We start from the raw sequence: 72,089 nt of genomic DNA, 5'->3' as shown, positions 1-72,089 counted from the left end.
TAATGTACCAAGTATGTAAGGCAACTAAATAACTGAAACTGAACTAATATACATAATATACTGAATGAATCTAAAGGGTCAATGATAATATGGAATATACTCACCTACTTCTGACTCATATCGTATAAGCAATAGTGAAATAATTTGTCCGGCCTTATATAGGGCACAGTGCGTATCTGCCCTGCCTTATAGGCTCGGTGTATATCTGCCCGACCATATAAGTAGGCTTGGTGTGTATCTGTCTGGCCACATAAATAGGGCTTGTTCTATGACTGCCCGGCCACATAAATAGGGCTTGTTCTATGACTGCCCGGCCACATAAATAGGGCTCGTTGTATGACTGTCGGCCTCACAAGGGTCGGTGTATATCTCTGTGCGTAATAGCAATGTGTAACTGTATATATGAATTCCCTATTCTATCTACTAACATAGCAAAAACTATGAGTCCCCAACAAGGACATACTATAACATAAGTATGGTAAGAAAATATGAACATAAGAACTCTATGATATACTCTTCTCTTATACGGTTATTCGACTCTTTCTTATTATGGATTCATGCCAATGAAAAAAGTGGGTATAACCTTTACATGCCATTCATCAATCGATCACCAAAAATGACGTACTCAACTTGTTAGTACCTAAATCTACAATGAACAAAATACTACTAGCGTCAAGCTACAAACGATGTAATACTCGTATATCGAATAACAAGTTTGATTTGCAAATAATCGGACAGCATCTCCCCTGCTTCCTTTATATATCCCCAAGCTCATAAACTCACCACAACACATAAAACATCAACAATAACCAAAAACCATACGTTCAGCCTTTAAACAATACAAGAACAACCCCAACAATCTTCTATGATAACGTTCCACACTAGTTTGTAACTTCTAGTTGCTATCTCCACATGGTTTCTATAGAAAAACACATCTAATACTTGCATCAACTCATACACATCAAGAAGGAAGGATTTATTACTTAGATATGAGCTTTGTACTCTTCTATAACTTGCAAGGAGCTGCGACAACTCTACACATGACAAAGAGGAATCTAACGAACACCACGACCTTTTTTAGGGTAGATTCGTATCAAAATCTTGTTAAACTCTACTGGAATGATGGTGAAACCCTTAGGGAGATTTAAGGCAAATAAGGGATCTATATAGGAATGAAAATGATGAAAAATGAGGCTCCCATGACCTTTAAAGCTTTTAAAACCACCTCACTGCTTCAACCTGCGATGGAGAATGCAACATAGCATTCTCCAAATGCCACCGCAAGCTGGCAGCATTTGTAGACCAAACAATTCAACAAAAGTCACCCAAATGCAGCCTAAATGCGGTCCAGCATACTCAGCATGCAGCCGCATTCCACTCGACATTTGCCGAAATGCTTTTTTCTAAAAATTGTAACGACTAGTTTGGTCATTTTGGGCATTTTGTTTTTTCACCAAAATACCCTTCCCATAGTTTCTTTTTTGTATTTATAACTTGTAGGGATGACTGGTGCGGTTGACGAGGCTATCAGGCGAGTCTTGGTTGGTTTTGAGGATTCTAGAGACTTCTAAGTTGAATAAGTGAAAAGGAGTTGATCAATAGTTGACTTTTGGTAATTGCGTCCAGAATCGAATTCTGATAGTTCCATTAGGTTCGAAAGGTGATTTTTACTTAGTTGGGCCCTTGGTTTGGGTCCCGAGGCGTCCGGTTGTGTTTTAGGTCATTGGTTGGAAAGGTTGGTTTTGGTTAGGTTAGAGTTGACTTGGGTCAACACCTGGTCAAGGTGACTTTTTTTTTTGGAAAATATAAGCGCGTGAGCGAGTTCGTAGCGTGATTTTTGATGAGCTAGCATGTTTGGTTTATGTTCTTGGGGTTCCGAATGAGTTCCGGGTGTTGGACTGAACTTAGTGAAAAAATAGATTTTTCTTGTGCTGGTGTATTCGCACCTGTGGGCCCGACTCTTCGGGGTTTGGTCCGCAGGTGCGAGAAATCATGGGCTTGGGGGGCCGCATCTACAGACTCTTCTGTTACCTTTGCGTGTAGGTTTTTAATTGGAGACGGCTCCTGCAGCCTTTCTCCGTAGGTGCAAGCCCGCACCTGCGAGGAAAGGTCTGCAGAAGGGGAAATAGCTAAGATCAGAAACCCTTTTATTTCCTAAAAAGGAACCTAGATTCCACGAGTTCACATTTTGAGTGTTGAGGTCTTTTAGAGGCGAAGGTGTTTAAGCTTCAATTCTTCTTCGGGGAAACATTCTAAGCTCTAAATTTGTTATTTCCATTAGTCTATCCCTTATTTAACCTTGTAATTATATTGGGTTTCTGAAATTAAGGGTTTTAGCCCTAAATCTTGAGAGAGGGTTTTTCTTAAAATTGAAGATCAATTGGATGTCTTTTTAAATGGGTCTTTTGGATTTATTTTAATAAGGCTTTGGGTAAACTACTTTTCAAATAAAATTCCAGTTTTACCCTTGTGGGCCCGGGGTCACTTTTTAAGGCTGTTTTTAGTTCAAATTGAAAGTATATTAATATGGGTATCCTTGGATTTGTATACTAACGTAGCGTACTTATTTGATAGACTTCGATGGTTCAGAGGCTCTCCTCAAAGGGAAGGTGTTGGCTTGATTGTTCGTGACTTTCGCTCGGCCTTCGAGTTAGGTTATGGCTTACCTTTGTTAGACTCCGATTAGAGAATCGTATGTAGATGATAGATATTTACAGGGAAAGCATGATAGGCCTTCGGGCAAGGTTGTGGTGATAAATTCACTGCCTTGGTATGGATGTTGTTATGTAGGCTTGTCTCCATGTTTGCTAATATGTTGTGATTATTTATTGTTTACCTTGTCACCTGATATCTCACTTATGAAAAGGGAAGGATAATATTAACCACTAGAGTTGTGTTCTGCATTCATGGCATGCATCTTTTGTTTATATGATTTGCGATGTTGTTGAATTCGATTCCATGCATTGACATGTCTTCCATTTACATACATGATTGGTCACGATGGTGAGAAAGTGAATGATAGCATGTGTGACAACTGGTAAGAATGATAGCCTGTGTGTCAATTGGTTAGAAGGATAGCCTGTGTGGCAATTGATAAGAAAGATAGTCTGCGTGGCAACTGGTAAGAATGATACCCTGTGTGGTAACTGGTAAGAATGATGGCCTGTATGGTAATTGGTACATGGACTTCGCAGATTCCCCATGGGTCATGACTTTGAGGCTTAGCCCTTATCATGTGTGTACGAGAGTGGAGAGTTGGCCTGCGTGGCACTGCATTGCATTGCATTACATTCATTCATTTACTCATGACTGCTTACTTGACATTTTATATACTAATTCTGAATTTATACTTGAAATATGCTTTCCTGACTGTATTTGATTGCCTTATCTGCTTACTTGTTTATTTCTTCATCTTATATGCGTTATCTAATCGTTGTCGGCCTATAATGCCTACGAGTACTAGTTTTGTACTCATGCTACTCTTGCTGGTCTTTTTGTTGAGTGCAGAGTTTGATCCAGGATCCAGTTCGCGAGCTCGAGAGTGATTTCGAGGCTTTCCATCAGGAGATCTTAGGGTGAGCCACTTGGCAGATCTGCAGCCCTAAATCCCTTCTTGTGATTATCTATCTATTTCTGATTCCACAGACAGTTTCTATTTTCGTATGTTGAGACTTGTATCCCAATATTTAGATGTTGTATTAGTATTAGAAGCTCTTGTACGAGTTCAGACCTAGTTTTGGGGTTGTAACTGTTTTGGGACTTCCGCACTTATTTCGTAATATATATATATTATGACTTTAGTATAATTTCTGCCTTTACTTCCGCATCCTTCCTTTTAAGTGAATGTGATTAAGCGGATGGTCCGCCCACCAGGGGGCATAGTGTGGGTGCCATCATGACTCTCGAAATGGGTCGTGACAAGTTGGTATCAGAGCCCTAGGCTTGCAGATCGGTACGATGAGCTCTGTACTTTTCTTCGAGAAGTTATAGGACATTTAGGAAACTTTCATTCTTTCACTCATATTGTGCTACTTTATTCTAATTGGTATCTAATTGGTTCAAATTGTTATCTGACATTACTTTCTATTCTCTCACAGATAGTGAGGACACATGCGAGAGTCGTTAGGGCTGAGGTGACAGTACAGCTGCCAGGGCCGTGGAACGTGGTCGAGGCTGAGGTAGAGGCCATGGTAGAGGTAGGGCTCATGGGGCAGCACCGGCCAGGGGTAGAGCAGCCGTGGCTTGCTAGGTCCTAGCCAGATCATTATAACCTGAGCCAGAGATAGAGCAAGAGGACGAGCCTAAGAAATAGGAGGAGTTGGGACTAGCCCAGGCTCAGCTAGCTGTTATTGCTACTCCAATACTTCAGGATGCTATCGTATGCATCTTGAGTCTTCTCTAGGGACTGACCAAGGCGGGCGTCTTTCCAGCTACACCGGGCTTCAAAGATCTTTACATGGTGATCTCAAGAAAACAGTATTCAAGGAACAACCACCGGGCTTCAAAGATCCTATCTTCCCAAAACATGTATGCTTGCTTAAGAAAGCTCTTTACGGGCTTAAACAAGCTTCTAAGGCATGGTTTCACAAGTTTAGCTCTTACCTTCTACACCTTGGTTTCTTGTGAAGCAAAGATGACCCTTCCCTCTTTGTGTTATACTCCTCCAAAGGCAATGTCTTGCTACTCTTGTATGTCGATGACATAATTTTAACTGGTTTTAGTTCATCTCTTCTACATGAGCTCATTAACACACTAAAATCAAGGTTTGCAATGACGGACATGGGAGACCTCTATTACTTCCTTTGCATTAAAGTCATCCATTCTGATAAGTTAGTATTTTACCAACTTATCTCTTTTTTAATCTTAGATTTTTGCTATGTTTGATTGAGAAAATAGTGCATCAAATGTTGTTTAATTCCATTTTAAGATTTTATATGATTGAGAAGTGATCGGGAAGAAATCAAGTGAAAAATAAGTCAAAATAGGCCAAATTGAAGAAAATGAAAAGAGTGGCTAAAAATGCAAAAAGGGACCAGATCTGTAATTTCGAAATTTAGTGGTTGTTTTCATCATATTTTGAGTTGGGAAATTTGGGAATTATCAAAGTGAAGCTTAGGGCAAAATATCTTTCATCTTTGGCCATTCATACAAGTCTTGGAGAGCTAGGGTTCTTACATGGACTTGGCATTGAAGATTTGACGACTTTGATGAGAAATTTCTTAATCCTTTAATCATTTCTTCAATTCCTTGCTATGTATTGACTATTTAAGTGTGTAATATTTCATTCCAATGGTTGAAACTTGTTTATGGAAATATATGTTGTTAAAGTTTTGGATTGGAATCCTTGTTGTTAAAGTTTTGGATTGAAACTTGCTATGTATTGACTATTTAATGTTTCTTAAGGAATTAGCTAATCCTAGGACTCGCCCATTTGCTTCTTTTCTTCTTTTCTTTAAATTGTTTTAATTACATGGGGTGGGAAGGGGAAATGGGTACTTCGATTTGAGCTCGGAAGAGGAAAATTGAAGTTGGGAAAGATTAATTAAAAAGGATTTTGGGCTTTAAACCCATCTAATAACTTGAGTTAGGAATAGAAAAGTTAACTTGAGATTCAATTGGTAGTGCTTAATATCACACTCTAGAGCTTGGAAAAGTTTAATTCACTGATTTGGTTGGAAGACTTTCAATGAGATTTTAGAAACCATTATCTATTAACATAAACTCGCTCGTAGTTGTAAAATCGTAAATATATTGGATCGTTACTTGAGAGTTCCTTATATCCATGCTTGTGGCCATTAATCATTTTACTTGCTTTCTAGTTAGTTTTATCTTTGTGAGTCTTTAAATCAAAAATCAAATATTAAAAAAGTGTTTGGCTTAGCGTAGTTGGTGATAAATCCTTCACTTTCTTAATCGCCTTTATATTGTTCTGTGGAATTCGACTCCGATTCATAGTTTGGGAAATTATATTGCATATGACTATGTACATTTTTCTTTGAGGAATGGATTTGGATGTTATCAATTTTGGCACCGTTTCCGGGGAACAATTTGGCATATTTGGGTTAGTTTGGGATTTAAGCTTACTTACTTTGGTCCAAATTTGTGAATATTATCTAGTTATTTTCTTTGTCTTTATTTATTTTCGCAGTTTTTTTAAATGACATCATATAATGAAAATTGGTCGGATGGTAGTTCTTCATATTTTGATGACCCATGTCCTTATTGTGGAGTACCACACTCATGGAAAAATTGTTTGAATTCTCCCGGGAGAGGATTGTGCGCACAATCTCAAACCTATGAGTGGAATATTTGTGATAGGTGTGGTGGTCAAAATGGTCATTGGGATAATTGTGCTTATTTGTCCTTCCCTTCCTCGAACCCTCACTGTGACAATTCTACTTTTGATTTTGATGATGCTAGGGATATGGAAGTGGAAGAAGTTTCAAATGCTTAAACTGAGAAGATAATGCTCATGTTGGAGACTATTCTTGGAAATGTGGAAAACCAGAGCTTAGCACTCAAATACTTGAGGCAAGTACTTAATGACTTGAGTCAAGAAATTAATTGCAATGCCAAAGCTATTCACACCTTGGAGGATCAAATGAAATCGTTGGTTGAGGCTCATAAAGCTCACCAACTTGAGGGTATTGAAAGTAGTATTGGTGGATTTTTACAAGCTTTGAATGACTCTCAACATGGAGAAAAACTTGGCGAAGTGGAAATTGTGAGCCAAGATTGGTTAATGAATCAAGCTCAACAACTTGGAGTCTACGGGGATCACCGTGAAGGTATTTCACGGATGATGGAAGTATTTCTAAAAATGCATGTTGAGCAAAGTCAAGAAGTGGAGCTATTTGAAATTACTACGGGGGAATTGGAGGCCGAATTGAATGCAAAGGTTTAGGCATATGACACTCAACATCAAAGGGCAATGGAGAGTAATTTTGAGTTGGCTACAATTGAAGATGAGGTCGAGATTGACTTTCAAGAGCTAATGGTGAATCGCCAATCCAAAAATAATAAAAGATGCCGAGATTGAAGAAATGATACTAGTGTTGCATAAAAAGTTCATGAAATGGTATTTGAAGACTCTAGTTCATTTTTGGGTAAGGATGTCAGAGATGAGGCAAATTTGGAATTTGGGCGCATTGGACCACATTCCAACCATTTTTCAACATTGTGCTTGGCAGGTAATATGGAAATTGAACCACCCGAGCCTATGGAAGAATTTGGTGATGAAGAACAATGTGTTTTTATTTTGAAGTTTGCCATGCCAATAAGACAAAATGTCATTCCTCACTTAAAGGCCAAAAAGTGCAAAATGCGACACCCGAGAGTTGGTCTATCTGCTTATCTACTACCGCCTCACGAGCATCACCGGAACCTTGATTTAAAATTAGGCCGACAATTCATATCCTCCAAGTGGAGAGAAAAATGGTAAAGTTAACACACGTCGTGCCTCGACATTAAATGTGGCGCTTTGTGGGAGGCAACCCATTTTTAAAAAAAAAAACAATTTTACAGATTTTTTTACAATTTTAATATTTTAGATAATCTTATTTAATATTTTTAATCAATCTGTCAATTTTCACTTTTTTTGGATTTAGTTGGACTGAACAGTGCACAAAACAGGCAAGCTGGTGATTTTATTTGTCACAAAGGATAACTAAGGCCAAAGGAATAACTGGGTATGTGTATTGATTAAAATGATAAAACAGCCCCTGCCACTTTTTTTTTTTTTTTAGTTATTTCTCCATTCATAAAGCATAAACACAGAAAACAACACACGCAACACAAATCAGCGCACACGCAGATCAGGGGCACAAAAACTGCAGAAAAAAATCTTCTTTCTTCTCCAACTATCATTCCATAGAAATCAGGTATGTTTTATCTAGTTTTCTCTTATCCTCTTCTCTCTCTCTCCCCCCTCAATTTCTCTATGCTATAGGTACCTTTTTTCGTTTCTTTTGATATGGGCTAGAGCATAATTGTGAAATTTTGGTGTTGTTAGCTGATTGAGATGTAGTTGTGCTACTTTGAACTATAATTCCCATTAAATTGGGAGGGTAATTCAATTATTACATTGTCACAAAGAACTTGTTTAATGATGTTTGAATTAGCTGTCACAATGATGTTTTAAATGCCAAATTTTCAGATTGCTTTCACAATGAATTAGACAAGAATATCCGTATGAGTGGTTTGTTATTTACTATGATGTTTGGATATCATGTTTGATTGACTACTGTGATTCCATTGCTTTATTTGAAATAAGATTATGGGGGATAAATGTCTTGAGTATGGGAGGTGTAAAGTGATACCTAATGTTGTACACATTCATACCATTTACACACCAATGCATTAGACTTTGCCTCGTGATTGTTGTGGCTATTTCTTGTAAGTAACAATGTAAGATGGGTCACGCTTCAGTTGTCAATGCTTCTTTAACATCACTTGCAGCTTAAGTAGGCACGAAACAACTTCCTTACCCTTGCATTCCTGCTCCATGACGCCATCTTTTCAGGGAGACCTTCTACTATGCTTTAATTATATAGTTACATTGAGGGAAATGAAACATTTTAAGTTGGGGGAAGCTTTATTTTGATAGATATTTTTGTGACGGTGTGTGATATTGATATAAGTTGTGCGTCCAGCAAACAATATATAAGGGACCTGCTTGTTTACCAGTTCCCTGATGTAGTGCAGTAAGTAATTAACGTAGGATATTACCGTGGAAAACTTCTTGCTCAAGGAATAAAAAAATCACGACACTGTTTGACTACCTCCAGCCAAACACACTAATACACCTTGACTAACTCTAGCCAATGGTACCACTCAATAAAATAAAGGTAACTACTTATGCATGACTACTGAAATTCAGAGTACCCATAACAGCTTCCTTTTAGAAGAGTACGTTTACAGATTTAAGAACAAAAGAACAGAAACTTAACACTCCTAGGACTTAGCACAACTTCAGTTGGATTTGTTGAAGCTTTGTTCTTGAACACACCTTGATGGGTGGAGACTTGCACTTTTAGATCTAAACAATTTCTAGATTTTGCAAGAATCAAGTCTTCACTTTAGCATGATGTTTGAATAAATAGAGGAAGAAAGAAGGTGACATCCCATAAAGCAAATCTGCTGCTGTATGCTGCTCTGTTGTACTGCTACAGTGACAACAAAATTACAGATGTAGAGTTAACTATACGACACTTCAGGAGACCTAGTCTTTCTATCATCATAACTGGTTCCTTGAGTAGGTTTGTCAAATCATCAAAACACCAAAACACAAGGTAGCATGGTTTATCAATTTCCCCCTTTTTGATGATGACAAACACATAAGTTGTATTCCCCCTGAGGACCAGATTCCCACTTGTTCCCCTGAGAACTAGGCCATAAGCAACCAAAGAAACAACAACTAATGATTAAACTATCAATCCCATCAATTATACACATATCACAGAGCAATGACTGATGATCAGTCCTATTATTTACCTTTTTGGCATCATCAAAAAGTAAGTAACACTAAGTTCAGCATCGCAAACTCAGAGCCACAAGGTCAACACAACGTGATAGAAGTTAGACAAGCAATTTACAAAAAAACTGAATGAATGCCCAAATCAGTCAATGCATTATCAAAACATAGTATTCAGATCAAAAAGTGCATAACAAAAAAAGTCATAGGTGCCAAATATCAATCAAACATGTGAGATCAGAATAGGAGAGGATAGAATAGGGATTTTAATTATAGGAAGAGTAAGGATTTTGGGAGGTTAAAGCATTCAGAAGTTTGTCTATGTGTTCACTGTTGACACGTTGGTCCTAAAGCATCTGATCCTTGAGCTCATCCACTTTCAGAGTTAATTTCTCATTTTTTGTTTTGAGCCTCTCGATCTCAGTTCTTGCAGCCTTCAAGACATCTTGGGATCCAACTTCTTTCTCTCTTTAGGTTAGTCAAGCCTGAAGAAGCACATTCTCAGCCTTGACCCTTTACAGTTCAGCAGTCATCCTTTCCTGTGCCTCAAGCAGAGTCGAGATTGTGGAGGTGCTTCCAACGCCGCCCTTCCTGGGTATACAGTCACACTCTTCTAGAGTTGTCATGGAGAACATGTGTTTCGTGGATCCCTTGGTATCTTTTTCAGTTCTAACCTTGAAATGCTCAAATACTTTGGTTAGAAAGAAACCGCAGGGAAGTCCATATTTTCCTTCTGGTGCATTCACCACCTTGAGTATGTAATCAATCATGATCGTAGTAAGGTTGATGGGTTGAAAGTTGTCTAATGCTTCTATAAGCACCAGGTCTGCGCTGGAGGCAATGATGCGACCCTCGGCCCTAGGAAGCAGCGTTTTGTTAACCAACTCGAACATGACTTGATACTCTACTTTCATTTCCTTCTTCAGAAGTCTTTCCCTCGTACCTGCATTATCAACCATGTTTTGGGCAATCATGACCTTGAAGTTTCTTGAAGTTGTCCCAATGATGGTCCTTATTCCTTTAGTGGGGACCTTCAGAATTTTTCCTAGTACCTCTTCGGTTAACTCAAATTTTGTTCCACTAACCGATGCAATAAAGGTTCCATGTTGTCAGAGTAGTAAAGATTTGCAAAGAACTTAACTACCTGTGCCTTGTAAGTATTTGGAATTAGTGGAGCAAACAGATGACTCCATTTCTGAAAATCAATTATTTCAAGCAATTCCCTCATTCCAAATTTGTCAGTGATTTCTAGGTCGACCACCCTACCAAGCAATACCTTTTGCTTCTTTAGATTTTCCCTTCTTTCATTTTCGCTCTGAGCAACAGATTTGCTCACTTTCGGTTTCTTTGAGGAACCAGATTCCTCATTGCTTAAACTTTTCCTTTTCTTTGAGGATTTTGATTTGTCACCCCCAACTGGTGTGACTCTTTGTTTTCTGCTCCTTTTATTTTCTTTCTGTGTTTTCTCAGAATTTTCCTCCTTAAATGAAACAACCTTCCCTTCTTCCACTATTTCTTTATCATCATCATTTGCGGTTGCAGTTTCCACATCCACCACTTCAATTTCATCAGTCAATCGACTCTTCACCGGAGTGTTTCTGGTCTTCTTAGTACCTTTTGCTTTGTTTATCTTAGGAGTTGAGTGTGCTATTCGAGCAAAAGTAGTTCTTACTCTGGATGCAGTTTTACTCCCGGATCCTTTTCTTAACTTGAAGACAAGTGGTATGTTCTCTTCATCAGATTCATTTGCATGATAATTTTGACCATGATCTTTCTCAGGTGCAATCTCAGCCAAGGGTACAACATTGTGGGATATGGGTTCAGGATTTAACATCAAGTCTCGGTTCATGCTGAGAGAACCTAGTGTCTCATCCCGCACAGGAATTGTCATGTGTTCAGATTCAGACATTTCTTGTATTGAAGGAACGGGTCTCTCCTTTTCTTCTTCTGAAAGTCCAACATTCCCCATTTCACTTAAGGTTTTTGCAAAACCTGCCATAAGAATAAAATCACTATCCATCTTACTGGATCGATTTCGACCAATCCCAGAGATGGTCCCGTCTACCTTTATAGACGATTCCTCTACTGACTCTTCTACTAAATCAACTCCCTCTCAATGACACCCAGAATTAAGATAGTTACCCTTTGTCACATTACTATCTTCCTCAATTCCCTTGTTGATTTCTCCTGTTTGCTCCTCCTTATTGCACACAATTATTTCCTTATTCATGTCTTGAGAGACTGGTCTTTCGTTCTCTTGACTAGATTTCTCTATTCTCTCAATAGATTGACTAGTAACTTCTACTTCATTTTCTTGTCCCTCCATCTCATCAGTATCTCAAAAATATTTTGAGACAGACGCGGTGTGTTTGCTACTGACGGAGTCAGGTTTCTTAACTTGGTTTATCAGTTTTGGAGGAAGTGCTGACTCTTTAGAGGAGTGACTATTAACAGGATATTGTGGTGAAGAGACACAAGGGTTCTGATCTGAGCAAGTTTGTGGTTTTGGGGAAGACAAAGGCTGATTTAATTTGGGTGAATTTTTGGATTTGGGTGGAGAAGAGGTGAGGTTTGTCTCAGAAGTGGCTTGAGAGGAGAATTCTTTGTTAGACATTATGAGATTTTAACTTAGAGAAGGATGAAGAAGGTTCTGATAGAGAGAGAGAAAGAGAGAACAGGTTTGTGTGACGTCGAGGGGAAATGAGAGAGTGATTTGAATTTCTAATTTCAAGTGAAGGAATAGGGAAGCTATTATGGGTACTTGAAGAGGGTAAAGTGATGATTGGGTTGGGTTAGAAAAGGTGTAACATTCGGAGAAGTTTTAAGCATTTCACCGAAGCAGTTTTGATGACATGGCACTTAAATGACAGCTTCAATTTTATGCAGGTGCTAAAGAGACTACTAACCTGAGTTGCAGAGACCAGGTTTCTTGACTCCTTTTGTTGATGTCATCCTCCCTTTTAAAAAAAAATATGAGCAATCATTCCGGCTTATGACATATCTCTTTAAGCTTGTGTTGTTTTGAGACATCTATGCGTGTAGACTTTGAGAAATAGGAGGGATCAGGTCTCTTCATGTTTGCTTTGACATGATATCTTTGATTCCATATCTTTACTCTGAGCCTTCTGTACCTTTGCTACATCTCCATCAGAGGTAGCCATTTACAAAGTCGTGGTAAGGTGTCTTTCCATAAACACATGCTTTCCTTTTCTCCATTTAGAAAGATCTTCTCTTTTCTGGTGTTGATCGGGTTCCTCCCTTTTTGTCTTCTATTTAGCAGTGTCTTCATTTCTCCTTGGTGCATTTGTGTTGATAGGATGATTCTCTTCCAGAGAACTGCTTGTTCGCAATGAGAGCACTTTGATCCTTCTGCTTTAAGACTGCTCTTGCTAAGGGAATGATAGGAGCCAGTGTTCTTTTGAGATCCACATTCTTGTTTGTCCTTTATATAAGTCATATCTATGGAAGGGGTTGCGGACCAAGTCTTCTGCAGAGATTTTTCCAGCTTGATGTTCACTTCACACAGTTTCTCCTGAGGCTCCTTATGCTTACGCTTCTCAGCTTCAGGGCTTCTTTTGATTTGCTCAAGTTTGCTCCCGTGCTCACCTTGAGCTTTGTCTGATATCTCAGATGGCGTATTCATCAGTTCTTTGATGTTGTTGCTAGAAGAAGGTTTTCTCTACTAACTTCCTCAACTTGTTCCTGTAGATCTACGATGCATACGACCATGTCATCCCTCTCTTGTTCTATACTATCAAGTTTCTCAGCTATCTCCTTCTTTTCTTTATTAAGTCCATGAAGCTCATTTATCAATTTTTTTACCAGGGAGATTATCTTTTGCGAGAGTGACCTTCGAGTCTTGCTTGATCGTCAAGGGGATCTACCTCCATTTCTTTGGTTTCATCATTAGCGCCAGAGGTTTTTGAAACGCTGAGATCTAAGACACTCGTTGAGGAGTCATTGTTAACTCCAAACTTTGATGTATCATGTGAGTCGGTTTCCTCTTCAAATTCCCTCATAGAGTCCTTCCATGCATTCAAGGCCTGCCTCATTAAGTCTTCAGCTGTCTCCTTTCTTTTGAGCCTTTTGTCGAGCTCCATATTTCTTGTAGCTGTTCTGTTGGGGTTGTCCTTGAGGTATTCACTGTGACTTCTTTTCTTTAGGGATTCAGCACCTTTCTGAACGATTTTCTGAAATCTGTGAGTGAGATATGCGATTTCTAATTCGTCATCGTCACTTGACTCACTTCTTCCATTAGCATTCAGATTCTTTCTCTTCTCTTCTTTATTTGGTAGAGCAGCCATATGAACGATCCTTTCTAGGTGTTAACCTTTTAGAAAAAACCTGCTCTGATACCAATTGATATAAGTTGTGCGTCCACCAAACAATATATGAGGGACCTAGTTGTTTACCAGTTCCATGATACAGTGCAGTAAGTAATAAACACAGGATATTACCGTGAAAAAATCCTTGCTCAAGGGATAAAAAAACCACAACCTACCACGAAGGATTTCGACTCCACTACATCGAGCAACTTCAGATTACAACTCTTGCAATCTAGGAATTAACTCACATAATCCCTCCACCCTTACAGTACCCCTACTGCAAGGAACTCTTGACTACCTCTAGCAAAGCCACTAATACACCTAGACTAACTCTAGCCTAGTGTACCACTCAAAGGCTTGTAAATATTCACTTCCTACAAGCAGCCTTTGAGAGTTCAACACTGTTTGACTACCTCCAGCCAAACACACTAATACACCTTGACTAACTCTAGCCAAGGGTACCACTCAATAGAATGAAGGTAAACTACCTATGCATAACTATTGAATTTCAAAGTACCTACAATAGCTTCCTTTTAGAAGAATAGGTTTACAGGTTTAAGAACAAAAGAACAGAAACTTAAAACTCCTAGGACTAAGCACAACTTCAATTGTAAAAGAACATGTCCTTTGATTTGTTGAAGCTTTGTTCTTGGACACATCTTGATGGGTGGAGACTTGCACTTTTAGATCTGAACAATTTCTGGATTTTGCAAGAATCAAGTCTTCACTTTAGCATGATGTTTGAATATGTAGAGGAAGAGTGAAAGTGACAAGCCATAAAGCAACTCTGCTGCTGTATGCTGCTCTGTTGTACTGCTACAATGACAGCAGCTTTACAGTTGTAGAATTGACTGTACGACATGTCAGGAGACCTGGTCTTTCTATCATCGTAACTGGTTCCTTGAGTAGGTTTGTCAAATCATCAAAACACCAAAATACAAGGTAACATGGTTTATCAGATATGTCATAGCTGACAATTTGGTAGATTGACTTTATTTTGGTTTTTTTTTTAGTAAAATCTTTATATTAGTATGATTTTTTTGTTTAGTTTTTGTTTGTTTTTGTATGCCCATGTTTTGTCATGTATTAGCAATATCCTTGGCTTTTATTTGTGGTGGTTCTTTTCCCGAGGATGCTAATGTCTTTTGAACCCGGTGTTTTTAGATAGTTTTGACTCGGCTTGTCCCTATGATAGATAGTTGGCACTTGCTTAAGGGAAATAAGCCTTGTAGGTTAGGTGTAGAAGTGAGTTTTAGGTAGTTTAGGCGTAAAAATGGTGTTGGGATGTGATTTTTTGTCCCTTGGCTAACTTTTGGCTTGCTTGGTACCAACTTATTTAAACTTTGACATATGAATTCTTGATCTTTTAAAAAGAAAAATGATTGAAGTAACGATTCTTGTTTTGGCCTTTAGACTCAATTTTTGGCTCTTTCTTTCACTAATTAGTCTATTTAGCTTAAAAGTGACTTTTTGAGTTCACTTGTTTCAATTGGATTATGGAGACATTTTCTACTTAAGTTCCATGTGCCAAGTGTGGTGAGATCTTTGTGAGTTATTTTGCACTATATGTAATTTATAACTTGCCCAGAATGTGCTTCAAGGCGAAATCCTAGACTAACATGCTATGAAAAATGATGTTAGGCCTTCCGTGGACCGTTTTTGTGCCTTAAATTTCCTACCCTTGCATATTCTCCCTAGTCAACCCCTTTTGAGCCTTTAACCTTTTCTTTGGCAACAATGTTACAAGCTTTACCTTTTTGTTCTTTATTGATCTATCTTTTGGCATCCTACCTCCCTAAGTGCTTTGAAAGTTTAAACATAGGCTAAAAGCCTAAGTTTGGGGGTGATGGGTGGAAAAGTTGTGAAGTTTAGGGGTGATGGTTGGAAAAGTTGTGATGTGAAATTCGCTTAAAATGTGAAAGGGTTAAAAAAATAGATAAAGGGAGGGCAAAAAAATAGGGGAACCCTCCTTGGTATTTTGTTTTTTTAAAAAAAAAAAAAAGCAACAACAAAAAAGAATGAAGAAAAGGGAAGGAAGAATAAAGAATTGTCAATAAAGGGAAGATTAGGTGGTGAAATGAAAAGATGAAGAGAAGGTTGGAAAAGTTTTAAAGGAAGTATGCTTTCATTGTTGAAAATTGTAGTGCTTAGGGAGGTTTTGAGTTACTATTTCCAAATGTTGCCCCTACCTTAACCAAAAGCCTACACTACAACCCTTTAAGTCCTAATTGATTTCAAACCATGTGTGTCTACATTAGTGGAGAAATACATTAAGGGCAAGCCTATGGTTCTACGTATATGCATTTGAACATCTTTGTGAGAGAGAGAGTTAATTCTTTCCATTAGATATCCCATTTGTGTTTTAAATTATATTTTATGAGTTGGGATTCTCTCTTGGTTGTGAGGGCACATGAGAATTGAGTTGTGAATTTGTTCCATATTTCAATTGAGAGGAATGAACAAAAGAAAGTTGTTTTGTGATAATGAGGCAAATTTTTGAAGCTTTAGTGTCATGACTTGATTGCTACTTTGATTAACTTGGTGTTTAAGCACTTGAAATGAAATGAAATTTTTGAGAAGTTTTTGATGATTCATATGTCTAGGATTAATTGTTGTTACCAATCAAAGTCATGTTTTTGTGCTTAAAGTGGACCTTTTTGACTTGGTATAATATTGGTGTACTATTGAGTTTAGTCCTTTGAAGGGAATTGTAAGTTTTGATTTGCTTGAGGACAAGCAAAGGTTTAAGTTTGGGGGGTTTGACAAATTGGTATTTTACCAACTTATCTCTTTTTTAATTTTAGATTTTTGTTATGTTTGATTGAGAAAATAGTGCATCTAATGTTGTTTAATTCCATTTTACAGGTTTTATAGGAAGAAATCAAGTGAAAAATAAGTCAAAAGAAGCCAAATTGAAGAAAATGAAAAAAGTAGTTAAAAAAGCAAAAACGGGCCAGATCTGCAATTTTGAAATTTAGTGGTTGTTTTCATCATGTTTTGAGTTGGGAAATTTGGGAATTATAAAAATGAATCTTAGGGAAAAATATCTTTCATCTTTGGCAATTCATACAAGTCTTGGAGAGCTAGAGTTCTTACATGGACTTAGGGATTAAAGATTTGAAGACTTTGATGAGAAATTTCTTAATCCTTTACTCATTTCTTCAAGTCCTTGCTATGTATTGACTATTTAAGTGTGTAGTATTTCATTCCAATGCTTGAAACTTGATAGATGAAATCCAGGAATCACAAATGAATTCGCGAATTTCTTAGACTGGGCAGGAAAGGTTGATACTTTCGAGTGAAACAGTCAGATGAAATTATAGAAGAGATGAAAATTGTTGAAGAAGAAGTAAGTTGTATATTCAGTAATCAATCAACCAATGAATCCAATCAATACAAGTACATGGTTATATGTAATGAGAAAAGTAACTACTTAGCCTAATCAACTGTAGTATCCTAACAGAATTCTTGACAGCTAAATGTAACTAACTTGGTAACTAACTCTTTAACTAACTAGCCAACTCATCAGCTGATGTGGATATTACAATTAATCTCGATATTCCACTAATCTAATTATCATGTATCAGTACTCCCCTACTGAAAAGATCATTGACCTCAAGGATCAAAAGTTGGAAACCTGAACTTCAAAGTATTTGCAAACTCCCAACTGTCACAATCAGCAGAAAGACCTTCCCATTTAATCAAGTGTTGGGCTACAACTTTATTTCCTTTCTTTACCATCATCCTTTGCAACACAAATTCAGGATTAGAGTAGTAAGGACTAGCAATATCAGTCACATGAGGGTAGGAAATCTGATCAGGAATCTGATAAGACCTTTTGAGTAAGGAAACATGGACTGTAGGATGTATCTTCACAGCAGCAGGAAACAGTAGAGTATAAGCAACTGATCCTACCTTTTTTTCAATTTAGAAAGGACCATAATACTTAGCAGCTAGCTTGTGAAATGGTTGATTGGCAACTGTGACTTGTCTATAAGGTTGAGTCTTGAAGGAAACCTAATCTCCAACTTCAAAACTCCTCTCAAACCTATGAGAATCAGCCTGTTGCTTCATTCTAAGTTGAGCTCTTGCTAGGTGGTGTTTGAGTAGTTGTAGCTTCAATTCTCTACTCACCAAAGTACTGTCCACTTCAACTGAAGCATATTCACGAGAAAGATATGGGAGATGCAATGGAGAAGCAATACAATGGCATCAGTCATTTATGAGGTACAGGCATTATACTTTTCCTCCTACTTGGACTGAATATGTAATGGCATTAGTAGAGAGATTTGGGGTTGATTATGATGATCCAATGAAGGAAATCAAAAAATTAGGAAAACTAGTTTTGTCAAAGAATATCAGGCTATCTTTGAAAGCAATTGACTAGAGTGAACCTATATCAAGAAAATGCAATCAGCTGTTTTCTTAGTGGACTTAAGGATGAATTGAACCTTGCTGTGAAATTAACCCACCCTACCACATTGTCTCAATTATATAAAACCACTAGAATGTATGAAGCTTGTTTGAATGCCCAAGCTAAAGCTTACAAACACACTTTTATGGTGTCTCATAACATGAGTCCTGCATACAAGAAACCAAATGATCCCAGATTTCAAAACAAACCTATTTTGCCAACTCCTAATCCTGGTGGTTCAACAAATTATAGGGGAGTAAATAGGAAGACTTTAAGTTTAGAGGAGATGAATGAGAAGATATCTCAAGGATTGTGTTACTTCTCTACTGAGAAGTATACATCAGGACACAAATGCAAGAATTTAAAGCAGTTATATATGTTGGAGTATGAAGATTCAAATGAGGTTCCAATTCAAGAAATGGAAGAATGTGAGGATCCTGAAATGGATCTACCTAAAGTATTAGAACAAATGGAAATTTCTATACATGCATTGAATGGTTCTTTGGGTTACAGAACTCTTAGAGTCTCTGGTTACCATTCAAGGAAACCTTTGAGCATTTTGATTGATACTGGTAGTTCACACAATTTCATAGATCCTGAATTGGTAAGGAATTTAGGGTGTCCTACCCGGGCTACTATACCTCAAATGGTGGATGCATCTAATGGGAATATGATGAAGATGGATAGATTTTGCCAAATTACTTGGCTACTACAAGGAGCAGAATTCTGTACTGAGTTCCTTCTGTTATCATTGGGGTCATGTGGAGTAGTCTTAGGAGTACAATGGTTGCTGACTTTGGGGGACATAAAAATGAACTTCAACAACCTTACTGTGGAATTTTGGCATAAAGGAAGGAAGCATTTACTCAGAGGAGCAGAGAAACAAATATCATCTCCTGGTGCTGGCAAATTGGAGAAAATATCAAGTGATCATTCTCAGTTGTGTATGATTCAAGTAGTTCCTTCTATGAATGCTAAATTACTTGCATTAGAAACTAAAGACAAGATTGAGAAAGACCCCAGAATAGTAGGATTATTGAAAGAATTTGGGAGTTTGTTTGCTGAACCTACTATATTGCCACCATCTAGGGGAGTGTTTGATCATAAGATTGTTTTACAGTCTGGTACGGAGACTATTAACAAGAGACCTTATAGATATCCTTATGTTAAAAAGGATATCATTGAAGATCTTGTACAACAGATATTGGATCAAGGCATTGTCCAGCCTCGTAGCAGTCTATTTGCTTCACTTCTTGTACTGGTGGGGAAAAAAGATGGCACATGGAGGCTTTATGTGGACTATAAAGATCTTAATAAATATACTGTTAAGAACAAATTTCCTATACCAGTAGTGGAGGATCTTTTGGATGAACTTGGAGGTTCAAAAAATTTCTCAAAGATTGATTTAAGGGCAGGATATCACCAGTTGAGAATGGCTAAGGAATATATACCTAAGACAGCATTTAGAACACATTCTGGACATTTTGAATATCTAGTAATGCCTTTTGGATTATCTAATTCTCCTGCTACTTTTCAAGGCCTTATGAATTCTATTTTTCAGAAGTTCTTAAGGAAGTATGTGTTGGTTTTCTTTGATGATATACTCTTCTACAGTCAAACAGTTGAAGAGCACTTGTTACACCTCAAGGATATGTTTTTTGAGATGTAATAACATCAGTTATTGGCCAAGGAAAGCAAATTCTTGTTTGGAGTTGACAGTATTGAATATCTAGGCCATTTCATCACCAAAGATGGAGTCTCTACATGTCACGACCCAACCCGTCATGACTGGCACCTAACTAAATCCTAGTGGGCGAACCAACACACAAGTCACCTATTCATTCAAGTCCGACTTTATATTGACTAAGTCGGTCAGTTATTACTCGTTCAAGCATCAAATAAACAAAATAAGTCATGCCATAAAATACTGAAATAAGTGCGGAAGTTCTAACTATTACAAAATCCCCAAAATTCGAAAGTCATCGTACCAGGACTCTAATCTAAAACATGTCTAAGGAATGAAATTTGACTAATAAATATCCATAATGTCCAGAACGGGAAAAGACATCATAAGAGGAAGATCTTCGGGCGGCCTGGCATGGATAGAAGGTCACCCTAAATCTGTCAGCAACGTCCTCAACGCTAGATGTGAGGGCGGGTAGCAGTTTCTGTATCACAATCTGCACTCAAAAGAATGCAGCAAGGTAGTATCGGTACAAACACTATGTACCAGTAGATATCATAGGCCGACTAAGATTAGTATCATGCATATCTCATAAAATCAATAGAATAAACAAGCCAGCCAACAGACATGAATATCAATAAACCACAACAAGTCAACCCAGGACAATCACAATCAAATCACCAAGATATCAGGAATCACAATCAACGGAAGCCACAATGAAAATAAGTTTGCCACAATAACCACGCTCATTGTACACACATGCTAACTAATGTCATTGCTCAGTAGTCATGACCTGCAGGGGACCCATGGTGTCTATGTACCACTCGTTCCGGATTCACTCCTCGGACCCGAGCATAAACCTCCGCTCCAGAACGAACCTCGAAAGCGGGACATATCAACGTACCTCTAGTTTTTTTAAATAACCTCGGACTACGAGTCGATAATCTAGGTCACGTGTGTGCCTTTCCATACCTCTTTACAGGACAGTGTTTCATATTAGCTTCTCATCACAACACATCCACTGCAGATTTAACACACAGGAACAGTGGCACGAAGCCTACACAATCACTCAATCACATTCACATAGGAGCTTAGCACACAATATCATGCATGAACACTAGACATTCTTTCTCCTAAATAATTCACAAAATATACAATCAACTAACCAAAATCTAACTCAAGTAGACCGTAACCTACCTCAAACGTAGAGATGGAACAATGCAAGTCACTCCGCTATAGCTTTTCCCTTCCTCAAAGCCTCGGAACGCTCAAAGTCTAGAAATAGAAGGCTCAATGAGTCACGATTACTTTAGTCACAATTACCAATTTAAGATTACCCTTCCCTTTACCCCCATTCCAATGGGTGAATGATTTTCTAGGTGTAAAGCAACCTAACAAGGGCCTTAGTAATCATTAATCATCAAATTGTAACAATAGTATATCAACATTCCCACTACAAGCAGATTTCATGGTCAAGTTATCATTTTTATAGAACTCTAGGTCTCAATTCACTTAGTATATGGTTCTAAGGACTCAATTCATGATTAAGAGGAGTTAACCCAAGCCATTAGATGATAAATAAGTGATAACTACCATAATCCATCAAGTATAAAAGGTTTTTTAATTCTAGGGTTATTACTACCAATTCCACCATGGAAGACCCATAAAAAGGATGATAATTATGAAGATGATACGGAATGATAGAAAGGGATAGATGAGACTTACCTCTCAAGAGTTTTCTTGCCCTAGCTTGGAATTTCACCCAAGATGCTTGTGGGGAACTGTGTTGGTGTTTTATGAATAAAGAATGTGAGACTAAGTGTTTAAAATCGGGCTACTATTTTTCATCGACCGTTACAGCGGTCGTTTCATCGCTGCAGCGGTCCCGCTATAGCGGCCAAGTGACCGCTATAGCGGACCCAAGGGAATCCGCTCACCGCTATGGCGGTATCGCCGTAGCGGGAAATCTCCCGCCACAGCAGCCACCGAGAAAATGGCTGGCCGCTGGCAACGGTCTACCCACCGCTACAACGGTACCGCAGTAGCGGTACTCGCACCGCCACAGCGGTGCCATTTGGGCAGTGAGCTCGACTTTTTGTCCAGTTTTCCCCCTTTCACTCAACAGTTCATCCGAGGCCTCACAAACACAATCAAAACATGCACATTGAAATAAAAACATCATACGAATCCACCCATGGCCTCGGAACTCCCAACAGAGTTCTTATTTCCTACGTCACCCCCCGATGGACTCAATCAAAATTAAACATCAATCACAAGCACGTCAAGTTTCAGCTCTTAAGCTTACAAAATTGAGTTTCTACTGACTCGTTCTACCCTTGAAAAGGTTCTATTTGGTGGGGTGATCCTACATTTCCTATAACGACCTGAAAGGTCGTTACACTACAGATCCTCATAAAATTTTTGTTGTTCAAAATTGGCCATTGCCAAACACTATCAAGCAGTTGAGGGGGTTCATTGGTTTAGCTGGATACTACAGGAGATTTATACAAGGGTTTGGCATTATCAGTAAGCCCTTAACTGATCTTCTAAAGAAGGACAGTTTCAAATGGTCATCAGCTACTACTGATGGGACAGTTTCGAATGGTCATCAGCTGCTACTGATGCTTTTGAAGCACTGAAGATAGCCTTAACTAAGGCTCCTATTTTAGCCTTACTTGATGCTAGCAAAACTTTTGTAGTGGAGACTGATGCTGGTGGTTTTGGCATAGGAGCTGTCTTGATGCAACAAGGACACCCTATTGCATTTATAAGCAAAGCATTGTCACCCAGACATGCTTCCATGTCTATTTATGATAAAGAGTTGCTTGTTATGGTTCATGCAGTTTCTAAATGGTCTCAGTACTTACTAGGCCAAAGATTCATTGTCAGGACTGATATTAATGGAGCAAAAATTACACACCAATTCCCAGTTGATGTGGTTAACCAAGATTATGCCTTTTGATTATACAATTGAGTATAAGAAAGGATCTAAAAATATTGCAGTTGATGCACTTTCCAGGGTATCTGGTGCTGAACTGTTAACCTTGGTTATTACTGGTACTAGCTCTAAATTGCTTCAGGCTATAGAAGATAGCTGGACAACTGATCTAGATTTGAAGAGGTTGATTGAACACTTACAATCTGATCTAACTACTAGCTCTTAGTTCACTTGGCATCAACATAAACTTAGGAGGAAAGGCAGATTAGTTGTAGGCAATGTTGCACAACTAAGATATCATTTCATTATGGCATGCTACTCCACAAGGGGATCACTCTAGGGTTGATGCAACCTTGAAGAGGTTATTATCACTATTCTACTGGAAGGGATTGAGAGCTCATGTCAACACTTTTGTGCAGAAATGTGATGTGTGTCAGAAAAACAAGTCTGATCTAGCAGCCTATCCAGGTCTGTTACAACCCCTACCCATTCCTGAAGTTGTTTGGTCTCTAATCAGCATGGATTTTATTGATGGTTTACCCAAGTCACATGGATATGAGGTCATTTTAGTTGTTGTTGACAGACTGAGTAAATATGGCCATTTTATTCATCTTAAGCACCTTTATACAGCTCAGTAAGTAGCCAAAGCTTTTATGGATGTAATAGTCAGATTGCATAGGTTACCAGACAATATTACAAGTGATAGAGATGTTGTTTTTCTCAGCATATTTTGGCAAGAGTTTTTTTCTTTACAAGGTGTTCAGTTGAATATGTCTTCAGCTTATCATCCTCAAAGTGATGGTCAAACTAAAGTCCTTAATAGATGCTTAGAAACTTATCTCAGATGTTTTTGTGCTGAAGATGCTAAAGGATGGTATGATTGTCTCCCTATGGCTGAATACTAGTACAACACTTGCCACCACTCAGCCATTGATACTACACCTTATAAGGCCATATATGGTAGAGCCCCTCCTCTACATTTGCCTTATCTTCCTGGGGAGTTTGTTTCTTTAGAAGTGGATAACACTCTCATCAATAGAGAGATAAAGTTGCAATTGATGAGGCATCATTTGATGAGAGCACAATTAAGGATGAAACAGCAGGCTGATCATCACAAAAGCGACAAAAAATTTTCTGTTGGTGATTGGGTCTATTTTAAGGTTCAACCTTACAAGCAAGTTAGAATTTCAGATCAACCTCATCACAAACTTGCTTCTAAATTTTATAGCCCTTTTCAAATTGTTAAGAAGGTTGGCCCTGTGGTATACACATTACTTTTTCCTGAGTCTGTGAAAACCCATCCTACTGTCCATGTGTCACTTTTGAAAAAATGTTATGAGGTTCCTTCTCAGATTGCCTATCCTCCCACTACTGATGTTGCTAGTCCACATTGCCCAAAATCCTGAATCTATCTTGTAGAGAAGGATGGTGAAAAGAGGAAATAAAGCAGTTGCTCAAGCCTTGGTGAAATGAAAAGGATTATCAGCAGATGCTGCTACTTGGGAATATTTCAAAGTGCTTCAGACAAGCTTTCCTAATTTTGATCCTTGAGGTCAAGGATCTCTTTGAGGAGGGAGTACTGATAGCAGATTAATGGAAACACATTGAAAATGCCACATCAGCTGAAACAATTAGTTGATAGAGTCAATTAGTTAGTTACAGTTCAAATAGTTAGTTACACCTTTTGGCGAGAAAGTTTGTTAGAAGTTAGTTAGTAATAGAAGTGACTCCATTCACTTCCATTCTTTGTATTCAATATAAGATCTTATATTGCTTTCATTTACAGATATGAATATACACATTTAATCTTGAGTTCTTTCACAGATTCTCTATTCAATTCATTTCTCTTCTTCCATCAAATTAGGTTATCTCTTCGAACTTCTCTGTAAAGTTCCTAGAATAGCTAACGGAATCCTCGAACTTACATATAGTTCCTGCAATTCAGTATCAAAACGTGTTTATGGAAATATATGTTGTTAAAGTTTTGGATTGAAACTCTTGTTATGCTTATGTATTGAATGATTTTTATCTCTAATGAAGTGGGTTTTTGTTTCTTTAATTGATCTTGTTCTTTAATGTTTCTTAAGGGATTAGCTAACCCAAGGACTCACCCATTTACTTCGATTTGAGCTCGGAAGAGGAAATTGAAGTTGGGAAAGATTAATTAACAAGGATTTGGGGCTTTAACCCCATCTAATAATTTGAGTCAGGAATAGAAAAGTTAACTTGAGATTCAATTGGTAGTGCTTAATATCACACTCTAGAGCTTGGAAAAGTTTAGAGTGAAATTCATTGATTTGGTTGGAAGACTTTCAGTGAGATCTTAAAAACCATTATCTATTAACATAAACTCGCTCGTAGTTGTAAAATCGTAAAATATATTGGATCGTTACTTGAGAGTTCCTTGTATCCATCCTTGTGGCCATTGATCATTTTACTTGCTTTCTAGTTAGTTTTATCTTTGTTAGTCTTTAAATCAAAAATCAAATATTAAAAAAGTGTTTGGCTTAGCATAGTTAGTGGTAAATCCTTAACTTTCATAATCGCCTTTATATTGTTCTCTGTGGGATTCGACCCTGACTCATAGTTGGGTAAATTATATTGCATACGACCGTGTACATTTCTCTTTGAGGAGTGGATTTGGACGTTATCACATTCCAAGGATGGTTTATTCCTATGATGTTCTTCATCGCACAAAGATGTTGTGTGCAAGAGCTCTTCAAACCCCAATCTCCCAGAAGCATGACCTCCACACATCTACTGATTCCAATGTTGATGCAACTGAATTCCGAAGTGTTCTTGGCGCCTTACAGCACTTAACTTTAAACTGACCCGAAATTTTCCATATCATACATCTTCTATGTCAATTCATGAAGAATCCAGCTGAATCATTGGTCGGGTGCCAAGCGCATCCTGCGCTATATATCAGGGACTTCTCAGCTTGGGTTATGCATCATGGCCAAGTCGTCTCTTCATCTTGTGGGATTTCCCGATTCGGATTGGGCTGGGTGTCCCCTTACAAGGCGTTCTGCAACTGGTTTATGTGTCTTCCTAGGAGCTACCTGTGTCTCTTGGGCATCAAAGAAGCAACATACAGTAGCCAAGTCGAGTGCGGAGGCAGAATACCTATAATTGGCGTCATTCGCTGCAGAACTCAGATGGATTACATATATTTTGAAGGATATTGGTGTGTCCTTACCTCGCCCACCAGTGTTCTTCACGGATAACTTGACTGCATTACATCTCACGGTGAATCATGTGCTTCATGCTTGCATGGAATATGTTCAACATGATTCTCATTTTGTGCGAGAGAAGGTTGTTCAAGGAGCTATGATCACCAAGTTCATTCCCTCGTTGCACCAGCTTGCAGATATATTTACCAAGCCTTTGTCTAAGACAGTTTCGTACTTTACGAGCCAAGCTAGGAGTTTTGCCGCTGCCACACTCTAGCTTGAAGGGGATGTTAGACAACCACTTCACATGGACTTAGGTGTAACCTAGGACTCCTCTAAGCTATGTAAATATAATGTGTATATGTATCAGCCGCCTGTGACAGCCTTAGTATGTGATAAGCTTCTAAGAGATATGTGACAAGATATAGGTATGTTTGTGATATATACAATCACTAGGAGATAGAGATAAGATAGCTAAATATTAGCTAGAATGACTCTATTGGCAGTGTATATAAATACACTATTGCAGAACATATGGTCCATTGAATAAGAATTTAAGAGTTCAAACATCTCTGTTAATCTAGAATTTCTTCAGGGGAGCCTTCATTTTAGCTTGTGAGGCCCAGTGATAAAGGAGGATGGATTATTTGGCTTGAGCGCCCCCTGAGAAAAGAGACGTATATTTGGGGGAAGAGTCAATTTTGTTTTCTTAATATTTTATTTTTTGCAGATGATTTTGGATTGGGTTAGGTCGGGTCGGTTCTTTTTAAATGAATTTGTATTTATTAGATTAAAAATAATTAAAAAAAAGTAAAAAAAGTATTACCCATCGAAAGTTAAATTTTTCGGCATATGTGATTTTTGTGTTAGTGAGGATAAAATTTTGCGATTTTTGTATTAGAAAACATAATTACGTCACATTGATGGAAAATCTTATACGATATAATTAAATGTTAAGTTATAATGTAGTAGATTATATCGTATATGAAATTTATTCTCCGCTTGCTAATAAAAATAACAACACAACGTTAGAAATATCTTATACGATATAATCTACCACATTATAACTTAACATTAATTCCTTGGAATTTTTATGGTCATCACTAACAAAAAAGAAAAAGACATCGTTCTTGCCGTTTTTGGTACTTTCGGTAAATAAGAAAAAATTATTATGCAATACTATACACTACTCTCTTTCTGGTTAAATTTTGTGAAATACATTCCCTTAGATTTAATAGAGAATTCAATAGAGACTTATTTCAGTTTATTAACTTAACATATAATTAACTATTAATTATTTGTCACATAAATCCAACAATGAACTATAATGAAGAAAATTGTAGTATTATATTGTACCCAATATCTCAATCATGTAAAATAAGATTAAGAAAGTGCTAAGAGCATTTGCTTATCAGATTTTATTTTTAGGTCATAATTTGATAAATTTCTAGAGCAAACGAAAAATTGATTTACTTTTAAATTATTTACAAATTTCAATTTAAAAATAAAATAACATACAAACTTAACACTTTAGAAACAATGCAACATATTTATTTGAAAGTTAGAACTTTTGTAACTTAATGATTTGTATTATAAAAAAAAATGAGTATGCGCACAATAGTAAATATTGAAATGACATAAATATTGAAATGACAAGTAGATAGTTTAATATTTCAAGATCAAGTATACCAAGCTATGTGATTACTTGCCCTAATCACAACCAAATTTGTGATTACAATGACAGATTATTATATCAGTTGCATTAGGATAAACTTTTAATTTGTGGTCGATTCTAAGAATATAAAATATAAGAGACAATGACAAATAGTTAATGACATTAAATTATGATAATAAGTTCGTAAAATGGTAAAGCTAAACTTAGAGAAAATGAAAGAGTTAGATTGAATCTACAAAACACTAAGATATGTATGCAGATATTTCTTTAAAAAAAATTATTACATTCTTAATTAGTTTTTACTTTTTTGAAGAATTTTTTTTTTATTACATCCGGAGAGGGAGGGAATAAGGGAAAGAAATGCTACAACACTAATATAACGTGACTAATGGTATTTGAACTCTTGATTTCAATAGAGCGTGGAGCTCACCAATTAAGCTGGCATTCAACCCATTAGTACAACTCAGGTTACATCCCCTTTTTGTTCTTTTGGAGGATAAAGCTTCATTCTTTACTATGGGTGAGCTAAAAATTGCAATGTCTACTTTCCTATATTTACTACTGTTTGTTTGCAAAACACAGTAAAAGCTAGTGTAGACATAACAGAGATAAAAGGGATGTGGACAGGCAGAGGGAAAAGAAGGCCATTGTCCACTTGTAAACCCACTTCTACGGTGTGGACGTAATTGTTCAAAACGAGGGGTTGGATTTTTACAATTTTATATTCTTTGTACAAGTGGTTTGGGTGATTATTCAGTTCAATCCTCGCCACTACCTTGTTGGGATGACTAATGATACTTACAACAATACATGTTGATGTACTCAAAGTACACTAGCGACATTTTTCGTGCAGATTTTGATCCCTGCACTAGTGGAGTTCGAGAGGGGATTAGGAGTTGGTCGGAGATTCAGTGATGAGTTGCTTGGTCTAGTTCATAGCACTGTTAACTCCCTTCCCTATCTTATAATGTAAAGGCAAAAGTGTAAAGTCATAATAATGCGTAAAGACTAAAATATCCCCGAGAACTAGTGATACTAGTGATACAGCCTTCTAGCGCCCAAAAAAAAAAATATCCTTAGTGATACAGGTCATGAGCGACTAATATTGAATAGATATCACTATCTTAGAAAATAAGTACTCTGAACGGAGAGAACAATAATATTTGTTTCGAATTTATTCATGTCTTTTTATAATTAAATTAGAATCTTCTGCTATCGGATTCGCTTAGCAGGCTGAAACTTAAAGGGGGCTTGTGTATTAAAAAAAAAAAAAGGGTTTGACAGGCACACAGTAAGAGAAATGGAATTGTCATAAAAAATTTAGAAGGTAGGGTCCACAGGTGTTAAAGAAAATCCAAGGAACCAAAAGGGCACGACAATAGGAACAGAAGATAGCCCTACATGCATAGGAATTAGGAAAGCTGAAGTACTCCCTAGGACCCCATTTATATGAGTTATTTGATTTGGCACGTAATTTTAAAAAAAAAAAAAAAAAAATTATATTTTAAAATGAGCAATAAATATTTATGTAGTTATAAGTAAAATAGGTATTTTTAAATTTAAATTATTACAAAATATAAAAATGTGTCATTCTTTTTTAGATTAACTAAAAATAAAAGAGTGTCATATAAATTGGACGGAAGGAGTATAACTTGTCGGTGGACACATAGGTCAAAAACAAGATATAGAGCCTGTTTGGATGGGCTTATGCCTATAAGCTGAAGCTAAAAAAAAATAAGTTGGGTAGTCTAACTTTTTTTTTGGCTTATAAGTTATTTTCAGCTTATAAGTTGCTTTAGATAAGCTAAGTCAAATGGGCTCAATTATTTTTTTGAGGTTATTTTAAGCACAAAATGACTTTAAGTTGGTCAGTCAAACACTCAAAAAAATTGAAAACAACTTATAAGCAACTTATAAGTCAATCCAAACAGGCTCATAGGCTGTTTTTTTTGTCCAGTAATAACAAAGTACACGTACAAAGCAGTTAAATACAATACCCTTAGGCACGAAAATCAGACAATATCGGAAGGTACCCTTGAGAGCTAGAAACAGACATATTGACGAACGGCAGTCCGCTTCTAGCCTCTTATTATTTATTAATTAATAGTAGGAAAAAATAGAAAATATTAATTATTAATTGGCTGGAAACCTTTCTAGAATTGTGTAACTATATGTATTTATTTTTCTGGCGGAGCCAAGATTTTCACTGCACATGAAGAAGCCAAAGGAGGTTAACATCTACTATATATACACATAAAACATAATTCAGATCATGTATAAATAGTGTGATTTTCTTTGCGGAAGGGGGCTCGGATCAACCCTCAGCTCATTAAAAAAAAAAAAAAAAAAAAAACGTACTTGGCTCCGCCCCTAGACTTTCTCACACTATATAAGGAGTAGCAGCAGAAACAGTTGGGCATTTGCGAAAGAAGTTGAGTAAAAATATTTTAGCTTCGATCATAAAAATAGAGGATGGGATTAAGTGGTCAGCTAGAATTTGAGGTGGAAATTAAGACTCCAGGAAGCGTTTTCCTCGAAATATATGGCAGTAACAAAGAACATCTCCCTAAAATATGCTCACATATTGTCCCAAGAATTGACTTGCTTGAAGGAGAGTGGGGACAAGCTGGATGCGTTATCATGGTATATTACTCCATTGGTAAAGTAACTAATCTTTGGTCAACTACCCTTCAATATGCTTAGAGGAAATAAATGTTTTTGATGCATTAATTCTGAGCACTGATTTGTTTTTATTAAGATTAATATGTTCGAATATTATATACATCTAATATTACGATGTATATTAAGATTTAGATATCTGAATCTGAATACAAATCTGATGTTAAATTGTTGTACTCACTTTGTACCAATTTATGTGATATAGTTCAAATTCGAGAGTCGAACTTGTTTATTTTGATCGTAAATTCAGACATACAATCTTTAAGTTTTTTCAAAATAATTTACATATTTAGAAACTATATAAAAAATACTATAAGTCACTATAATTAACAATTTAAAATATTTAAAGGGCTTACGAATTGAATAAGTTGCAGTCAAAGATTTTTTCGTTTGACTCTCAAAGTTCGAACTGTATCACATAAATTGGGACAACAGCAGTTGATAGTTGTGGTGGATGATAGTGAAAGCTAATGGTGGTGATGAATGACGATAGTGATTGGTGATATATAATAGTGATTGTTGTTATTGATTGGTAGTTGATATGGTAATGGTAGTTGGTGGTGATGATGGTGGTGGTTGTAGACGTACTATAGGTGGTGGTACGTAGTTGATAATAATGTGCGGTAACGGATGATATATAGTTGATAATGGTGGTCAGTAAAATTGGTGAACTGCCATCTTTGTAGAGTTCTTTAAATAAACATCTTAATAATATTAAGACTTTGTTACAAATCTATTCAAGTCTGTTAAGTGATTAGAATATAAAAAACATTTAATAGTTAAGATCTGAATAATTAAGATTCAGACAAAAAAAAAACAAACGAACTTAATGATTAGTATGTGAATGATTAAGATAAATAACTTTGCAAGCAAATGAGGCTCGAGTATATTTTGTTTTTATGTTTGATGTAGAGGGAAAGGAGATGACTTCAAAGGAGTTGGTGGAAGAAGTAGATGAGAAAAACAAGTCAATTACATACAATCTACTTGAAGGAGATCTAATGAAGTTGTACAAGACTCTTAGATTTACCTTCCAAATTATAACAACGAATGACGCTGAATTTGTCAAGACAAAGATCGAGTATGAGAAGGTGAGTGAGGATGCTCCATATCCAGATATGTTGAAGGACTTTGTTACTGCAGTCACCCAAACCATTGACGCATATTATAGCCAAGTTTCAAACCACTGAAGGCTCGGCTACTTTCGTGGAAAAACAAAATGCACTATGTATTTTTTCTTCTTCTTACCAACTTTTTATCGGTTTAATTTGCTTGTTTGTTGAGGAAATGTGCATGCTTGGATGTGCTTTTCTTTTAGTATTTCAAAGTAAATTATCTTTTTATAGTTAAAGTTAGTCCTGTGTCATGCGTGTACTCTATTTTTTTTTTTAATCCAAAGAGAATGTGTGCTTGCCACCTGATAACTCTCTGAATCCAACATTTTACCTGTCATGTTTAAGATCATAAGGTTCAAAATGTATTTTGAGCCTCTGGCTCCTCTCTATTTCCCCAAGTTTTTATTTGAACGGGAAACAAAAAGTTTTTGCACGGATTGCCTTTCAAACGCTTAGACCTTTAATTGTCCCCCGTATGTATATGTGGTGTTTAATTTTTTCCCCTGCTGCTCATTTAATGAAAATATCCTGACCTGCTACGCGTGACATAAGTTCTGTAGGAGTTAAGTTATGCGGTATAAGTTGTGTAGTTTTTTCTAACTTTGTTGTAGTGTTCAAAAATTAGAGTCATGCTTTCTGGAGCATATGTTTTTTATCCTTTCTGAATTGAATAACGTGTCTTTTTTTGGAGTTTGAAGTGTTTTGGCCATATTTATGTTGAATTTTGAAAGTTTATCCGTGTCCGACATAACTTGTAAAATATTAATACGAAAATATAAACTTATGGGGCGCAAAAAATGTTGAAGGGTAAAAATTAAAGAATGGCCAAGTTTGTGGGACAAAAATTAAAGACCACCCCATAATAAGAGCATTTGTGTGAATGTCATAGTTAAGAATTAAAGGTTAAGATTTAATTACCCAAAGTAAGATCCTAATCGTGGTGAATAATGTATTTCATATATTTGCTCCCAAAAATTTTGCCAATCCCACAATTATAGCCCACATTATCTCATACATCAACATATCAATATATATATCATATTTTCCTACTTTCTTACGAGCTTTTCTTTACATAATTTTTTTTTTTTTTTTCACATTCTCATTCAAGCATGAGAAATAGGAGTATTAGAAGTAAACTCTATGAACCAATTAAATCAACGTATGTGTCCAAAAAAAAAAATTATCAATCTATGATCATTAAAAAATTAAGAAGAAGACAATCGACGAGCTCTTCTCTATATTTCCATGAAAGATGAGATATATGATAATTAAATTTAGTGGGCCAATTATATAAATGAATGCACCTTAAGAAACAAAATTAGCGTATGATGATATAAAAATTAAGATGAATAAAATATAATAGTTATAAACGAATATTCTTATTAAATAACCTACAATGAACGTACACTAAATTAAGATTAACTCAAATATAGAAGCTATGTATTTTAACAAATAAAACAGATGATCGATGTTCTTAAGCAGGAAAGAGTGAGAAAAGTTTTTAATATATTTATGAATGAGATAATGATTTAGCAAGGATTGTGGGACTGTCAAAAGTTCTTAGAGTAAAGAAAGAAAATATTTGTTATTTTAACTATGATTAGGATTTTGCTTTAGGTAACTAAATCTCAACTTTTAATTCTTAATTATTAATTATGACATGTACCTGCCATCCAAGTAGAGGAAATAGATTAAAAAAAAAAATGAAATGAAGAATAGTCGAATCCATATTTTATTACATACTTACATTGTCCATCTTTAATCTAAAATCATAAGATACAAAAGTGAATTCTACAGTTCAATCTAAACTACCGTGCTACTCTACTGTCGTAATATTGTTATCCATTTCAATGTCAACTAGTTGTTGTTGTTGTTTTTTTTTTTTTTTTTTGGGGGGGGGGGGGGGGGGGGGGCGGCGTGGGGGTTTCCCATCCGGTGTCCGATACCCGCATTGAGGCCCGATTAATCCGGATTCGTGCAGGGTAGTCCCACATTGGGGGGGCAAAGCACCCCCTAACAATGATGGCTCCGTACCCAAAGGGGCTCGAACTCGAGACCTTGGTTAAGGATGGAGTAGTACCGGCCACTACACCACAACTATTGTTGGTGTCAGCTAGTTGTTTTGACATGTCTTTGGTCTAGTGTTTAGTCGTAAATTAATCGAGAAGCCTTCTTTCTTGTGTATACTTTACAAAATGGCAAGCCGCGATTTATAACTTTCATTTACTTCAATGCGATAAAGAATAATTTTGTGACTTGATTATTATAGTAGGTTGGGCGAATTTAGGTGTTAAAAAAGGTCATGTAAATTCATGATTACCCGATTAAACTCGGTATATTATGTGTATATATAATTCTTAAAATATATTTAGTATTATCTTTTAAAACCCATGCTATAAAAGATTTAGCGGTGCACTTAGTTGAAAGATAAGTTATTTACGTAGAGATTGAAGGATCAACCCCTCACTTAAAACATATTTTTCTCTTTTATTTTTAGTAGTGCACCATCTATTAGAAACCCTAGATTCGCTTCTGTATACATGACAAAATACAGCTTGACACGTGTCGAAACAACATTGGGACACGTGGCGGAGGAAGATGAAACGTTTCCAGTTACAACATTTAATACGAGTAGGAAGACCTGGTTGTATTCGAAGTCAAGTTACAAGGGAAAAGCCACACCGGATAATTAATAGCAGAATAACATTACGAGACCGGACTAGATCTGAAGCAGTCGTTAAGATTTAGGATTAAAGGCAATATTCATTGCTCATTATTGTTCATTATTAGTATTTAATTAGTGGTTAAAAGGTCCATGTATTTGTATTATAAAAGGAGCTTAACAACCCAAAAGAAGGATCATCGAATAACACTGTTGACACACTATTCTTACAAGCCTTATTGTTCACATTTATTCTTTTAAATTTCCCTTTTGCTCCAGATTGGTATACTTGTTCTTAGAAAGTTTAAGTGCTTTACAGTTCAACCGGAGGAAACCTATCAAAGGATTTGTTTATAGGATCATTCAAGTCCAGACTCAATTGCTTTATATTTAATCTATTTTAGTCAATCAATTCACGTATTATCATTCTGATTAGCTTATTTTCACTGCTTATAAAAAAAATCACGTATCCTTTAAACCACTAAACAAATTTAATTGTTCTCTTTTTAGGGTAAACAGTTTGGCGCCCACCGTAGAGTTAAGGATAAAAGTGATATTGTCTTATTGCTCTAACCATCAAACTTACAATTCTTAAATTTTTTGTCACCAGATAATTCTTTAAAGATGGCCAACAATGGGAACCAAGTTGATGGAGTTTGAAACAATTCGAGCATTCATGAAAGGGGTCAAACGAGTGGCGACGATCGGAACCGGAACGAGCGAATTCCAATCTCACCACGAGGATCCAAGTACATTGGAGAAGACTTCATTCCAAATGATGATCATGAAGACGAAGTGGTTGCAAAAGTAGATCCGGGGATAGCGAAAATATTAGAGATGTTAGAAAAGCAACAGAAAAGCCATTGCTGACTTGCAAACAGGAAAGCCATTGCTGACTTGCAAACAGGAAGAGGAAACAATGTTAGAGGTAATCCACCTAATACGGAGGTAAGGTGAAGGCAATGGTGAAGCCTGTGGCAATGGGGCAGCACCCGAAGTAACGCAGTACTTGGAAGCTCTTTCTAACCGGTTAGAGAAAATGAGAAAGAATTAAAAAGTCAATTGGATAAGAGCGAGAAGGAGTTCAAGGCGTACAATTCTCGTATAGATAGAATCCTAGGGTACCACCATTTTCAAAGGGATCGGATTCAAAAAGATATGCGTAGTGGCCATATCTACCAAGCGCTGCACCAAAGTTTATCCCGAAGAGGTTTAAAATGCCGGACGTGCCTAAGTATGATGGGATAAATGATCCTCAGGAGCATGTAACTTGAAACACGTGTGTTGTCAAGGGAAATGATATGCAGCAGGACGAAATTGAGTCTGTACTGCTCAAGAAATTTAGAGGTACTTTCTCCAAAGGAGCAATTACCTGGTATTCGTTGCTTTCGGAACATTCCATTCTCTCTTTCTAGATACTCACGGATGCCTTTATCAAGGCATATGCTGGAGCCAAAAAGATATCAACTAGGAAGAATGATATATTTAAAATTTCTCAGAGAGATGACAAGTTGCTTAGAGAATTTGTAATTCAATTTCAAAAGGATCGTATGTTGCTTCCAGTTGTTCCAGATGGATAGGCAGCAGAGGCATTTGCTAAGAGGTTGAATCCAATGAGTTCGAGTGCATCATTAAAGTTGAAAGAAAACCTATTGAAATTTCCTGCCACAACATGGGCGGACGTTTATAATAGATATTAGTCAAAAATTCGGATGGAAGATGATCAGTTTGGACTGTCAGCCAGGTTTACCGGCCGGAGTCAGAATTATGACAGGCCAAGAAGGACCTCGGAGTCAGACTCTAGGTTTGGAAAGGACAGGTATCAACCGTATGGAAACCAAGAAAGGCCTTGGGTCAGAATGGACTTGAGACAATTAATATGAAAGGCAGTTCGTGATAGGAAGAATGATTCTGGTCAAAACAGACGAGGGCTACAACCCAAGGCGGCTACGGTAGATTCAGTTACAAGTAAAACTAAAAATCCAAGGCTATCAGAATACAATTTTAACATTGATTTGGTGGAATTGATCATGGTTATAAACAAGATAGATGGATCGAAGCGACCCAGACCGATGAGAATGGATCCAAGCTAGAAGGATATGAATTTGTTTTGTGATTTTCATGCAACTCATGTTCATCGAACGGCCGATTGCCGGTACCTCAGGGACGAGGTTGCTAGGTTATTGAAGGATGGTTATTTAAGAGAATTCTTGAGTGATAGAGCTAAAAATAACTATGGGAAGCGCATGTATTCAGTTAAGCAGGAACCTTAGGTTGAGCCCCATCATGTTATTAACATGGTAGTTGATGATTGCAGGGAAACCTCAAAGAAAGCGGAACGATGTCAAAATGACCTTTTTAACAGGTAACCAGAATTGAAGGTGCTAGGCACTGTGTTAGCCCCGGAACTCAAGGTCAAAGTCGTTGAACTTCTTAGGGAGCATGTTGATTGATTCGATTAGATGCGTTCGGGCAAAACAGATATTTCATTGCTGGAGGTGATTTCAAACAGAGGGAATGAAGCAGCAGGAGCTCCAGAACAAAATGAGTCAGAATGGGTCGAGATGGGAGACAAGATTATAAGGGAAATTTCCCCTCGCCTTAATGATATGGTGTTTAATGTGTTAATAAATAATATTGTGGTCTCAGGAATAGCGGTGATTCCAAGGAGAACGGTTAACATTATTCAATGGGAAATCATTCGACAGTTGGCTGAAATGGGAGAAATTGGGTTTTCCGGTGATGAAGCCATTGAGTCAGTCCGGTACGGAGTTGTGGAATTGTCGGTAGTTAACGGATGGAGTAAAGAAAGTGCAAGGTTTCGAGTGGTAGATGGAGATATGAATTTTAAAGTTGTGTTGGGGAAACCCTGGATTCAAGATGCAAATGTTGTAATTTCAGCCCTCCTTAGAAGGCTGGAGTTTCAAACAATAGAAGGGGCGGAGTATGTCCCGACTAAAAAATTTAGTGTGTGAAGTAAGTAAAGTTTAAAAAAAAAAAAAAGGAAGAAAGAGATGTATGAAGAAATAAGGAAGTTCGGAGAAACAGACAAAAGGAGAAGTTTGAAGAATGGCTTATTAAACCACAGGGAAGTGTTAAAATCTTTGAAGCAGGCAAGAATAAAAAGTTCAAACTAATGGAGCAATTGTTTGTCTCAGAAAAAGTTTTTTATTTTTGCAGGATTGAAGGAGAGGAATTAGAATGAATTCCCAGCAAAAAGAGAATATGAAGCAACAGATTAGAAGAGCCCGAAAAATTTAAAGAACACCAGCTGTGCTCTTCTTCCTTTCGATCGGTTTTTGTCCCAATAAACAAAAAAAAAGGGTTCTTCCGGCAAGGTTTTAATGAGGCAGCAGCAAACGTGTTACTTTAAAGGAATATTTCATCCCTGAAATTTAAGTTGGAGCAGTAATAGCAATTTTGAATTCTAAAATTGTAAGGACTGGGGACTATGGTCCATATTCCAAGTGAATCAATCAAATTTGCTCAATTACAATAAAATGGCTACTCAAAAGCTTAACTTACAGTTGTAAGAGAATTATATTGTCAAATAGACTCTTTCGATCAAAGTGATGAGTGAATGATGATTAAAGTTCAAGTCTTACACAAAATTATAAATTTGCACTCTAGCAAATAATACCCAAATGAATCAGAGACATCTGATTCTTCTGCATAATTATAAGAGGTCGGATAAATTGTTCCCGACCCAAAGAATGTAATGAGGTGGTAATCAAACCCCCAAACATAAGGGTATATAAAAACCTAATTAAAATAAAACTGGACATATTAAAATCCAGTAAATAGGGTCCAAGGAATCAAAATCCAAAGGGGCCGAAATTATAGTCGGTTGAAGTAAAATTCAATAAGTATGTAAAAAGTTTAGTCTGAGTAATGCTATTTGGACCAGGATTTAAGATTGGTCTGAGGTTCAATCAAAAGATCAGTACAAGAGCTCAAATTGGGGCATCACGTACAACACTGAGAAATGGATGTTTTAAGAAACAACATATCCAGGTAAGTATTTAGATGCTCGCAAAAATTTTTACTAAGGCAAAGAAGCATGCTACATCTTTAAAGTAACGAGAGTTCATTTTTACACTTGGGACTGCCAAAAAACGTGTTGTTTTTATAAAGTGTTTCGCAACAAACAGGAGACAGTATCCGAGGAATTTTTTGTGTTTCTAGGAGAAACCCAAACAACATTCTTTATGTTTTTGGTTTTAACATCATTCGCGGTCTTAGTTTTTAACATTAGAATGTTAGATTTATTTCCGGAATAGTGCATAAAAGACATTATAAATAGAATATGCAAAAGTCATATATAAATTTAAACCAAGAATGAGCTTGCTGAGTATGGTAAAATTTCAAGGCAAATACAAAGGAAGGTTAACATCCAACAGAATTCCTATTCAAAAGTGTCTGGTATAAGAGAAAAGTTCCTCATACACGGTCAAGGTAAAATCAAAACCTACGAGTTGCTTGAACTCTGAATTCGGCATGGATTTGGTAAAATAAAAACCTACAGGTTACTTGTACTTTGAATTCGACATGGATTTGGTAAAATAAAGTCTACGAGTTATTCTCCGAATCTGACATGATTGTGATGAGACTTCATATTAGCTTCCTCTTCAAACCTCTTTGGAACTTTCTGCGAGGATGAACAAGGAACGATTTAACGAGGTCATCAGTAGACATATCAAGAAGAGCATTAAGAAACTGAACTTCTTGAACATTCTCTTCTTTGGTTGCTATCCAATGACCATGCCTAAGTTTTCCATTGAGAAACTTGAAGGGCAAAGAAGGCCACAGTTAAAGGTATGGTGTTTCAAGAAAGCCATGAGTATGTATGTCTTAAAGGAGGGATAACAGGAAAAAGAGTTATGTTATAAAAGTATACAACGACAGATTGTTGAAAACAATTTGATCATATTGCAATTCGAAACCAATTAAAAATCCCGGTGAAATTATTATTCAATATGTGGCAAGGTCATAGTAAAAACTAGTAAGAGCCTGTTTGGATGGGCTTAAAATAAGCAGCTTATAAGCTGGAAAAAGCTTATAAGCCAAAAAAACAAATTAAGGTAGGCTAACTTATTTTTTTTGGCTTATAAGTTATTTTCAGCTTATAAGTTGCTTTAGATAAGCTAAACCAAATGGGCCTAATTATTTTTTTTGGGCTTATTGTATGCACAAAATGACTTTAAGTTGGCCATCTAAACACTCAAAAAAGCTGAAAACAGCTTATAAGCCAATCCAAACGGGCTCTAGGTGTTTGAAGCAAGTGAATGGGAAATTAAAAAGAAACAAAATAAAGTGAAAATCAAATATGGAATCTAATTGTCCGGAGCGGCAGGCGGTAACCCAGAATCTTCACTCTCTGGATCATTCATCTGAGGATCCTGGATGTCCTCCAGAGCCATCTCCGGAGCCTCCAAATCAATTTATGCTTCAAGGAGCGATGTGGAAATATCAAAATCAGGAGCACTCATCTCTTCAAGCGTATTCCTCTTAGTCTCCAAAATAGCCAAGTTGTGTCGGAGTCGCAATTTTTGACATCGGGCCCTAAGACGATCACGGGAAAACTCTACGCTGAGAAGTTGACCCCGGATATTGTTCAAATCATTCTCAAGCCGGTCATCTTTGTTCTAAATCCCTATATAAGAGAAAGTCAGACTTTGAAGAGAATTTTCTCGGTCCCGTAGTGAGTTGGCCGCGTCCTCCAAACGCATTCTCAATGAAGCTTGGAGGGAATCTAAGTCCCGAATCTCAGCCTGCAACCTCTCCACTTCTACCCGAAGGCGATCGTTATCCTCCTAAAGCTTGACTTCCCGGCGGGAAGGAGCAAGGGAACGTGCAAGCTCAGCAGTGGAAGTGGTAGCAACGTGACACTGAAAACACGATTGTTATTAAGATTATTCAAAGATACTGGGGTTTGGTGGAAAATTCATAAGAGATGATGAAATAAGTACCTGGAGGAATAGATTGGCAAGGTGAGCAAGAGAGGCTTCCAGATTGGCGACCGGAGGCTTAGGACGAGGATACGAACCCGAGGTTCCAGCTTCAACCAAAGGAATATAGCTTCTTTGTGATGGCTCGCAGACTAGAGTAGTTGGACTTTTTTGGCGCTGGTTGGCGGGAGGAGTCTTGGCTTCACACGAAGCTTTGCTAGAATCATCAGGCAATGGATCCAGGGCACCGTCAGCTTGAGCTTTCTCATCGTCATCGTCAATCAAAACTACCCCGGGAGTACCTGTTGAACTTTACACCAAGCCTCCATGAGCAAGCGACGGCTGCGTACCCTGGAGCCAATTCTTACCGGAGAGATGGATGCATTTTTTGTTTTGTGCTTGTGGCTGGAGGAAGCAGCCTTGACAATATTGGAAAGAGTGGCTTTCTGAGTATGGACCTTCCGGGGGGTAGGCGTCCGCACCAGAAGGCCTATATAGATACTACGGAAAGCTTTATCAAAATTAAAAAGGATGTAATAAGAAATCTTTAAGATCATGAGGAGAAAGCCTTACCATGGTTCCTCCCTCTCCACTAGCTAGATTTCATGCTCCTCCAGGATTAAGTTAGGTCGAGAGAAGCACTCAGTAGTGCTACCATCCACTTAAAGATCCCAACCAGGAGCTCAAGTTCAATAGGGACAGCTGAGGGAAAACGAAGATTTCAAGAGAAGTGAACAAAATATAACCTACGGGAGAAATGCAAGAAAGAAAACAAGGCTTGTTGAAAAACTTACGATTGGGATTCCATGCCTCCGAAACGGTTTAGGTTCGAACCGGTGAAGATGAATGGTCCGGATCTTTATAAATCGGTGCATCCATCCCGATCATAATCATCCTCAGGATTAACAAGGCAACATTTTCCTCAGGGGTAAAGATGAACTGACCCTCCTCAGAAAACCCTAGGGGCGTGAAGATGTATTAAATGGTCAAGAGTGAACAGAACACCAGCCTGATCAGCAGAAGTTGGACGTAGTAAACAAGATGCCAAATTTGATGAGCGACTTGGCTGATACCCACTCGATATCGGTGGCAGAAATCCTCGATTATTTGAGGAACCGATAGCCTGATACCTATCGCGAAGGGATAGGTGTAATGGAAAAACCCTCGGAGTGGTGTTTCATCCTGGCATCAGGATCAACAGCAGCAATGGAAGCTTCAAGATTGAAGTTACAGTCAGTATGAACTTTGGGGATAGTCTTGGTTGTGATAAACAACCCAACCTCTTCAACAGATTGGTGGTGGCTAACAGTGCCAAAATCATCGTAGTATTTGAAACCCATGGGTAGGATGTCTGCAGCATGGGATTGTAGATCAATTTCTTGACTGGTGGGAGAAATTGGAGCCTTCCCAGAACGACATCCAGGAGATGGAGTATCGTTATGAGAAGAGTGGTTGGGCGATGAAGAAGGAGTTGACATTGTTAGAATTTTGCGGAGAAAAAAGAGTTGCAAAAGCAAAAGTCTTGTTCGTCCACCAAATAGTATATGAGGGACCTGGTTGTGTACCAGGTCCCTTATGCAATGCAATGCAATACAAGAATCAACATAACATTTTTTACGTGGAAAACTCCTTGCTCAAGGGATTAAAAACTACGACCTACCCCAATTGGATTTCAACTCCACTAACCGAACAACTCAGGTTACAACTCTATTGTAAGCTAGGAATTAACTCTCATAAACCTTCACCCTTACAATAACGCTTATGAAACCCTCACATTTGACTACCCCTAGCCAAGCACAGTAATACTTCTAGACTCACCCCAGCCTAGTGTACTATTCAAAGGCACCCTTTGAGAACTCACCACAGTGACCAACTCTAGCCATACACTAATACAACTAAGATAACTCTAGCCTAGTGTACCACTCAAGAGCTTGTGAAAGCAACCTTGAGAATTTAGAACACCTGCAAATAGCTTCTTTTTATAGAAGAGTAGGTTTATAGTTTAAGCACAAAATAACAATGACTCAACAACCTAAGGACCTAAAACATCTTCAGTTCTGGACCTGATCGGTTTGCTTAGGCTCTGTTCTTGAGGAACACCTTGAAAGGTGGAGACTTGCACTTTGTATGGAGCAATTTTCGAATTGTGCAAGAATGAGTCTTCTCTTGGAAGGTGATGTCTTTATATGCACACACAGAGAGAGAGAGAGAGAGAGAGAGAGAGAGTAGAGATAACCACTCATGAAACCTGGACCGTTAATCAATCGGCCTTGCTGAGGTACTGCTGTACAGCTGCATTGTATTTTTCAGCAGCACGCTTTACAGCTGTGAATTTGGACTTTCAGCTTTAGTGACCAGGACCTTTATCTGGAGGAACCTGGTTCCTTATCTGTTCTTCGAACAAGTTGTAAGTACTAGATACACTGTCAGTAGCTCTACAGTTGCATTATTGGTTGAGCAGGCTGGAGACCTGATCCTATCTGGTCCTTCTGAATCAACATATTTGATCTCTCATATATGAGCAAATCCTGCAGGCATCTGATCTTTCAAGGAGCATGTTAGAAAAGCAACATATGAGATATCATAAGGTTAACCAAGTTCAGACAGGTGAACCTAATCGTATCTGATTCCTTAGGGTTTGTCATGTCATCAAAACATATCAGTTCTTATCAATTTCCCCCTTTTTGATGACGACAAAGCTACATCCTTTGTATTCCCCTCAAGGACCAGATCCCTTACCCAGATACCTCATTTGTTCCCCCTGAGACTAAGACCTCGAGATACATAGTAGTATTCTGGTTCTTTGATTAAGGTTTGTCAAATCATCAAAACATGTCATGACATAATTTCTCCTTTTTTTATGATGACAAACTCATAGACAAAGTTCCCCCTGAGAACCAGATTCCCACTTGTTCCCCTTGCGGATCAGTCCTTCACTCGCCCAGCTTGCAGTCTTATTTCTCTTTTTCACGGTTCTTCTTATAGAGGATCGAGTTTCTCGCGCTCTCTGGTTTCACCAGGTTTGACAATCATCAAAACATATAGTCATTTTCTCCCTTTTTGATGATGACAAACTTAGAGACATTATTTATATGATGCTCTCCCTCATCATTCTTCCCCCCTTTCCCACCCCTTTGTTTTCTTTCCCTTTTTGGCATCATTGAAAAGAGTAATTAGCATAATCCAAAAAGAAGTTCAGTAGCATTAACTCATGACCACTAGGGCAACACAACATACGCAAGAATAGTAACAACAAGTATTAAGATCATTGCACAAATCATAGTAATTTCCCAGATTAGATTAAGCATATTAAAAACATAGTAATCTTAGTCAGTACAAAATATGATGCTTAAACTTCCATGAGAGCCATTAAGCGATGGAATACAAAGGGTTAGATATTCAGAGGGAATATATGGGGCTCAAGAACTAAGGATTAGTGGGTGGGTCTAGACAAAGATTTTCTGTCTTTAGCTAAGAGTCAGCTTCCTTTGCAGCACCACTGAGACCTGGTCCCTTTGTCTTCTTGAGCATTTTCATTTCTTCATGATTACCACATTATCCTCAATGTAATATCGTGCACAACGGATAACCAAATGTGCATAATAGGCTGGTGGAGTCATGGAGACCGAACGTGTGCACCTTGCATATGTAGCATAGCCAATTTGTAGCTGCGCCGAATCCGTTCTCATCAACCAGTACCTAGTAATGAGCTGGACGGCTAGTACCTCGGATTTTAGCGTGGCTATACCAGTAAACATCTTAGTATCTATCACAGTACCTTCAAACCCTTTAACAATTTCAGTGTTGCTATACCAGTAAACATCTTGGTATTCTCTGTTGGATCTTGGTGGTCTTGTGATAGATTCTCCTTTCTCTAGGCTTGGTCAACTAGCTGGCACATCTTGGTATCTATCACAGTACCTGGCAAGGTGTTTCCATCCTTGTCTGTCATGTTAAGATCATTGTGATTCGCAGGGAGCAGATGTGTATGATGTCTCTTCTACACTACCATAAGGATTACTCGTGACCGATACCTTTATTCCAATGGATTGAATGCCTTGCAGATTGAATCCATTTCTTCGCTAATAGGTTCCTTCCCATTTATCTGTTTGGTCATCAAATCCTTTTGAGTTCCTTCACCACTTTCTTTTTCCTTCACAGTCCCTTCAAACCCTTTAACAATTTCAGTTCTACTTTCCATGATATTACATCTGTTTCTCTCCCCCACATTTAGAGTCATCGAGGAGAAGGTCTATACAGGGCTCATAAAGTCCTTTATCTATTTTAGAATGATTAATGGAAGTGGGGCTTACCAGAGTCAGACTATCTTTGGGATCTGGTAGTGATATGGTAGGGTTTAGATTCTGGTGAGTGAGGAAGGATGATTCAGATTTCAGATATGAATTTTTTTGGCACGATTTAAAGAAGGAATGGTTTTCTTTTGAAGTACGAAGAGGTTCAGGGTGGACAGGCATTTAAAGGGATTAAATTGGAATAGGAAGCGGAAGAGTCTTAATGACATGGCATTCTAGGCAGTTCTAGATATATTAAGCACTGAAGAGACTACTAACCTGAGTCATTGACACCAGGTCCCTTGACAATTTTGAAGACGAGGCAAAAGCTCTGAGATGTGCAATGTCACTTATGCTTGTGCTGTCTTGACCCTGCCACGTGTGTGTACCTATAACGGTACAAGAGTAAGTTAGATGCTACCGAAAAACACCTTTTAACATTGTGCCTTTCCTCTTAACATAGCTAAGCCTGAACAAGTTTGAGGAAAGGCAACAAGTTGAGCTCGATCAAACCCATCTCATATAGATTGCTCCCTGCTTAGTGCCTTGGTGAAGACGTCTGCTATCAGGTCCTCTGTCTTGCAGAATCAGCTTTTAGCAAGTAGAGTTATAGAGGGACCAGTTTCCTCTATGCCACATTTTCAGTTCATGGGATGATGTCTTACCAAAATTTTTGCCACGGCCAAGAATGTGACCTTTCTTGCCATTTTCAAAAGACACACTCCCTCCTTGATAGGCCTTGAGTGAGAGGAAATCATCCACCCTTTCAGTTATATGCCTTGAGTAGTCACTATCCAAGTAAACATTATTAAAATAATTTTTGACTGCCTCCTCTCACTCAAGCCTTCTTCCTTTTTTCGGGAAACTGGGTCGGTCAACTCTTGGTGTCTTCTCAATCCTTTGACCAGTCCCAGATCTAGCCTCACAACTTTTCATAGGAACATAAGGTCCATCACAAATGATGTCCCACAGCTTAAATCCTCAGCAATGAAAAGTTATGCCTTCTCTTCTTCCACCATCCATGATATTCTCTGTTGGATCTTGGTGGTCTTGTGATAGATTCTCCTTTCTCTAGGCTTGGTGAACTAGCCATGATGAAGATCCTCTCTAGGTGTAACTTTTTAAAAAGAACATGCTCTGATACCAATTATTGTCGGATGTGCATCCACTAAACAGTATATGAGGGACCTGGTTATGTACCAGTTCCCTTATGCAATGCAGTACAAGATTCAACACAAGATTTTTTACGTGGAAAACTCCTCCGCCATGCCCATATGTATGTACACAAAAGAATAATACCCCAAAAGCTGCATCTCCGAAATCACCAACCGGAGTAGATACCTCAAAGGGTTTAATTGGCTCGGGTTTCACCCCAATACGACCAGCAATATAAGGAGTAACATAAGACAATGTCGAACCCGGATCTATCAATGCCCAGTAGGATTTCAACTCCACTAATCGAGCAACTCAGGTTACAACTCTATTGTAAGCTAGGAATTAACTCTCATAACCCCTCACCCTTACAATAACGCTTATGCAACCCTCACACTTAACTACCCCTGGCCAAGCACACTAATACACCTAGACCCATCTGTCACGATCCAATTTAGCTAAGCCTTGCGGGCACCTACCTTTTCCACCTCGGTAAGCGAACCCTCAACCCAACGATAGTGAAAACGTAAATATATAATTAAATAAGTGGAAGAGAATAAATCACGTAAGTCTGACGGTAATAATATAGAATAAGCGCGTAAATAAGAAAATACACCCCAGAGTCTGGTCTAATCCATATAAGAGTATCTAACTAAAATCTACAAGTCTGAATATCAATAATACATTAAATCTGAGTATGTCTTGAAATAGAAAATAAGACATAAATAAAGAGATTCTTTAAGGCCGCGGACATCTCGTGCTCACCCTGTAGACTCTAAGCAAATCTCTGAGCGACTATCAACCACGAGAAACAGAAATAGATTCTACCTGAAATTCTGCATTCATAAAAGAATGCAGCAAGTGCAGGTCAGTACAAAACCACAGTACTAGTAGGTATCATAAGCCGACTAAGTAAAGCTAACATAATTCAGACAATAAAGCAAGATAAGCAGATAAATCAACAAGTATAAGTCAAACACAAGTCAAAACCAAGTACATGTCATCACCTTGGTTGAAGCATCTAAACCCAAGTGTGTCAAGTCTCAATATATTCAATCTGAAACCAACAACACAAGTAAATCACCAGATCATCACAATATAAGCCATAATGCAATGCAATGCAATGATGTATGAATGCAAATGCAATGCAATGATGTATGAACGCAAATGCAATGCAATGTTGTGTACACATGTACTCCGGACGGAAGTATCGACGTCTCAGTAGCACAACCCATGAGGGACTCGCGGAGTCCATGTACCTTACGGCTCCGAGACAAACCTCAACAACCGCTACCACTCAATCCACTATTTCGGGACAACCATCGGATATCAGACTCTCACGTCACTCTCATGCAAATTGAGCCCAGCTCATCACAGTGTTTCCTCAAGTATCATCAATGTATTAACAGTATATCATGAAGAATGAAAATGCGTGCAATGTATGAATCAACATCAATAATCAGATCAATATCACAAGTACCAAGCATGGGTACGCCAACCATTTCATGAAAGACTACACAAGTCATATAGAATACTATCCTCGTATCAAATATCAACAAGTAAGATACTACGATATCATGAACAAGATAGATCAATAGTCTCTAATGTTACCATCACTACGTGGCATCAAGCCAACAACAATAGAAGAATCAAATCACACACAATGGGATGGCTAGCCCCAATCACACAACAAAGCCCAACCTAAGACAATATCCAACCCAACTTCATACTCGAATGTTTACATATTTTCTCTGATAATATTATCTAAATATATGCTTCGCTAAACGAAGTCTCACTATAGGGTAAGCCATAACCTACCTGGAAGGCCGAACAACAATATCACCAACAATCACACCTTAGCTTTTCCTTTCCTTTAAGCCTCGAGATCAAGAAAGTCTAGTCATATTCAAAATCATGAATATTGATACCTATATTGCTATCATTCAAATTGGGTCAAAAATCAACCTTAGAATTTGGGAAAACGGGGCCCACAAGGGCAAAACGAAAAATTCAGGGGTAAATTATTTAATTAAACACTAGGTGATCAAAACCCATCAACTAATTGCTAAATTAACTCAAGGATTCATCCAATTTCGAAATCCAAGCAACACCCCCAATTTTGGGTATGAACCCTAACTCTTAAATTTAAGAATTCAACACTAATAACGGAAGGTATATGATTAACAACCTTAGATACATCATAATCTAGCATAAACCCAATCAATTAATCAAGATTACAGGCCTAGAAAGAAGAACTCATAAAAACTCTTTTTTAATCCACAAGTTCTTAAAGAAACTAGCACATTTGATAGATTTTCCTATGATGATTAATGGAATAAGGAATGGTAATGAAGATGGAAGAACTTACCACGATGATTTCCCCCCAAGAAATGCCTTGAAATGCTTCCAAAAGCTCTATTTTCGGAGTGGGTAATGAATGAAAGATTTAGGGCCTTTTAAATAAGAAATCTGGTCCGTTGACGGCTTCCGCGGGCACACCAACGCTTTCGAGCAACCACTTCAGTGGTTCGGCCAGCGCTTTAGAGGTTCGGCCAGTGCTTTGGTGCATGCTTCCTCGCTACTGCTTTAGCTGTTCGGCCACCGCTTCAGTGGTTCGGTCGTGCTTTCACGCGCGCTTCCGCGCCAAAGCGGTCACCAGACACCAGATTTTCCCAAACTTGAAATCGACCCTCGAAACCATCCCGGAACTTTCCGAACACAAACCAAATATGCAGATATACAAAAAAATCACACTACGAATGCACTCGTGGCCTCAAAATTTCAATTGAAGGTCTCGTTGACCGAGTCAACCCCCGATGCCTCAAATTCAACTTCCCAACCCAAGTCCCGAAATGCACCTGAATGCATTAGGAACCGAACCAAATATACACAAAAGTTATAAACGACCATCCAAACCTCTCAGAATCGACGGATTTTCGATAAAGGTCCGTTTACCCAAAAGTCAACTTTAAGTCAACCCTTTTTTGCATTAAGCCCAAATTTCACAAAAAGTCATCCGAATCAAATCTAAACACCTCAGGAAGCGTGTCAACGGTCCCCTCGGGTCAAAAGGGATCTAACCAAGCTTGGGAAAGGGTCAAAAGGGTCAGAAATGCAATAACAACCAAACGGGTCGTTACATCGCCCCAGCCTAGTGTACCACTCAAAGGCACCCTTTGAGATTTCACTACAGTGACTAACTCTAGCCACACACTAATACAATTAAGCTAACTCTAGCCTAGTGTACCACTCAAGAGCTTGTGGAAGCAACTTTGAGCACTTAGAACACCTACAAACAACTCATTTTTATGGAAGAGTAGGTTTACGGTTTAAGTACAAAAGAACAAAGACTCAACAACCTAAGGACCTAAAACATATTCAGTTCTGGACCTGGTCCTTCGGGTTGCCGAGGCTCTGTTCTTGAGGAACACCTTGAAAGGTGGATACATGCACTTTGAACGGAGCAATTTTCGAATTATGCAAGAATGAGTCTTGCAAGAATGAATCTTCTCTTGGAATATGATATCTTTATATGCACGGAGAGGGGGAGAGAGAGAAAGAGAGAGAGAGAGTAGAGATAATGTAACGACCCGTTTCGTCGTTACTGTGAAATTCTAAGGAAGGCGACAACTATGAGGCTTAACGATGTCTATACCATCTTGCATCTTGGAAACCCTTAAAGACAAACCAAGATAGCCGTGTGCATCGCGTAAGCAATAGAAGTGTGAGCAAACAAATAGAGCCAGCCAGCTACAACAGTGCCACTGTAGCGGTATACCAACAGCCATAGCGGTAACCACAGGTGATTGCTCAGCTGCCATAGCGGCGTATTGGCCACCCTGGCGGTACTGCTGCAGCGGTACACCTACCGCCGGGGCAGTTTCGCACAGTGAATTCCACCTATTTAAGTGACATTTCGGGAATTGACTTCATTTTTCAAAACCTTAGAGAGTCCAGCCGCCTTTGGAGTAATTTTGGAGCCAAAAATGATACTTTCTTGTGAAAGGTTATTTCCCTAACCTCTTCCATCCATTCTCCCAACTTTGATTCTCATTAAGGATCCTTGTCTAGAGTCACAAATGGGAATCTCAAATCTCTTAAGTTCCTATATAATGTACCCTTGTCCTTCTTGATATAAAGTCCTTGGGATATTTTCCTATGCCTATCATCCTTACATGATTTCCCAACCTAATCCTTCACCTATCCCATAAAAATACCTATGGGTCTCTATTTTAGATCTTGGAAATGGGTTTCTTGAAATAAGCCTAAAATAGCAATTGACCAAACTAGTAACTTGAGTAAGGTCATGAATGCCCTAAATGAAGGTTGATTTATCAACTAGCATTGTGATAGTGAGTTTTTAGGTAGGATAAAATTCTATATCTACCTTAGCAATTTCGAAGTCCTTAAAAAGGGCCCTAAAGGTGAATTCTACTCTTGGGCCTCTTGGTTGTCTCCGAGCTTTTCATATGGATTATGCGGTGGTGATTAATTGAGGCATCATTGGATGTTCGTGGAATCCGCTCGGCCATGAGGTAGGTTATGTTTTCCTTTCGGTAGACTCCGGTTAGTTTTTCGTATTGTTGTGTAAAAGAAACGGAGAATGCATGCATAGGAATCAGAGATTTGGGATGGAACTTGAGGATGGTATTGTTGTGTGTGACTTGTTTGTTCAGGCTTGTGGCCTGTAGACTCCTTAGGTATTGTTGTGTCCTTGTTGATTATCGGTGGATCTATATGACTTGGGAGTAGTGGACGGAATCTAATTATGCCTATCGATGAGATTATTGTAGTGAATCTAAACGCTAGCTGGGAATATAAAATAAATCACGGTAGCGAATGATATCCTAGTTAAATGGTGACGAGTGACTCGAGTGTAGGGTGAGATTCTTATCCTAAGCAAATATGTTGATTAGGGAAATGGTAATACCGTTTGTTAAATGATTAACTTGATTTGTGTTGGGGCTAGCCACCCGTTATGTGTGTTTGATTGTTCAATTGAGTTGGATGCCATGTGTAGTTGGTAGATATCAAATTCTGCTTGTTGTCCTGGTTTGGATAGGATTCACATACCTGTTGTTGGTATTTGTACTTGATATATTATTGGCGTATCCGCTGTTGGTACTTGAGTTATTGATATATGTTGGCATACCCACTGTTGGTATTGTAATGTGGTACATTGTTGGCTTACCCCGTTGAGGTACTTGTGATATTGAGCTTGCTTATTGATGATTGAAATATGCATTGCACGCATTCTCTCATAATTATCATGCATGGCTGATATCCGGTGATGATCTGGTATCGTTGATTGAGCGAAACTGATATTTGATAAACTCTTTTACTTGAGTGATTGTGAAAAAGGCCGATGTCCAAAGATCCATTCCGGAATCGTTGTTATATGAAACTGATACCTGATAAATGCTTTTACTTGAGTGATTGTGAGGAGTCCGATGTCCGAGGCTCAATTTTGGAATCGTTGATTTATGAAACTGATATTTGACAACTCTTTTGAGTGATTGTGAGGAGGCCGATCTCCGATGGTTATATTCGGGCATCATTGTTGCATGGCCGATTTCGATGTTATTCAGGAATCGATTGTAGTGCATGGGCTCCGCGGGTCCCCCATAATGGTACCGGTGAGACTCCCCCTATGAGCAATTAGCCAGGGTCCCGTCTGTCTGTTTGGCAAAGATCTGGGACGGGTGGCACTCAGACTTCACGAGTCACACTGGGTTATGCTACCGAGACATCGATATTTTCGCCCGGAGTGCATATGTATACCTCATTTGCATAGCATGGCATGGCATCACATTCATACCATTATTGCACTGCATTGCATTATGACTTGAGTGAGATGTCTTGATGGTTGTATTGTGACGATTATGTTGTTGATGATTGGACTGTGATCTTTCTATTGTGGTGATTGTTTCAGGATTAGATATACTCAGACTTATCATATGGGGTTTAGATGCTATACGTAGGTAATGATGAACATTTAGACTAGACTTAATATGTGTTACTAACCATTGTCGGCCTATGATACTTACTCAGTACGTGTGGTTGTATTGATACTGCACTTGCTACACCCTTTTGGGTGTAAATTCTTTTAGGTGGAAGTATATGCGGAAGTTATGCAGTGCTTGTCTGGAAGGCCTCCTCCCATTTCATTCCGGGATTGGAGGTTGAGTCTTAGAATATGATGTCATTCTGAAATTTACTTAGTCGCTCTTGTACTAGTCTAGACCAAGTCATGGGAAAATTGTATTGAGTCTGTAAAAAAATGTATTGTCAAATTATGTAACATTCGAGTTAGTATTTATAAATGAAATTCCACTGTTTTTCTTAATTTCCAAATGCTTTTGTAAGGAAAGTTATGTAATAGAAGCGTTGTATAAACGAGAGGGTTCGCCTACCAAAATGGGAAGGTAGGTGCCCGCATGAGCCCAAAATGGGTCGTTACAAGTTGGTATCAGAGCCTAGGTTACTGGTCTACTAGGTACAAGAGCAATGTCTAGTAGAGTCTCGTGGAATGGTACGTAGACGTCCGTACCCGTCCACGGGAGGCTATAGGGCATCTAGGAAGATTTTCCTTCTTTCTTTCAAATCGTGTTACTTCGATCAAATTGGTATCTCAGTGAACCCAATTAGTATCTAGATGATTCCAATTGGTACCTACGTGCAAAAAGTAAGTTATATTTCGAAGTTAGATATAGCTGTGTTGTAAGAGGTGAGTTAGATTTCGGATGCGAGAGGAATTGGGCATACCACTGCCAGGTACACCGCCCCAGCGGCCAGCCCACCAGGAGAATTGTACTATAAAAGGAGCTTAACAGCCCAAAAGAAGGATCACCGAATAACATTGTTGACACGCTATTCTTACAAGCCTTATTGTTCACATTTATTCTTTTAAATTGCTCTTTTGCTCCGGATTTGTATTCTTGTTCTTAGAAAGTTTAAATGCTTTACAGTTCAACCGGAGGAAACCTATCAAAGGATTTGATTCCAGGATCACTCAAGCCCAGGCTCAATTGCTTTATATTTAATTTATTTTAGTCAATCAATTCACGTATTATCATTCTAATTAGTTTATTTTCACTGCTTATAACAAAATCAAATCACGTATCCTTTAAACGATTAAACAAATTTAACTGTTCTCTTTTTAGGGTAAACAACCTCTATTTAGTAGGTAAGTTTAGTGAATCTGACTTATTGTGGGTAAAACCGATTAATATATACAAACTATTTAGATAATTGAACTACTTATTAATAGGTAATTATAGATGGATCTCGAAGTAAAAATAAATTGAAATCAAAGAGTATCTAAACGTATCATCGTACCAAAATTTAATATGTATCGCTATACATATATATTTCATAAAAATCAATTACCAATCCAAGCATTATTCGACTCTATCATATCAGATATACTCCTACCATTATTACACTCGATCATCACAATGGAAATCATTTTCCAATCATAGCCTTGATCATGCAACTTTTTTTGGCAATGGACAAAAGCCTGCACAAAGATTCTGAAATTTCCACCTCAATTCTATTAATTGGAGTATAAGGAAAACAATTAATTGAATTTACCTTTTGTTAAAACGTATTACACATAAAGACCAGCATATTGCATATTGCATTTTGCCTTTCACAAATTGGATCATTTTCTTTTCTTTCTTCCTCTTATGCATCTGTATACCCCTTCTCTTCTGCCACGTTTTCATGCTTTTCCTTTTGCTGCCACGTTACATGTTTTATATGCAACAAGAAGATAAAGCTTAAATTATACAAAGTACACAACCCTATCTTATATCAATATATGTTCTAAATTATCATATGATTCCTATAGTCCACACCATTTACATGGTATAATTCCCCTCTCTTTTTGATTAAAAAAAAAAAAAAGTTTCAAACTTTCGATGGATACAAGACAGAGAAGCATTAGAATAGCAATGTTACCATGGCTAGCTCATGGTCATATATGTCCTTTCATAGAGTTAGCCAAAGCACTTTCCAAGAGAAATTTCTACATCTACATATGTTCAACACCAGTCAATATCAATTCATTCAAACAAACAGTATCTGAAAAAGATTCAATAGCAATAAAGATAGTAAAAATTCACCTTCCAAATTTACCAGAACTTCCTCCACACTACCACACAACTAATGGCTTACCACCCCATCTCATGTCTACTCTAAAAAATGCAATGGATATGGCTAAACCTAGCTTTTCCAATATTCTTAATACTTTAAAACCAGATGTAGTTATGTATGATTTTCTTCAACCATGGGTTCCAACTATGGGTACTTCAATGAATATACCTTCTGTTTTGTTCCTTACACCTGGTGCTGCAGCAGGTTCTTATCTTTTTCATATCGGTAGAAAGAAACCTGTTCCTGAATACCCTTTTCCATCTATATACCTAAGGGATCATGAGTACGAGAGGAATAAACATATGTTTGAACCAACTGAAGATGATGGATTTACAGATACACAGAGAAGAGTCAATGGATGCACTGATGGATCATCTGAAATTATCTTGATTAAGTCATTCAGAGAACTAGAAGGGAAATACTTAGATTATCTCTCAACTTTATGCAATAAGAGGTATGTTTATCTAATAGAGTGTTTGGTCAAACTTTCAGAATTTACTGATTCACAAAAGACAAAAGTGAAGTGATTTGCATCATTAATGATTTTCATATTTTTGGAGGGTACTGTTTATATTTGATTAATTAATTTGAAAAGCTTCAATTGTGACTCCTAAAGTGTTTTTGGGAAAAGTTCTTTTTTTTCTTTAATCTTCTATTTTATGTATGTTATTATTTTGTTGGGTGGATATATAGTTTAATTTTTTTATAAATTAATGGGTTATTTTGAACTCGGTGAATCAAACAGTTACTAAAAAAGTTTGTTGATTTCGCCACTTCCAGGTATATTCCAGTTGGACCCCTTGTTAGAGCACCAGAAACAGAGAATGATCATTCAGAGATCATGGACTGGCTAAACAGTAAACAAAGATGTTCCACAGTTTTTGCTTCATTTGGTAGTGAATATTTCCTTTCCAAAGAAGAAATACAAGAATTAGCTCTTGGTCTAGAACTCAGCAAGGTAAATTTCTTGTGGGTTGTTAGATTCCCAATAGGACAAAAAATAAGTCTTGAAGAAGCTCTTCCAAAAGGTTTTCTTGAAAGAATTGGGAAAAGAGGAAAAGTAGTAGAAGGATGGGCCCCACAGCTAAGAATAGTAGGTCATTCGAGTATCGGAGGATTTGTGAGTCACTGTGGATGGAGTTCAGTAATGGAAGGACTTAAACTTGGAGTTCCAATAATAGCCATGCCAATGCATCTTGATCAACCATTAAATGCTAAGTTGATAGTAGATGCTGGGGTAGGGGAAGAGGTTGTTAGGGACAAAGGTGGAAATCTTGGTAGAGAAGAAGTGGCAAAGGTTATAAGGAAAGTGGTTGCAGAGAAAAGTGGACAAAGATTGAGAAAAAAAGCAAGAGAGTATAGTGAGATTTTGAAGAGTAATGGAGAGAAAGAAATAGATCAAGTTGTGGAAGAGTTGCTAAGACTTTGTAAGGATAACAAGAAGGCTGGACTCTGTTGAAATGCTTTACTGAATTTTCTCCTGGTTTTTTCTTTCCTTTTGTTTTTGTATTTACTTTCCAACAAATAATAGAGACAAAAATAGAGATAGATTGGCATGCGTTACAGGTATAGATATGCTTTTGTATGAGATGGGTGCCCACAATGAGTTTAAATACTTTGGTTAACAATGAATTATTTCCATTATTTCATGCAAGTCAAGCGCTAATAGAGGGGGAATAAGAAAAGAATATCCTGGCAAGAAAGCTTAGGGGACAAAGTTCGGAAGATTTATGTTCCAGAAATCTTCAATTCTTGGAAGAAGTCTATTCTTACCAAGTCCACTTTGGGGTAATCAAGACAATCAATCAATTCGACAGCATATTCTTTATCTCATTTTATTTCATATTCGAAGTTTTCTCTTAATCATGTTGGTCTTTAACAGCCATCTGATATTAAAATAATGAGTCGAGATCATTCTCTCAAGCAGTCTTATAGAGTTGAGAAAAGTCTTATAGAGTTGAGTGATCTCTCTCAAGCAGTCTTATAGAGTTGAGAAAAGTCTTATAGAGTTGATTTCTCAGATAGTCACTCAATTAATTGCAAATAATTCAGTTTTATAGAGTTGATTTCTTGCAAATAATTCAGTCTTATAGAGTTGATTTCTCAAATAGTCACTCAATTAAATGCTAATACCTTGTGATACGGTGATTTGGGGGAAGAAGTGCACGGTGATTTGGAGGAAGAAGCGTATATGAAGATTTCACAAGGATTTGCCGAAAAGGGGTGGCTATCGTGTTTGAAAATTACAGAAGTTTCTTTATGGACTTCGCCAAGCATCTAAGTTGATGATATTATTATCACGGCAACAGATTCAGATCTTTTGTTGCTGTTCTTGTCTAAGTTGATAACGTTATTGTCACGGCGACAGATTCAAATCGTAATTGCAAGTTGAAAAGTTAGATACGAAATTTCACATCAAAATTTTTGGGAAGCCCAAGTATTTTCTGCAGGTGGCTTGTTGTCCAGTAGGGGATTCTTCAGCCAACGCAAGTATGTTATTGATATTTTAGCCGAATGTGAACTGTAATGCAAACCAACCTCAGTAGATATTCTTTGGTCGATTTATGCATGAACCGCGAAAACCACCTCATCTTATGTTTCCAATCGAGTACTTTACTATTTGAAAAGGTTACCAGGACAAGCTATTTTGCTCTCTTCAAATAGCGCGATGTAGACGGCAGGATGCCTCATGACACGCAAGCTAACTACCAGTTACATCATAATTCTTGGTTCTTCACCGATTTCATGTCGAGCTAAGAAGCAAGCAAGACTATTCGGCTCAAACAGATCTTACAAGACCTTCATGTATTGCAACTAACCGTATGTTCCATGCATGGACAAAACATATTGAGATAGATTGTCATTTTATCCTGCAGCACATTCAGTCACAAACCATTGCAACCAAATCGATTTCTTCAGAGTCAGTTTCACCAAAGCTCTTGAACATGATTATTTTGGTTGGCTGCTTGGCAAGTTGGGCATTTACATTCTTCATGCTCCAACTTAAAGGGGTAGCCAGATGACTAACGAACCATGGCGCGGAAAGCGCCAAGGAATACTAAATTGATAGCCTGTCTCCTGCACCCCATCAGCGGTGCGCGCGGGAGGATCTGTGCTTCTTTTGAAACAAAAAACGACTCTCGGCTGTTGGAGGATTTTTTGTTTTCATGTGTATTTTCTCATAGATATTTGACTCGATCATAATCATAGAGATTATTTACAAGTAATAATAGCTTACATTTAGGAGAAATATTAGGTGGTTTAGTTGTATATAAACTTGTATTCTACTGCAGTAAAACACAGAAGAAACATTTTCTGTTTCATTCTGATTTTACATTTCTGTCAATTTTTTCTTCAATGATGCGATCGCAGTCCTTTAGTCTTGCGATCGCATCCCTTCTTTTGGTTCTACTTGACTTCCACTAGCTAACTGGTTGGCGAAACTGCTGTTTCTTTATTTTATTTTACTTGGGCAACTCCACATGCAATGCCTCGCAGGCGAACAATAAATATGCAAATGTCACAATAGCATTACAAACATTAACTTACAACTGATGTACTAAGAGAAGTTTGCTGCTGATATTATTTGCTTATAAAGCTCTTTGATAAATTAATTTGGAAATTGCTCTATGATAAATTAATTTGCAAATTGTTTTTCCCATTTTCTCCTTTTGCAACTATTGTTAAGTAGCTATCCCTGTACTTTAAAATGGCTTTTGTGTGTTGATAATTTTGAAAATCTTGCAAAATGAAATGTTAATAGTGGTGTTCCGTTCAGTATCAAGTTCTATTTGTGGGCCTCACGCTATAAGGCACAACAATTCTTGTGTCTTTTGTCTGCTAATGTGGAAAACCTCATTTCTTTTTTTTAAAGTCCCGAGAATTACCTCTGTATTTACTTGTTCCATTTTATGAACTTGTTATATCTTCAAAAACTAAAAAAAGAACATATGCACAGTAAAACGAAAAGAAGAAAAACATCAGATGCTTATAGTTCAATCATAGACGAGAATCGCAAAAGTAGAACCAAGTTCAAGACTATGGGATTAACATAACTACATTAATCACCTGAAGCAGAAATTTCAAACAGAAAACTAGATGCAGAATTTCTACATATGATTACCCCTTGTTGGCCGGCAGACATGATTTCTCTTCTGAGCATGTTCTTGGTTATGGTGCTGTGTGCGACAAGCATATCCATACCAGCAGTTTTCCCTTTGAGCTTCCCCTGAAGGTAAAAGCTGAGAGGAGAAAAGAAACAAGTTACTATAGCATTAAAATTCCAGAGCTTGACAAACCTGTGATGGAGTCAAATTCTACACTATAGAAGCTAGCGAATCCAATGTTCAAGATTGATATGGGACACATTGATACAACATATTCCCTCGGTTTCATTATACATGGTGGTGTTAAATTTGACATGAAGTTTAAGAAAGAAAGAAAGTGGTCGAAAGTACCCTTAGAACTTGTGGTCTTAAACATGGCATGACATTTCTATGACTATACGACAGCATGCCCTTAAGGATAAAATCGGAAGTAATAATGTAAATAACAACATCACAAGTAATAGTGTAAATAACGGAAGAATTAACAAGGTTCAGTGGCAACTTACAAGTCCTGTCATTGTAACTCTAAACCAATACAAAAGGAATGAGACTAACTTGTCGTAGCACTCACTGCATATAAAGAGAGACAATCAGCAGGGAGAAATTGCTTCACAGAATGAAATCTCAAAATTGTATTGAATAACAGGCATTTTCCTAACTTCGCGCAGAAGTAGCCACAAAAGTCAAATCAGTATCCATCAGGTGCAAAGCGACACGATTTCCAGAAACACAAAAGTCGCTGTAACACAATATGAGAACTTGCTAAATTATTCAATATCTCCAAAAAGAACCTACTCACCTACAAGTATATGTACGAGAAGTTATCATCTCCGCATGATTCAAAGGCATCCTTGTGCGATCTGAAGGAAACAGAAGCACACATTAAATAGCAGGATAATCAATTTAAGGACGATATTCAAAGAAACCAATCAAGTGCTTCTTTTTCCTGATTCACTAGCTTTGGTCCAAGCTCATGTTGTCTTCTAACGAGGACGAACTCATAGATATGACAAATAGCAACCAATAGTCCTTTTTTATAGGTCGAATTATAACAAATAGTCATTTTGGACTGATATATTTTTTCACTTCCACAATTTTTTTTATCACGCTAATCGAGAACATGGTGTGCCGCCTATCCAGTATGACTGTTCAAAAGACTAAATTTCCCATTTTTAAGGTGGATGAGACAAGCACTATTTCACCTTTAGCTAATAAGATTTAGAAATTTAGAAACTAAGTGGACAATGCTACAAGTTGAGTTCTTGTTTCAAGATACTTTTCTTTGATAAAGTAATAAATTTCATTTTAAAAAAGGGAAAAACACAATTGTATACAAGGAGTACACCAGAAAATAGAAAAACACGATTTTCGGCAAATGACACCTTCTTCTATGCAAAAAGGAACCCCATGGGTGCATCAAAAGAAATTAGGGAAAATTTTCCACACAATAACCCAATAGTTCCCTGTGCTGCTGAAGACAAAGCGTTAAACACAGTCCTAGTCCCCCAAAAAATGGGAAGTGAGAATGTTTCTTGGAATGGACGAAGCAAGTCCAATTCCTATATATATGTCATTTGGAGCACTAAACTGGACAACGAGGAAGCAAGGACTAAGATAAATTGGAGCTCTAATTACTGTACCAATCAGGTGAAATCTGACTTCTAGTGTCTATGTTTGTTTCCGTGAAGACAGGTACACGCTGAAAAAAATAATGTCCTTTATTTAGAATCTTAGTCTATTATATTTATTTTTTAATGTAGAATTTAGATATTTGTTATAGTTAAATGTTTATTGGACCCATTGGATCAGTTAACTAAAAAAGGGGCAAAAGGATTGATCAAGAAAGATCATTTTTTCTTATATATAAGATCATGATTGGATCCGCATATGTTTGGCAAAGAGAATAATCTTATCCTTTGAGTAAAATAAAAAATGGGCAGTATTCAATTGGAACATAAAAATGTGACTAAATTGGTCCTAATTATACTTGTTTCCAAGAAGAGAGTATAATTCTCCAGACTGCCAATTTTTCAAATTGTTTTTAACTCCTATTAGAGCTTCTGGAATAGAAGCGGTACACCTTTTTGTCTGAGAAGCGAGGTAGGGGTCAGACAATAATAGTCGACAATAAGCTGACAGATATATGCAGTCAGAGAGGGAGGAAAATATCGTAACAAATATCAGAGAAAGACGAGACGAAAAAGGAACTGATTCTCAAATTTCCAACAGTCAAATTACCTATCTCCCGCTTATCAAACTTCAAAATCCAATCAGCTACCACATCTTGCAACGACCTTCCCATCTGTCTAATGCATCTTTCCGTGATCTATTAGAGGATCACACAGAGATTCAGGAGATCTAGTATTCCGACTAAATTACTGAGACTAATAACAACGTATCAGGAAAAAAAAAGAAGCCATACATTTTGTTCAAAATGATTATTCTCATGTGCCAAGGAGGGGATTCTAGTAATTGTACGTTCTGCAATCTGCAGAAACATGTGCATCAATTCGACATATTCTATAAAAAGCAAGACTTCACCGTAATGTTGTAACTAACTCAACAAAAGTATTACCATCACATCAAGGAGAAAAAGAACAAGAAAAAGGGAGAGAAGCAATCAAATGAAGAAACAAGAAGAAATTTAAAATTATAGATCATAAGCCTGTTTGGATGAGCTTAAAAAAAGCAGCTTATAAGCTGAAAACAGCTTATAAGTCAAAAAAAAAAAAAAATGGGGTAGCCCAACTTATTTTTTTGGGCTTATAAGCTGTTTTAAATAAGCTAAACCAAACGGGCCCAATTATTTTTTTGGGCTTATTTTAAGCACAAAATGGCTTTAAGCTGGCCAGCCAAACACTCAAAAAAGCTGAATAAGCTGTTTTCAGCAACTTATAAGCCAATCCAAACGGGCTCCATGTCTTCAAGTTGACTTGTATAATGAGGACCACCTACCAACGTGGAACCTTTTATGACGGTGGTATCCAGGCTAGCATAGGCGGAACCTTGACGATTCAACCAACTTGGAACTTTTTTAGTCACGGAAATGCCAGTCTTGGAAATAATATCAACCACAAAAGGAGGAGAAAAGAGAGGATAAGGAGGATTAATTAAAGTAAAAAGCTATCAGAAATTTCAAGGTTGTTTCCACCCAAAGTGGGTGGAGAGAGAGGGTTATCGTACTAAAAAAATTACAAGGATAAGCAATGACAAGACATAATCATTGGGCTTTGCATCTATTCAAGTTAGCAATTATTCGTAACTGTCAAAATCAGAGCAATTTCATCCCTCGACCATTAGGTGTTTTGAATGTATACAATTTTCTGACTTTTTAAACCCCAGCTCCTAGAAAACATAGAGATGCCTGAGTAAGAAAACAATAAAGTCCTCTTACAGGCCCATGAAAATAAATTTCTAAAATTTCATTCCAACTTTACACAACATACCAGGTTCAGTTGGAAATGATGCTCTAAGGTTTATAACCAAAACACAGTTCGCACAAATCAGAAGAGTAAATCAGATTTAAAGTAATTACAGGCTTGAACGTTTCTGGACTGCAGAGTGGATGTGAATTGCTTCCATTGACTCCTTGAGAATGCCAATAAGCAGCACAAAACGCTCGATCACATCCCAAACCTACAAAGACAAACCGCCTTAGGTCTCACACGTCGAACACTTTAAAGAGGAACAGAGACTTTGATGTTTCAAGTTAAGGAGGAAGGGACACACATAAAATCACAGAAAGGAAAAGATACTTCAGAACAAGAACATAATAACAAGGAGTTTGGAAGCATGGCACTTACAGTGTTGTTGCACTCCAATGTTTAATCGAGAGGGCATCATTCCACCACACGCTTGACATTGAAGATGAACCGTGCGTTCATTGCACCGATAACCTCCCAGTTCGGTGTCTGAATGTAAACTACTCAATGTTAGAAAATCGAAGTCCATAACTTAAATGGTTTTAGTTCAATGGTCAAAATACAGAATAAAAAACATAATAAATTTGAAGTCACAAGAGAAAAGTATCAGGTTGTCTCAAGCTTTACATGGGATTTACATTGCCCAATAAGACAACAAAGCACTTTTCTGGATTAATAAGTCAACGTGTTTCACTTTGTATCAGTTTCCAAATTGCAAGTAACATCTAGATTGAGAGAAAATGCAATTACCACACTGAGGGCATGAATGCTCCCATCTATCTGCTGTATCTGATGGAGAACGTTCCCTCTTGCGGCGACTTTTTCTACTGTTGATGACCTGCTCCTAGGGGTTAGTATGTTTACCAATTTTAAAAGAAGACAAATTGTCGAGCGTTCTAAGATACTAAGGATAAGATAGTATGTTAATTGGTGTAATTATGACATATGATAGACAATCCTCAAAACAGACCACATGAGACTGAAGAGAAACTCCTGAAAATCTACTGCACGGCAAGATTACAATATACGGTCACAAAGCATCAATGCCTGACAAGCCAGTGTAAAGATCGTTGGAAGCACAGGAGCAAGCATAAAAAACACGTGTATCTAAAAGCCACATAGTAGAACTGTAATAAAATTTATGACATTTTGAAGATGTCATAGTGATAGATTACTTAGCATACAACTTGGGAAAGAGCACCTATACAAAGCCTTACATAGTAGCTGTAATTTATGAAGACATCTCATATGATAACTTAAGACTACTTACAAGGGGTGATTTTATTGATGCACAGGAATCAAGCAGCTTAGTATCTTCACTCGAGCGTTTCAAAGAAGGATCAGCAAGCAGTACATCCTGCATAATAAGGGCATAAACTTTTAACTACAAGTCATAATGAAATATAACATTCATCTAATGCTTCCACAAAGAAAGACACGCTTAGATTAGTGAAGAAGTTTTAAACATAGAAGGCAGAACAACATTATAGAATTAACTTGAACTCGATATGACTTATTAAAAAGGATTGATCCTAAAAGTCAAAAAAAAAAATGAAAATTAACTTAAAAAGGACAGTTTGTCCAACTGGAAGGGCAAAAGTAAATTAATTTTATGTCTTTACTTCCTCAATGTTATGCAAAAAATGGTTCCTTCCAACAAACTGTACAACTGCTCTGCACTGGGGACATAAAACACTTGAACGCCTCTCTTGGGACCTCCTTAGCCACTCTGAAAAGCATCCATTACTGGAAATTGAAGAACATAAATGATCGCACATCTAGTCAAGGATCAAAATTCAAATGGTTCTTCAAATCACTAAAAGATCTATATTACTAACCAGAAATTGTGAAGGCAAGGTGCAGCTGTGACGACATCATGCCAGATATTTAAGCAGATGCAGCATTTTGCATATTCAACGTCAAGAGAAACCTAGCAGAACAATAGGCCATGTAACACAGCATAAAGCCATAAACTGATACTAATGGATAGAAACAGGTTGCTGAAAGCTGACATAACTTACCTGTATATATCTGCGAGATTCCTCAGTAGGCATCATTTCGAATCGGTATTTCACAGAACCTAACAACATTGAAGCATAATGTTATAAGCCACACATCATTGTCCATAAAATATGTCATTCTAATGCATTCTCAGTTGAAACTCGGATTGAGACTACATTTCATAAAATGACGGGAGTGGATATCTTCTTCATCAAACCCACCTTGACCTTTTAATCTATTCAAATTGGCCAACTGAATTCAATCTATTGCTTGTAAGTTTATTTTTGATAAGGGAAAATTTTTATTAATAAAGGTACCAAGAAGGTACACAAAAGTACAGAGACAAACATCCCCTACAATATATTCAAGTTACATAGTAATTCCCGAGTGAATCCAGGGAATCCATATACTGATTCATATTGTCTAGCAGACTCCTCTCACACCAAAAAATAGATTGGGCAGACAAAGTTCTTGACTCCAGAAATATGGTTCTTTTTGTTCTCAAAGAAAGCACTATTTCTATCAGTCCAAATGGTCCAGAAAATACACAGAAGGATAGTCCTCCAAAAGTGTTTCTGGATGTTTCCAATCTTCTGCCTATTCCAGCTTTCCAGTAGACTTCTAACATCTGAAAGTATTAGCCAAAGCACACCACACATCTATAGCTTAAAAGATAACAAAAGCATCAGATATGACCAGAAAAACATCTTTTAAGGCAATACAATTGAAAAAATACATAAAGGCACCCGTGCATGAAATGCCCCAGGGCTAGTTTGGGGGTAGGAGGAGGATGGGCGTATATTGCACATGGCCTTCCCCTCATTTCTGCAAAGAAGCTACCTCCACGCATCAAACCCATGACCTATAGGTCACAAAGTAGAAACTCTAACTTTGCACCAAGGCTCTAATTGAAGAGGAACGTATACACAAATGCAGTCTTAGCTGACAATATTCGTATCTAGAGTTATTAGTACAACACTCACATCTAACAAGAGATCAGCAGGCTTAGGATTCAAATCTCTCATGGAGGAGCAGCATGGCATTAAAGTGTTTTCTTTCCTTTTATCTCCTAGATAACAGACCTAAAGGTAGTAGAAGGAGGACCGGTAGACACCAAGGCAAATATTGAAATTTTCTGAAAAGTACAAGGCAGATTAATGACTCCAAAAAACAATCTGCTAAGAAACACCCACCTTCGTCACTGGAACCCAGTGAAATTTCACTGCCACACTTAATTACAGCAGCATGCTCATCCTGAACAACTGTCCCATCAACAAGAATTTCTTTCGAGCTATATTAGACAAAGATGTAGATAGTCAACACAAATACAACTTTTGTTAAAACAAAAAACAAATGCAATTGTCCAAGAAAAAAGTTGTATACGGAAAGCACCAACCATGGAAGCACTAGAAGTCACTAACAACTGTTGAAGAGAATTATTCATTTTTAAACTGCTAGACAAAGCACCAGTCCACAAAAGTAATTTTTTTTTTATATAATGGTAAATGAAGTCCACAAAGTAACAATTGACGGAAACGACAAAACAAACAAACAAAAAAGGTTTCCTGATAAATCAGAATATCATTCATTGACCGACAAGCTAAAGTGAATAATATGTCCCGAGCGAGTGACTAAACCAAATTCAGCTACCAAGCTATCTCAATCATGATTCACTTTATATCCAAAAATGTATATAGCACAAAATATATCTCTGTATACCACTTATATTCCTCTCACTAATGACAGCACTGTGACATAGTTTTCTATCTCTTTCGTTTCTAGTTTCATATCTCTTCCGTTTCAACTTAGCCAAAAAATACAAAGAAGCATAGTTCTCCAAAATGTCATTATCTCCTTGCCACCTCCAGCTTGTGATCCTCTCTTCTACTGTCTTTAGTGCTACCCAATCATTATCAATCAGTGGTCATCGTTTCTTCTACTGTCTTTAGTGCTACCCAATCATAATCAATCAGTGAACACGAAAGATTCCACAACTATGGAATCGTTTACATGATGCATAAGTATCAACTCACTACAATTCAACTTCTCTCCTTAAGTTGTGCTCCATTAATATTGCATCCCTCATAGCACACTAAGTGAAAGAATAACCTTCTTTCAAGTTTAAGTGTGCCACAGTATCTTCCACATATCCCTCCAATCCCCCTCCGAATTTTTCCCTGGAAGTCCATTCACTGGCATATTCTGCCCAGTGGCACTCCACAGTAGGCTAGGTCGACCAGATGGAGTATTGACGATCTTACCATGTATTTCTATTCAAACTTCATGAAGGTCTGATGATCTGGCAAGTTTCCTCTTTTATTCAGGGAAGGAAAGAGCGTGCATTTAGCAGCACTTTTCAAGTATTTGTACTACGAAATTCAATTTGGACTGGAGAATGCAAAACAATCTAAAACCCAATAAATGGGTGGAATATAATAGCTTAGCTTCTGTTTTGTTAGATAAATGATCAAGAAGTTATCCTAAACCATCTACAGCACAACATGAACAAAATACACTAGCGCAAAATGAAGTATTTGCATAACTAGAAATGTTTACCTCTTATTTTGCATCATGGCAGAAACTAGATCCACATTCCTTGTTATCTTACACCATTCTTGCTTCTCAGAAGAAGAATCCTTTTCTTCACCGCATATTCCGGTCTCCTTCAACCTTAACTCAATTTCTGAATAGCGAGAGTCCGTCGGTACTATATTTATACGGATAAATGCTTGTCAATGCGCAATATTTATCTCAGCTCTGATCTTCCTTTTACTTCTAAAAGCTAAAAGGATCAAACAAGTGAAGAACAAATAGTGATTCCAATAGATGTCTATATCACTGCACAACCCGATTAACAAAGCAAAATCAAGTATCACCACTATCAACTAGATGGTGTATCCAGACTCGAGATATTGAGGTAACTAATTTTAAAAGACTGGCTGGTATTCCAGGATGCAGAACAGGTTCCTAATCTAATACTTATATGGATCTTCCTTTGGTCGCTAGACACAAAAGTTATAGTGGGTGTCTTAGAAAGTTGTGAGAAAAGATTAGCTAACGGGAAGAAGCAATATCTATCCCTTGAGGGTAAGCTAGCCTTGATATAATAGTGGTTTTGGATTACTTCTCTACATATGTAGTGACATTATTTCCTATACCTGTGAAGTAGACAAGAAGCTGGACAAACTGACAAGAGACTTACTATGGGAAAGCAAAAAAGAGAAGAAAGTTTTTCATCTAGTAAAGGAGGATGGCTACATTGCCTAAGGGAAAAAAAGAGGGCGGGAATAAATTGAGGTTACATAATTATAGGATGCTAATGAAATGGCTTTGGAGGTTTAATACAGAGGAGAAAGCTAATCATAGGAGTAACTGAAAGAGTACCAGAATTTGTGATCATTGTAGGAGATGGAAGAAAGGTCTCGTTTTGGCATGACAATTGGATTAGACACTGCACTTTGGAGGAAAACTTTTCAAATTTGATTGGTGTGGCACCAGAAAACTAGAGCAACCTTTTATCAGTGTAGAACTCAGAATAGATGGGGTATAACTTTCAGAGGAAACCTAAATGACTGCAAGTTGAAAACGTATCTGCACATCAAAGGCTCCATACAAAGTGGCTTGTTACTCTTGGTTGGTAGCAAAAGATGCCTGCTTAAGCCATGAAATTTTACAAAGAAAAAGTTTCCAACTTTGCAGCAGATGCTGGTTGAGTGGGGAGAAAAGTGAAAGCATTGGTCAGTTGTTTCTTACCAATTGTTTCCGGCATGATGACACTACAGTAACTGATGCCTAATCAACAAAAGAACTATTGAGCTGTTGGTAAAGGGTTGGATAAACAATCTCAAAAGAAGTGAATACAATTCCCACTTGCATTTGCTGGACTTAATGGAAAAAAGGAAATATGAGATATTTTGAGGATACTGCAAAAACAGTTGCAGATCAAATTTAATTGTTTGCTTTTATTTTCATTTTTGGTGTAATATGAAATATGTAAATGAGGCCGAGACTGTGTTAGACACCAAGGAATCATTACGAGCATGGCTTGGATAATACCCTGATTATTCATTCGGTCTTTTGATATGTAGTTCAGCACTCTCTTAATGCTGTTCTGATATTAATAAATCTATTGATAAATAAAATAAAGTATCGCCACAAAAGTGATAAGAAGACGAGCATAATTCCTAGTCATCTCCGTCTTCAACAAAGTAGGTTCCATTTAGGAAGTACTACAAAAAGGATAGTGATGGATCCAACTCACTAAGTCAACCTCAAAAAGTACATAGTATCACCAAAGTATAAAACATAATGTTAAGTTAAGCTGATATTAATCACATCAACAACATGCTTGTGAGACCGAGACGGGGGGTCGACAATAGGCTGCTTCCTTCATCCCTTCCCCCAAACGCATAACAGGTCAAAGAAGTTTATCTACATAAAGATCTCTTTGAAGGAGCAAACCAGAATGTTTCCTAATAGATTTGAACTTTTAAAGAACAAGTTACCATTTAAGCCAAAAATAAGAACCATCCTTTTAATTCCATTTCCTATTGTAAGTTTTCCTAGACAAATTCGATTTTTCTGGTCACATAAGAATACCTTGGTGACATGTTTTAACATAAAATTTCAGCAATTATCTTATGCCAAATGCCATTGATCAATGATATTCTAGTGTTGTAGAACACAAACTTTTAACATATCACTTGAGATTCTATTTTAACCAACTCCTGTTTATTTTATAACATGTGCGATGAAAAGATCATGCTACAATTTCAAGATTTGAGAAATTCAGAACATGGATTTTAATGTACTATTTGATGATCTTATATGTGAAAATCGGCCCTGAATCTTTTCCCTTCAAGTAATTCACATTGAATTAATATTTAAAATGAGCTTATTCTGATGTAGCACTAATATTTAACTATGCAAATTACAGGAGTTGGTGAATTACTCTATCAGCTATTCATGATTTTATATGTTCACGGCATCTGACCATACTATCATATCTTGGACTGACAGATTGTTAATCAATCCTCCTCCATCCTTCAACTCCACCTCACCCTATGGCCTTATGATAGAACAAAGCCAAACTAGACGGACAATATATATAACAAGCATATAGAACTTCCAAAAATTAAATGACACACGAATGCACTAAGTTCAAAAATAGGCGTTCCATGTCAAACCAATTTATCTAGGTCAATGCCGTCTGATTATGGAACTATATACACAAAATCAAATTGTCATAAGCAAAGATCAGGCTACTTCAACCACTAACATTACTACAAGAAACCTTAAAAATATAATCTTGGACTCTCTTAACACCAAACCTAGCCAAAAGATGGCTGAAATTGCAACATTTACTCATTGCATGTAAAGAAAATACTTCTCTTTCCCAGTTTTCAAGACAAACCATCCTTGCGAGTCATAACTGAAATTAATGTTAACCACTTTCACGAAATAAAGAACATATTTCGGTGCCACAAAACCACTTTCACGAAATAAAGAACATATTTCGGTGTCACAACCCCAGGTTGTTCATTTATCACAATTCACCGTTCTTGATTGAATTCTAATTTGGGTCAACCGCAGAAAGGAAAAAGTTGAGGAGGAAACATTCTTGGTTTTTACAAAAGATGACAACCCTTGAAAGTGGGATAAAAGAAAAACAAGGAAAAGGGGCTTACTGAGTTTAGCCCAGACTTCATCTTCAGGAAGTTTAGCAGCACTAGAACCTTCTCCCTTTTCCATTGCTGTTTAAGGTGAGTTTATGATACAGTAAATATATAGTATTAGAGGAGAGAAGATTGCAGTGGAAGGAAGGAACAAGTCACTTTGGGGTTTGCGTTTGCACTTTTGGCCCATTTTAATTTAGTTTAAACCAAGGCCCTACACTCCTAAATCCTAATCAGACAAAATGACAAAAATAGTCATTTATATAATCAGGGTTGATCTGTCTCGAGGACTTCTGAGAGTCAAAAAAAAAAAAAAAAAAAAAAAAAAACATAAAATTTAAGTCTGGGTAAAGCCACCTGGTAATTGGAATTGGTTTAATTACTAGGGTATACTAATTACAAAGCCTAGTAATTACAACGACTTGTTTATTTGTTATAACGTAATTACAGTGTAATTACAAGCGTGTTGTTTGGTTGCACGAGTATAATTACACAGTTAGTTTAATTTCATTATCAAAAATTAAAAATTAATAGTTGAAAAATATGTGCTTTTACAAATGATATTAAATTAGGTATTTAACAACACATTATTTCTTGAAAATATATTAATTAATAATCATATATTTGTATCTAATATTGTAAAAGATAATTGATATATATTTTTTAAATTAATTATATTTTAATTTTAGTTAATTATAAAAAAATTAAAAGCATAATCTTGTGAGAACACCATGGATTGGAAGTTTGACAAAAAAAAATTAATATTTATAAATATAATTGCATAACATTATTCAAATATTTGACAAAAAAATCTATCAACTGTAAGTGAAAAATAAACATTATGCAATGTAAAAATAACAAGTCAATAATACTAAAACAAATAAATTAAAATCGAAAATATAACCTAAATTCAAAATCCAAAAAAAAAAAAGTTTAACATAATACTCTTATATCAAATTCCAACATTACATAAGTAAGTTCGAACGTAACTTAAGTAAATATAATTCAAAAGAAAGGGAAAATATAAGTCTATAACCTCATTCACAACTAAATCCTGCTTTAATAACATCACTCATTATATGTCAAGTTTGTTAATGACTCATTCTTTCTGATATTAAGAGCTGTAGTTTCAAAAATTAGAACAATAACACAGTTATGCTAAATGAATAAAATAAAAAAATACGAGCAATTGCATATGTCACGACCCAATTTAGGATCGCGCGGGCACCCACCATTCCCACCTCGGTAGGCGAACCTTTAACCCAAAACAAATTCATAAACAAGTAAAAATTGAGATTCGTTATCCTTCAAGATATATTATAATCAAAAGCGGAAGTCAAACCAATGTATATAAACAGAATAGCGGAAGCGTTTACAACAATTTAATAAATACACTGACTCCTTTTCCCATGACCTAGTCTAGACTAGTACAAGAGCGACTAAGATTTGAACACTGAATACAACAATAAATCTAAGACTCAACCTCCATCTCGAAATGAGAATGATGGAGGCCTTCAAGATGGGCATCGTACATCTTCCGGAAGACTCCAATCGATCAATATCCTGAAAAACTCTACACCCCAAAAGGGATGTAGCAAGAGTAGTATCAGTACGACACTAGTACTGGTAAGCATCATAGGCCGACAATAGTTAGAAATGCATAACGGTAATAGAATTTACAAACAAGCATAGTAGGCAAAACTAAATCAACAGCACACATCACCTACCACTCGCCTCAACAAATATGAAGGTTCTTATTTCCATTAACTCATTGTTAGGGACTCATTTACTTATTACATTAACACTCACTTTATAGCTCATATAACAGACAATAGGCAACAATGCTCAAGAATCGCTAGTCAACTATCATTACATAATTCGCTCATGTTTTAAAGGAAGTTCTCTCGTCATTCTAGTGTTCATTACTCACCCCACCTAGCAATCATACACCTTCATATTAAGGTCACCTAGCACCACGCTTTCCCAATCCAAGCAGCCTATGATTATGGCAACTAATTCCAACTAGTGCTTAATCTAATTCAGTACATCACAATTATATCACCACAAGTCATCACTTATGTTATAGCATATAAACCCAATTGTGCCAAGTCTTAGTACATCGAATTCGAAACCGTATACCTCAACTATATCACAAAAATATCATAAGAAGCCAAGGTACAATGCAATGCAATAATGTATGAAATATGGATGCAATGCATATGCACCAATACATATGTACTCTGATGATGGAACATCACATCTCGGCAGCACAACCCATGGGGGACCTGCGAAGTCCATGTACCAATCCTCACGATTCTGTCAAAGACCTCAGCAATCGCTACCAACACTTATACCTCGATTCCGGGATAAACATCGGACATTGGTCCTGACGTCACTCTCATCCAACTGAGCCCAGCTCATAACAGTGTTTTCCTATATATCATCAATGTAACAACAGTATATCATGAAGGATGAGAATGCGTGCAATGTATGAGTTCAATGTCCATAATCAAATCGATCTCAACAGTACCACACATGGGCACACCAACAATATCAATAAAAAAGGTACACAATAAGCCACAATAGTATCACAAGAATAGTCTCAAACAACAATATTAAGGTGCTACAATATCCCCATCAAGATATATCACTAGTCACCAATATCTATGATCTCCACGTGGCAACAAGCCAACAATAAATAGAACAAGATAAGTCACAACACAAGGTGGCTAGCCCCAAATCACACAACAAGGCCCAACCTAAGGCAAAATCCAACCCAACTTCATACCCGAAGGTTTACATGCATTTTCCGACAAAATTGTCTAAAGATATGCTTTGCTAATCGAAGTTTCACCATAGGGTAATCATAAACCCACAACTATACTAGTGTTAGATAATAACTGCTACCTCTTATACATTAGAAATCTAAGTAATCATCCCAATCTCCAAGGTCCTATACATGCATTCTCCGTTTCATCTAACACTCGTATATGAAAGTCTAACTGGAGTCTACCAATAGAAGGAAGCCGTAACCTACCTCAGGGCCGAACAGGTGTGCAGACATCCACTTGGATTCCATCTTCCATCTTCGTAGCGAACTTGTAGGTCCGAAAGGTCTAAAAATGATGGATGCATTCGAGTAAGTAACAATTGAGGAATTTTGGGTCATAGGGGTAGAACGTCATTTCTAATATAATTA

The 72,089-nt window shown here is 37.3% G+C and overlaps 4 protein-coding genes and 1 long non-coding RNA gene across 6 annotated transcripts; 2 read left to right on the top strand and 3 right to left on the bottom strand.

Annotated features, from left to right (window-relative positions):
- Nucleotides 1-30,153: 30,153 nt before the first annotated feature.
- Nucleotides 30,154-31,550, top strand: LOC132613823 (kirola-like). The gene is made up of 3 exons (XM_060328090.1): nucleotides 30,154-30,340; nucleotides 30,897-30,959; nucleotides 31,273-31,550. Exons 1-3 carry the CDS (start codon nucleotides 30,154-30,156, stop codon nucleotides 31,548-31,550), a joined length of 528 nt encoding a protein of 175 aa, XP_060184073.1.
- A 10,795-nt stretch (nucleotides 31,551-42,345) lies between these two features.
- On the bottom strand, nucleotides 42,346-44,037 carry LOC132613817 (protein argonaute 12-like). The gene is made up of 4 exons (XM_060328077.1): nucleotides 44,007-44,037; nucleotides 43,637-43,872; nucleotides 42,966-43,092; nucleotides 42,346-42,410 (listed from the first exon to the last, which is right to left on the bottom strand). Exons 1-4 carry the CDS (start codon nucleotides 44,035-44,037, stop codon nucleotides 42,346-42,348), a joined length of 459 nt encoding a protein of 152 aa, XP_060184060.1.
- An 8,822-nt stretch (nucleotides 44,038-52,859) lies between these two features.
- Nucleotides 52,860-53,619, bottom strand: LOC132637607 (uncharacterized). Its single transcript, XR_009581568.1, has 3 exons — nucleotides 53,492-53,619; nucleotides 53,123-53,269; nucleotides 52,860-53,048 (listed from the first exon to the last, which is right to left on the bottom strand). It is a non-coding gene; the product is annotated as an uncharacterized LOC132637607 (long non-coding RNA).
- Nucleotides 53,358-55,330, top strand: LOC132637601 (UDP-glucosyltransferase 29-like). The gene is made up of 2 exons (XM_060354669.1): nucleotides 53,358-54,140; nucleotides 54,467-55,330. The coding sequence occupies exons 1-2, from the start codon at nucleotides 53,452-53,454 to the stop codon at nucleotides 55,143-55,145; spliced, it is 1,368 nt and encodes a 455-aa protein (XP_060210652.1). The 5' UTR covers nucleotides 53,358-53,451; the 3' UTR covers nucleotides 55,146-55,330.
- A 2,325-nt stretch (nucleotides 55,331-57,655) lies between these two features.
- LOC132637594 (uncharacterized) lies at nucleotides 57,656-69,070 on the bottom strand. Of its 2 annotated transcripts, XM_060354660.1 has the most exons (15): nucleotides 68,903-69,069; nucleotides 65,772-65,922; nucleotides 64,409-64,506; nucleotides 63,236-63,294; nucleotides 63,053-63,144; nucleotides 62,837-62,960; nucleotides 62,485-62,571; nucleotides 61,965-62,052; nucleotides 61,596-61,703; nucleotides 61,328-61,428; nucleotides 60,215-60,280; nucleotides 60,031-60,118; nucleotides 58,592-58,652; nucleotides 58,299-58,362; nucleotides 57,656-57,927 (listed from the first exon to the last, which is right to left on the bottom strand). In XM_060354660.1, exons 1-15 carry the CDS (start codon nucleotides 68,964-68,966, stop codon nucleotides 57,796-57,798), a joined length of 1,383 nt encoding a protein of 460 aa, XP_060210643.1. In that variant the 5' UTR covers nucleotides 68,967-69,069; the 3' UTR covers nucleotides 57,656-57,795. The 2 variants fall into 2 exon arrangements, with proteins under 2 accessions (XP_060210643.1, XP_060210645.1); XM_060354662.1 differs by lacking the exons at nucleotides 64,409-64,506; nucleotides 65,772-65,922 and having other exon boundaries at nucleotides 68,903-69,070.
- Between the last annotated feature and the right edge of the window lie 3,019 nt (nucleotides 69,071-72,089).

The sequence above is a fragment of the Lycium barbarum genome, chromosome 1 (assembly GCF_019175385.1).
Source record: "Lycium barbarum isolate Lr01 chromosome 1, ASM1917538v2, whole genome shotgun sequence".
Taxonomy (NCBI): domain Eukaryota; kingdom Viridiplantae; phylum Streptophyta; class Magnoliopsida; order Solanales; family Solanaceae; genus Lycium; species Lycium barbarum.
This window is presented reverse-complemented; position numbering and strand designations above follow the sequence as displayed.

Excerpts from the sequence above, each read along its gene's own strand:
- LOC132613823 (XM_060328090.1), top strand. The coding sequence starts at position 30,154 with ATGGGATTAAGTGGTCAGCTAGAATTTGAGGTGGAAATTAAGACTCCA. Across the intron at positions 30,341-30,896 it reads CATGGTATATTACTCCATTG|TTGATATGGTAATGGTAGTT; the intron begins GTAAAGTAACTA and ends ATTGATTGGTAG. Across the intron at positions 30,960-31,272 it reads TAGACGTACTATAGGTGGTG|AGGGAAAGGAGATGACTTCA; the intron begins GTACGTAGTTGA and ends TGTTTGATGTAG.
- LOC132637601 (XM_060354669.1), top strand. The coding sequence starts at position 53,452 with ATGGATACAAGACAGAGAAGCATTAGAATAGCAATGTTACCATGGCTA. Across the intron at positions 54,141-54,466 it reads TCAACTTTATGCAATAAGAG|GTATATTCCAGTTGGACCCC; the intron begins GTATGTTTATCT and ends CGCCACTTCCAG.
- LOC132613817 (XM_060328077.1), bottom strand. The coding sequence starts at position 44,037 with ATGACAGACAAGGATGGAAACACCTTGCCAG. Across the intron at positions 43,093-43,636 it reads ATTACATTGAGGATAATGTG|AGAGCGCGAGAAACTCGATC; the intron begins GTAATCATGAAG and ends TGGTGAAACCAG. Across the intron at positions 42,411-42,965 it reads TGGTTCTCAGGGGGAACTTT|CTGTAAAGCGTGCTGCTGAA; the intron begins GTCTATGAGTTT and ends CCAAATTCACAG.
- LOC132637594 (XM_060354660.1), bottom strand. The coding sequence starts at position 68,966 with ATGGAAAAGGGAGAAGGTTCTAGTGCTGCTAAACTTCCTGAAGATGAA. Across the intron at positions 60,281-61,327 it reads GTCCAGAAACGTTCAAGCCT|ATTGCAGAACGTACAATTAC; the intron begins GTAATTACTTTA and ends ATGTTTCTGCAG. Across the intron at positions 60,119-60,214 it reads ATAATCATTTTGAACAAAAT|ATCACGGAAAGATGCATTAG; the intron begins GTATGGCTTCTT and ends ATCCTCTAATAG.